The 72,089-nt window shown below is 30.7% G+C and overlaps 1 protein-coding gene across 1 annotated transcript; it reads left to right on the top strand.

Annotated features, from left to right (window-relative positions):
- Window positions 1-15,342: 15,342 nt before the first annotated feature.
- LOC142320084 (uncharacterized) lies at window positions 15,343-71,341 on the top strand. The gene is made up of 8 exons (XM_075357759.1): window positions 15,343-15,779; window positions 19,841-20,016; window positions 25,722-25,842; window positions 39,117-39,274; window positions 48,532-48,733; window positions 56,370-56,443; window positions 67,167-67,297; window positions 71,181-71,341. The coding sequence occupies exons 1-8, from the start codon at window positions 15,723-15,725 to the stop codon at window positions 71,339-71,341; spliced, it is 1,080 nt and encodes a 359-aa protein (XP_075213874.1). The 5' UTR covers window positions 15,343-15,722.
- The last annotated feature ends 748 nt before the right edge of the window (window positions 71,342-72,089 follow it).

The following is a 72,089-nucleotide window of genomic DNA, read 5'->3' as shown; positions in this document are numbered from 1 at the left end:
AAATCAAAGAGATTGTCCGAAGGGCAAGGTCAGGGCTGTAAAGAGGATGAGGTGGGAGATCCCAACTCACTTTGCAAATAATTTCCAGCATCAGTTGTGTCATATGAGGTTGAGCTTTGTGTTAAAGAAAAAGCATGCCTTTCCTCTACCATCCCGGACAATTCCTCTTCAACATGGGCTTGACTTTGTTCTCAATCATGGGCTGAGCAGTATAGGCTACTGATAGTGTGTTTCTCCTCCAAATAAACAGAGAAAATCAGACCATGGACACTCCAAAAGGTGGTTAATATGATCTAACCAGCCGATGGTTGTGTTTAGAATTTCTTACGCACAGGCGAGCAGTTAGGGAACTTGAGAGAATACATTCCTTTCTGGATCTCAGTATTAACTGGATGATCTGCGAGGAGTGATCTATAGTGGCTGGTTTTCTTTGCGCCCTTGCATTGTGTAGGTCTGCAGAGGTAATCAAGGTACTTGATCATGTGGCTAGGGTTCCGGCTCAGGCATTGGATTGGTTGGAGGTAGGTGCATTGGCATCGTGCCACGGTTATATTGGTAATGTTTGTGATTTGATTTGGGGCTCCCGCTGGTGGGAATGGCCGTGCCACTGGGGTGTGGTAGCCCGTACGGCCGGGGAAGTGGCTTCCCTCTGCCGGTGGCGGTCCTGATCATGACTAGGCAATGCCACGCGAGGCTCCATGATACGACCGGGGTTTGTCACCGGCTCCTGAACGGACCGGAATGAAGTTACGTTCCCCTTGTTAGGTAACGTAAATTGGTCGACTTATTTGGGTGTAGGTCTGAATTTCTATGTTGTGTAAGACATAATTTCGATTGATATGAGTGTAGCACTGATTTACCTTTCAACTCATTCGTTTTCTGTGGCATTCACAGTCACGAACGGTATTGTCAAATTTAGACTAGGCGCAGGGTCTGCGCTTCCACAGTCTCGGTTATTTAGTTTGAAGGAATCATGTTAGTTGGATGTGAAGATGTCCGTTTGAGGCCTACGTGAAGGCAAAATTTGATTTGTATTTTAATGATGCAAATGTTACCAAGGCATTTACATTGCTGGCATCCCGACCGAGACCTGGCTGATGACTGTGAGATGTAATCAGTTAGAGGGTCTAAAGACGACCTCCGGTAAAACCCCTCAGGGCTCGGAACGGAGGTGGTGGTGTGGTGACCGGTAACATCACAAGATGGGTGGGTGTCTTCCACCTACTGGGTTGAGATGCCTCTTAGGGGCAATCATGTCTATCTGTTTCACGCCAGTGATCTCCAAGATCGCCTCCCTTGAAATTGTACAATAACCATCCGTTATCGTTAGCAATATAAGGCATTGGGTCCATAACAAAATATCCCGATATCTTTTAAATTTTAGCCTATTCACCCAAACAGGCACCACATATAGCATAATTGCCTCGCAGATGCCCTTATACAAGATACTCATAGTCTTAAAATTAAGACCCCAGTCAGGATTGACCACACGTCGAATTCCAAAGAAGGCATTACAGGCCTTTCCCGCGACGTATTGAAGGTGCTTCTTAAACTGCAATTTCTCATCAAGAAACATCCTGAGGTAATTTTGAATCTGAACATATCCAATACGTTGGCCTGACATCAATTCGCTGACTCGCATCCTCATAGCCAAACGGCCTTTGAGGAGCATCATCGTGGTCTTGAGCTTGAGTGGCTTGGAATTCAACCGCCCTTTATGAACCTCCTTCGACCAGCAAGAACCTATCGTCAATATAAGCCACGATGTGACACCCACTGGGTAACCTCAGCTGCAGAAGTGAATCAAACTCCACCACCCACAGTAAGGCACCCAGAAGACCACCATAGATTATTAAATTCCCCAGAAATTTTCAGGAAAATTCACAGGATATATTTCTCCTGACTGAAAGTTACCACACTCATCACACAAAGTATGACTACCTCAGTACCCTTTCCGGGACGAAACCTGTACTGATTATCCATTAGTAAACCACGCCAGGTAAATCTCTCATTTATATGTAGGTACAGAACCTTTTCAAAGACCTTACCAATAACTGGTAGTAACATCAAGGGCCTATATAAGGAACTAACAGTGGGATCCTTGTCAACACCTTTAAACAATATTTTCACAATTATTGTTTTTAGGTGTGGGTGTAGCTGGTGTTTCAGCTTTATTCTTCTAGAAGTGATTGAATCTACCTGTTTTAGTCAACCTTTTTTATTTTAGCCTCACTATAGGAATCTCTAGCTACTGCTAGAGATCAGATACTGATCTCTAGTAGCTGATCTCAGTAGAATCACAGCTACTGCTCTAAATTTAAGAGATCACAAGCAATTGTGGAGGTAGTAACAAAAAATGCTGAAGTCATCATCTATAATTATATGTTCAACCTTATAAATCAGCAGGTAGCTCAATATCAGCATGGTTTGCATAATGAAAGGTCTACTACAGCCACAAATTTAACTTTGTTTTGTTAATTGTTGGTCCTATTGTGCAGAGCCAAGACCAGATTGATGTTTTAAATTTAGATTTTGCTGAAGTAATCAACAAACTACCAAATCATCTTCTCCAAAAGCTACTGCTTTTTGGTTTTCCTTTGCACAGGTAAAGTGGATTAAGCTAAATTTGATTTAAAAATCTTCATGGTCTTTTATGATCATTTGTGGATTCTTCTAATACCTTTAATGCAATCTCCAGACTTTCATATGGCTCTAACCTGACCATCTATTTTTTCTGCTTTTGATTAATGATAATGGAATTTCCATAGAATCTCTAATTTGTTGTTAGCCGATCATCTTAAGGTATTTTAACCAGTAGCTGGTCAGCAGGATTATCTGCAAAAAAAAAACGTATCAACCACTGTATCACTTTTATCACTGAACAAGTTTTTTTGTTATGATGCATAATTATTTTACAAATGTTCCTCAAAAACTGCTGCAATGTTTAAGGTGATTTGCTTTTTGTTGTAGGAAGAAATTCTGCTTCCTCTGCTTCATTGTTGGCTTGGAGATGACTGGAAGACTATAAGGAAAGATGGGAAGTTCTTAAATAAAAATATAAAAAAGATTGGTATTGTAAAAGACAAAAATATTACTCATCACTTCTCTACTTCTCAGAGAATTAAATAAAATATCAAACTATGAAGTAATTTTTTTTTAAAGAATTAAATCTAAATAAATTATATAAAAGAACTTTTCCTTTACAAATAACCAATAAAAGGATATTTTATTCTGATAATTTCATTTTATTCTATATTCTTAGTTCATTAAAATCTATATCATTAAAATTATATATAGTGATTCTTTAATCAATATATTACAAAATGCATTTTCAAAATAATAAGATAATGAGAGTGAATACATTGTCTTTTAAATTACAGAACAATAAATAATTCTGAGAAGATTTTATAAAAATCACAATTATAATTATTATGCCTACATGAAGGAACTGTGATACAAATATGCAAATGGCACAGTTAAAAATAATTCTTGAGTTAAAAATAACTCTAATCATTTTTACACGAGAAAAAATAATTCATGCTACGTTTATGTATGAAGTCCAAAATTTCTGCATAAAGATTATATTTATTTATTTTATATCTTTAATTTCAAGAACAGAAGAAAGGTGAAAAACCTCATATACATGTGCATGCGTGCACACACACTCATACACACAACTGCATTTAGAGTTATCAGCCCAAAGCCTTATTTAAATGTCTCCTATTATTAAATGGATCAAAGTCTAGGCATCACTTGAATGATTATTAGCTTTAGTCCTAGATTATCAGGCCATGATGTGTTTAATCATCAGTTTGGTCAGTGGAAGATACTATCAAGGAACCAACAATGTTAAAAAGTAGCTGGTCTCTCTAAGTCTTGAACTATCACCTTATGCTTAGTAGCAAGTGCATATCTTCTATGCTACCCAGACACACTAAACAGCACTGATAAACAAAACAATTGGTAATAATACAAGCACAATGTAATAGACACAGTTATTTTCAGAACAGTGCAATACATGAAATCACAAAGTGAATATAAGATAACTAAAAGTAATATTTTTAAGGATGCCAGTTCATTCCCGCTTCACTAAATACATTTTGTATTCACTAGGCTGCATTCATTCATACATACATACACACACATATATGCATGCACACACACACGCACACACACAGAGCTGAATTTTTTTTAAATGGCAACCATACTTGAGCGGTGTATGTTAGAAGACCAGCACACTTTAGTGTATTCTAGAGTGCAAAACAAATTAGGATAAAAAATGCTTCCTGTTTCTAAAACATGTTACTCATACAAGGTAGTTTAATGACAGGGTCATTAAATTCTCTCAAGGATGCTCAAAAGTACCTAGGGCTTATCAAACAGTCTTGACAGAAGTGGCACTAATGATATAATGATAGCAGCCTTGCCTCCATTCGACCTAGTGGCAGAAGAGATCACCAGGAGAGCAGAGGGCATGCTAAGGGGCCAGCCGAAACAGATGTGCTACTAGAAAGCTGTCAGGTAAGTTGGAATAGAGTACAGATGGGTAGGTGGATCTGGAGGTTAATCCTAGAGTTGAAGCCATGGCTGGCAAGAAAACATGGAGAACTGTCGTTCAAGCTGACACAATTCTTGTCCAACCACGGCTGCTTCAAGAAGTATCTGTTTGAGAGGAAGTGGAAGTGGTTGGATCAGTGCGTCTACTGCGAGAGCAGTGACTCGGTGGAACACACAATCTTCCATTGCGCCAGGTGGACCAAGGATAGAAGGGAGGTCCTTGCAGTGATTGGTGAGGTCACACCTGACAATATCATAGCAGTTATGCTGCATGGTCCTAGAAATTGGGCCTTGATCACTGGCATGTTTGGTGGTATTCTGAGAATGAAGGCTTTTGAAGAACTACAGTATGAGGAAAATGATGAATGATAAGAGTCTGGAGGAGAAGAGGAGTAATTGAGCAAGGCAGGGGAATGCAAGATGACCTAAACCCAATGGGGGTACCCCTTTGGGGGCCCCTTCATTAGAAGAAAGTCAAGGAGAAGACCTAGCGAGGCATGGCTGGGTCCAGCGTGCTCACTCAGATGGTTAGAGGCAATGACAACTGAAAAGACCACAGACCCAGTGGGATTCCCCTTCCAGGGGGATCCTTGACTAGAAGTGAGGCATGCAGAAGACCTAGTCCCAGCTGCCTGGTATCACTGGGCAGCCGTGAGGTTAGAGGGTGGTTAGAGGCAGTGGCACTGTGCATATATATTACAATTTAGTTTTTTACTCTCTTTGTTAATATGTACCAAACCAGCATGGTTAGTCTACTGGTTAAACTCATCAAAAACTTGCAAAACCAGCTGATTTATGAAGTTGAGAGTTCTCAGGTTCAATCCATGTAAAGGTAGTTGCTTTTATACGGATTTGAATGCTAGACTGTGGATACCAGTGTTCTTTGGTACTTAAGTTTGAATTAACCATATGTCTCAGGAGTGGTTGATCTGAGTCTGTTCCAGACTACATGTTAACCAGTTCATTTTCATTTACATTGCAGCTACGTCAGGCTTAGCAAGCCAGTTGCAGTAATTGTATTTGCCTATATACACACACACACACACACACACACACACACACACACACACACACACATCAGACCCGACAGTAGCTAGAAAACTGATTGAAGAAATATATATATTAATACAAAACATTTGAAATAATTTACTTAATATCTCATAATTGTAGATATCAACAAGATTTGAAGACAGAACCTTCCAAGTGTTTATGATAAGTGGAACTATCTTGAATCTCATTTTCTGTAATATATGTATTATAATATTAGACTGATACCACTATTTATGACATATAATCTGATGTAATAATAATAAAATAACTAATGTTTTTAAGAAAGGTTAAAAACTAACTGAATAAAATGCTTTATTAATTAATATTTTTATGAGCTCTTGAATGATTTTTCATTTATTTCATTTTAAAGTATTCATGTACAAAACACAATAAAAGTAATATATATATATATATATATATTTCTTTGTGACAAGAAGTAATTTTGTACCACTAGAAAAAAAAATGCCAAGCCTGACTGGAATTTGAATTCAGAACTGTCAGGTAAAAGTCAGAGATGTCACTGCATCGTGAATATTGGTGGGCATAAAAGAAGTGTTTGAAACAACTTTGCATTATTTGATGCAAATATTGCTCAGATTTCTTGTATAATGACCATGAAGATCTTCATTGTTTACTTAGTAATAGCAGGTTAATATCCAGCATTAGTTATACATAATGATAAGAAATGCATTTTATAGAATAAGAAAAATGCCAAGCCTCAGGGGAGGATTAAACCCAGAATCTTACATATGAAAGGCTCCATTACAGAGCCTTACATATGTCTTACCATACATACATGTCATTCCATTACAGAGGTTTGCATAATATTTAATGACAAAGGTTTTACATTCAGCAGCTTCAATTCTAAAAATATAAAATGAAAAAATACAGCTTTCTTACAAGCTGATAAAAGTAATTACTTTCAGCCTTATTTTAGCACATTACAGAAATAAAAATATAAATAAAATAATTTAGTCAATTATTCACTGTTCTAAAAAATTATAATATATGTGCAAGTTAATTTTTAATGTATCAATGATAACTATGATTGCCTACATTTGATAAAGTCCTTAATAAAAACATTAATAATTATAAATTATAATAATAACTGTGCTATTAATATGACCTTGTTTTTTAAGGCTGTATCTCCATTTTCATATCAGACCATAATTAGTAGACATGAGTGCATCAAACCACACTCACATAACATGCTTATATTTTTATAATGCAGCGATATCACGCTCCAGTGCACTTTACGTTATAGCAAATAAGATATAGAAACCTATTCTTTGACTTTCTACATTTTCTACCTTTCTTATTTTGTGCAAGAACTTATTACATTTAGCATATGTTTATCAGTAAAAAATACCAATAAAAAGTATTTTTTATTTTTATATTATTATATTATGAAATCTGAAGGTACATCAGTGAATGGTAGTTTTTAAAGAGCCGTCATTTTAGTCAGAATTATAAGAATAATTATTGTTTTACATCACATTTTTGTCTTAAATTAGAATTTGTAATTAGAATGGCGATGATTAACTAAGCTAGATCATCCCACCCACTTTAATAATGAAAAATATGAGTTCAGAAAGATTGATAAAATTTCAAAAAATTTGCAAAACATAAAATAGTATTTGAAAATATTTTCACATTTTTCTAAAATAGGATTGGGAAACAAAACTTTAATGAGACATTTGACAAAGTAGGTTAATTATAGAATAAGAAAACAAGTCAAGAGGAAAGTAAATTTGTGGATGATATGAAATATGGAACAAGGTTTTTTTTTAGTGACTATATAAATTTAATAAACAAATAATTTTTTTATTCTGATTGGTGCTAATAATAATATATTGTATAGATCATTTCACTGCCTGCAAGAAAAATTATAAATATAAAAACATAATTATAAGATAAAAAATAGATGTGATTAATGTTCATATTAATTTTATTTAAATATAAACATATGAAATAATGATAAGGTAAATAAATTTAATATTGAAAATACTAAATTAAATATAGAAAATAAATTAGTGGAAAGACTTTTCAAATGGTTCAGTAACTTATTAAAAATGGCAACAGAAGCATAGTAAGGTCCTTTCTTGAAAGCTGAAGTATATGTTGAATTATACAAAAGGAGTATTATTGTCTAGTTTGATAGTAGTGGATATTGTTATTTTATAAGAATAAGTGACTATTCTTTTTAGCAAAGATTGCACTTTCAAAAATATAAACACAAGGGTAAGTTAACACATTTAATTTTCTAAATATCAATCTATAACATTCATATTTATGAGTGCCAGTTAATGATCTGACAGCCAGTTTTTACATCATAAAACTTATTCTGACTTTTTGAGGGAACCTTAAGGGATGACATTATACTTTTAGACAGTAATCTACATAAGATATTAGACCTTTAATAATGATGGCAAGTTTGGTATTTTATTAATACACTTCAAAAGATAACAGTGCAGTTTAATAATTAAATATGTAATTTTCACAACTTGAGAAACAAGTTACATAATTTATTAATATAGACAATACCTCCTGTAAACTTTTTTTTTTCCATCGTTGTTGGATAAACCTTTTACAGGCACCATGTGGTCTTCAGCTCTATGTCAGTGTGGGATTCTTCCTTGCAGGCCTACTCACTGAAACCCCTCTCTTTTTATCACATGGGATACAAGGCCCACCTTACGGTATTATTACAGCACCTCATGTGTCTTGTCTCCATCCGCACCTCCATTGCTTGTCCCATAGCTCAAGCCCATTGGGATTCTGCATTTTATTTTTTTTTTTACCTTGACCTTGGAGCCAGGGAGACTCAGAACAGTTGTTTATTCCTTAACCTCTTCTGCCAATTTTTTCGGATGATCTTAACCAATATCGTGGACACTGCATGCCACGATCATTTGGTCTGCAGCATAGTACCAATGATGTTTTCTGGGATAAGTAAGAATTTTCTCCTGCATACTTCCCTATACTATAGGAACTGGCTGAACATGAACATCAACTGTTCTTTATTATCCTTCTCCATGCAGTAATCACATTCCATGAATGATCTTGGCATCTGCACGTACAAGTATGCCTTAAAAAACCCGTGACCAGTAAGCACTGTGTTTTTAGAAAAACCATCTCTGAATGTCCAGGATCAGTCTGTGGGTCTATCTGTTCCTCTGTGATAACCTACATTAATTTATGCTACTGCTGATTCCAATGAAAACATGGTCAGAAAGGAACATTCCACCAAGAGTCGTTTATTAAATTGTAATTTATTTCTTAATAATATTTTTTTTTATTTCAATTTGGGGTTATTACTGAGATTATTAGATTATTCTTGAGATTGTATTCATTATTGTGTAATTATATTTAGTATTATATTTTATTGCTTTGGTCACTATTTTTTTTATTTTTTTAAAATTGTTATCAAGAAAAATGTTTATGTATAAGTATAAATCCTCTTCCATTGAAGTTTTTTAAAGTTATAAATACCATATTAATAGATTATCATAATATTTAAAAAATTTGTTATTTGTTTTGTTATTTGTTATTAGTGAATAGAAAAATAGATATTCACTAATAATATTCACTCATTTTGTGCAACAAATATTCTTATTGCACAAAATAAGAATTGTGCAAGCAAGAATTATCATTAACAGGAAGATGCACTTTGTATTACCAATATAAATTTGGATATAAGGTAACAGCTTCTAAAAACGTAAATGTGGATTGTAATTCTGTACGATAGCAAAAGTTGGACAATCAGAACTGCAGATAGAAGGAATCTGGAGGACTTTGAAATATGGTGCTACAGGCAAATGATTAGAATTAGGTGGACTGACAGAGTTACAAATAATACAGTTCTAAGTTGGATGAATGAAGAATGGAAGTTCATGAATGCGCTCACAAAGGGAAGAGATGCATTAATTGGCCACATACTACGACATAATGGGCTGCTTCAAATTATTATTGAGGAAATGATTGAAGGGAAGAATCATCGGGGGAAAGGAAGGCTGGAGTATATCAAGCAGATTATGAGAGATGTGAATTGTGAAACCTATGTTGAGCTGAAAAGGAAGGATCAGGATAAAGGACTTGTTGTCCACTAATCATAGGATTGATTACCAAAGTGAGAGAGTGAATAGATTAATGATTTCTATATAATAATCAACATTTTTTAAATATAAATCATATCAATTGTGTTCAATTATGCTTAGAACTCGACAATTCTTCATTTATCAGCTTATCTATATTTTATTAGATTTAACATAGATTACCTACAGCAGATTTTTTTGTAATTTCAAGAGTTATCTACTGTTGGAAAAAATGTAATTGGAAAAATTAAGTATTACAATTTTTATGTATTTAAATCTTAAATGACTTTTAAAAATATTACAGCAATTACAAGAGCACTACAAAATTTAATTACTTTGAAATCATAATCATAGATGAAGAAGGAAAATTTTGTTAGGTTAAAGACCAAAACCAAAACTAAGGATTCTATCCCACCTACACAATCTTTTTAGTGATTGGCTCACAAAACTAGCATTTGTGTGTGTGTTCGCATGTGTGCGTGTGCCCGCATATGTTTTTGTTTTTAATTTCATGTTCATTATTAGTGTATGACAACTCAAGTGTAGCAAATTATAAATTTAAAAAAGGAATTTATAATGAAGACAATTAAACACACAAAATTTGATTAATAACTGCATACAATAAAAATACTTGATCCATATATGTTAATTAATAACATATATGTATGTTATGCTCTAATTTATACTGTACTAAACCAGTAATCAAAGGCCAGATCTACTAAATTGTATACATGCAATGTATAATTTATTGATCGTCCCACAGTTTGTATAAGTTGAATAATTACTTTTAATTATTCTTCCACGGTTATATATAATAAAATGATTAATTTTAATTAATAAAGCCAATTAACAGCAGACTTAGAAAATTTTCACTCAATACATCAAGAGAGACCACGTAATATAAAATCATACTATACATGTAAACATTGAACAAATTAAATTATTTTAAGGATGTGTTGAAAATGTTGGTATAAAAATAAGTTAGCATTTATATTTAACATGTATTTTTTTAACCTACTTCAAAAAAAGGAAGATATTTTCAATTTTATTGGCTTTTTCTTATTGTGTTGAAGCCTTAATCTTCACCAAATAAACATTTGACAATTCATTATTTTATTTAGTACAGGAAGTTTATCCTGCAATTTTTTTTGTAAGTACTTGAGTGGAAGACTTCCTAAATGAAAAATTAAATATTAAAAGATTATTTTAACAGATCAGCTATGAACATTCAAAATAGCAAACAAGTTAAATAAAATTTATCAATTTATGGCCTTTCAAATCCATATTTTCATCATCAGTTATAAAATACTATCAGACAATACACTATCATCATTAATATGCAAAAAGTGATAGTTGTCAATTTGAATTGAATTAAATGTTAGTTACAGTTAAGTAATCTGTTTTAACAGATATATCAATTTAAATAATTTATCATTTTAAAAATTAATTTACCTGTTCATTTATAAGTAGTTTGTTTATATATTTTTATTTGTAAATATAACTTTTTTCAAATATTCAATTTTTTTTTTCAAATTGGCTGTCTCTGGACCATACAAACAAATTTTCTTTTTCTTTTGAAGTTTTAGTATACTGCCATCTCTGTCATTTTTCTTAATGTTTCTTGTATCTTTAGCACCTTTAAATCTTTTAAACTCTTGTACTTTTTTCTTGAAAATTTCCTGTCTAAAATTTCTTCTTCTAGTCTCTTTAAGGTCCTTTCTTATCCCTAGCCCAAATTGATTTTAGTTTTGAGATTATCAAACAGGTTGAAAATCTTTTTTGGCAATATTTCTTCATCCATTCTCTTTAAATGATTGTAAAACATTATTCTCTGTTTTTTAATTTGTCGATTATGTTTTCAAATTTTCTTTAAATTTCTTCATTTGATCTTAAAACATTTTATTATTTTCACACTTTGGGCTTTACTCATATATTACTTTCTAGTGCTTTAACATAGTTATAGTAGTGGAAAGAAAAGTACTGTAATCAGTCCAATTTGGGATATGTGGTTTTCACCAAATCTTGACATTTTGACACCTAAGGAACCCAAAAAATTGGATGGAAATTTTCCAGATGTTCATATATACATGTGTCTCACACCTTATATCTCCAGAACTGCTGGACTGATTTTGACCAAACTTAGTCAGATTATTTCTGTATATGGGGCATTGATGCAGTTAAATTTTCAACTTAAACAATCAACGAGGAAAGGTTGTAGAGCAAGGTCACCCTCAGTATATCAAGATTTCACCTAATTAAGATCTTATTTTTCTTAGACACAATTGTTAATTAAGAAGTAATATTTCCAAAAAAATATTTTTTCAAAATCACACCCCCATCCCAAAAAATGCTTTTAACTAATGACTAAGTGGGTATCTGTGTAAATAGTACCCCCTGTCACCACATGGGAGTGTTAGTGTAGCACTGACATACATCTGGATAAAAAATATTATATTTAAATAAAATTATAAATATTTTAAATTAAGTTGTATGTGTAAGCCATGCATCACAAAAAAGCTGCATAAGGGAAATTCCTACAACTGTGTTGTCAGTTTTTTCCGTTTAATTCATGTTTATTATTACTATTTATATATATTATTTCTGGATTCTTCTCTGTATTTGTTATTTTACATCCATGTTTAATGAGATGATTCATAACATTTGAAAAATTCTTTCTTTAATTTTTATATGCTGTTAAATGTTATAAGGACTTTTGTTTAATGTACCTGTTGATTTTAACAAATATATATTCCCCTACAATCATTACAGTTAATTTTACAAGTGACTTATCTACTGTTAAATTTATTTTTAAATATTATTTTATTATGATTTAAATATTTTATTAAATTATTTATTGGCTTCAAGAATGAAGTATAAGTTCATATAAATACACGTTAAGAAATGCTTTGTTAGTGAGTATTGGCTGGCGAAAGATTTCACCCTGATTTCTGAGCCTTCAGTAAAATTAGGCCAGACCGTAATTTATGGGATCCAAATTAATAGGTAGATTTAATGGTTTTCTATAAAATCTGACCTGAAAAATTTAAAAAGATAGGTTCCGAAAATGTAATTTTAGTATTTTTTGAGAAATTTGGGTTTTTTTTAGAAAAGATTGGAGGATGTAAAACATTCTATTTTATTTTGGTATGAAATAATTTTATTAAATCAATAACTAAATTTAAAAATATAAAAATCTAGAAATAATAACGGAAAGAATTTCTATAAGAGTGTAGAAGGTTCAAAAAATAGATGTTTTAAACCATTACATTTGAATAAACAAGCAAATGGATCAATGCTTCTACATCATGGCAAGCACTATGTTTAGGGATATAAGTACTGCAGAGAGCCAATGAGTGGGATTTAATAATATTTGAGAGAGTGAGCAGTAGATCATAGGTAAAGAATGCTTTACAAGTATATTCCAATTTGTAACAGTGTTCTGTTCTATGATCATCATGAGATGCTGTTCAGTGAGTTGTGTTAACAAAGACAAGGTATCATTAATAATTAATAAAAGTATAAGCAAATTTTTTTCTTTGTAAATAGTTGAAGTAAATAACCTTTATATAAAGTTTATTATTGCTCTTGTAATTGTAATCTTGATGCAACAGTCACTACTTAATTTTGTATGAATTTCTATTAGGTATTGTAAATTTCATTTCATAGTAGAATCTGACCTATTATTTGTGTCAAATACATACAGTAATTTAATTAGTTTGTGAATAGAGATATATTAAATAGTGAATAAATTGTATTTGTATAAATTTGAATGTGCTTCATTTCTCAATATCCTTTGTTAAACATGTGGCAATACACACTTCAGTCTAGTTGCTTTATACTGATAATGTATTGCAGTTGTAAAGTTAAAGAAATTGAAAAAGCTATCTAAGGTTGTAAAAAAGCCTTATATGGCTTCAAATTTAATCAACTAAAACATTCATAGGTAGAATCAAAAAATTATTTTCTCCTTAGTATTGTTAAAACCTTATTCATAATTGACTTAACATTACTGTTACCAAATTTTCTATTATTAAAGTTAAATATCTTCAAATCAACCAAATTTTGTGTGCTATGTAAAGAGAAAGCAGATGAAATGATGTACATAGATTTTTATATTCAAACAAATTTTCAACAATTTTTATTGATGACTACATAATACAAAATTGTAATCAGTTGTAGGTGTTATAAAAATATCAGAAGTATCCTAATAATTTATATATTAAATTTTAAAATAAATGAAAATATAGAAAATAATATAAAATTTTGTCATATCATGTTATTTTGGTATGAATAACATTAATTTCAACATATAGATCTTTTTTAAAAATGTATGTATTATTACCTTTTTTTTCTTCTTATAAGTGCCGGAAGAGCAATGTGAATCTGAAAGCAAATTGTTTGAACTGTTTAATAATTTTAATTCAGCAGAATTTTGATTTCTCATTAAAACAGAAAGAAAATCAGAGTATAACTTAATAAAGATGCAGCAGAATGTAAGTCAAAGTAAATTTAAAAAAATGTAATAAATATTACATCATGAATGTCATCAGTAAAAATATTAATCAAATAAATGATAAAGTTGTTATACTGTTCAGATTATGTGTTATGTAATAATTAGTCATGACTTTTTTATAAACAGATTTTAGGAAATTTTTTTTAAAAATAAAGGAAATAATAAAATTTTAGTGTTGAAATAATATATATATATATATATTTATAATCTCAGACTCTAGCTTAAAGAATTAAAATCTGAAACATTTTTTATTATAAATGAGTTTTTGTGGAAATAAAAAAACTGATGGCTTAATAAATAGAAATAAAAGTTTTTTTCTCATTTTCTCAATATACATTAGTCACTGTATTTCATAACTAATTTGAATAGATCTGTTTTTTATTCTATTTATTTACATAATTCCTGTTTCATGTGTATTTTTTAATATCTTTTACAGAACTACCTTTATAAATAACTACATGACAACAAAGGAGGACTAAACATTGTTTTAAATTTCATAATTTATATTGTGATGTCATGCTTGAAAATGATAATTACAGAATTTATTTTTATTTTATTCATTGTTTCATAATCCTCTGTCTACTTTTTTTAATAGCCTACATACAATGAAGATAAATTTCACTTTATTGTTCAGTAAACTTAGTCGCCCCTAAATTACGCCACAAATGTTTCATATTCTACTGTGTATATGCTGGTAGAAGCAAGCAGTAGGAGAATTCCGTTGTATGCAGTAGCAGAAATGCAGTAATTTGAACTGGAAGCGCGAGAACGCTCTTTATGTACGCACTAGCGTGCAAAGGATTTTTTTATAAATTTCAAGTATTTAAACGTAAATGAATTCTTACCTCATTTAAATATACCATGACAGCTTCTTCTAAAAAAAAAGATAATCAATTGTATTATTTGATGACAACATCTACTTCGCTAAGTCCGTTACACTGTTTATTACCCCGTTTTTTTTTTTTTTTTTTTTTAGCAAGGGTTTATCTTTCATTATTATTACGAAAAAAAATAAAAGAAAGTAGTTTACGCCTAATTGATTATTTTAGAGTAATAAGTTTGCAATATTACTGATATTTTTTTACTTACAAATATAATATGAAAGCACTGATAATTAATGAAATTGAAATAAAGATGGCATTGGATTTTATCTGTACTCGTTTGACATGTCTGTAATCTGCAACAATTTAAACAAATCTGTAGTCATGATTTATCTACTGTTTTAAATAAGTTTAAGTATATAAGTTTTAGGTCTTTAATTCATTTAAAAATGTTACGGTAAATTTTAGTTAGTATTACCTTTTATAGGTAAAAATCAGAACATGTTTTATTTACGTAAATTAATCTGTAGAAAGTAAATTATACACAAGTTATATTGTAAATTAACAGAACCATGAAAAAATGCAAACGTTCTAGATCAACTACACTTGTAGTGTTAATTTAGTTATTTATTTATGTAGAAGTTTTTATTAATATCAAAACATTGTGAGTGCTGCATTTAAAAGAAAATGGAATGTGAGCCTGAAAAAGAAAACAAAGGAAAACTATTTGTTCGTAGAGTTCAGGTAATGAATTTCAGTATTAAGTAAATTACAGTGTTTTTTTTAAAAATAATATTAAAACTGTTATTCATTTCTATGTTATTCATCACGTTTCTTTAGAAAAATTAATTCTGTATATGACAAGTAATTACACTAAATTTATATGAGACGTTTTGAATAAAATATGCTTTAGTAATCTTGTATATTTGTTGGACAAAGAAAAAATAATTTTTTTACTTTATCGAATAATGAAATAAGAGCCTGTTTTAACTCGACTTTTTGACAATTCAAATGTTTGTGGTGCAGTTGAAAACCGTCTAAACGGTTTTCCGATTTTTATGAAATTTTGCATACAATAAACGGAGTTAATATTTACAAATTAGTCTATTTCAAGGAAGTTAACCTATTAAACACTAACAATCACGGCTGTCTCAACAGCTTTGCTGACCACCACTTAAAACAAATGTCAGTAAAGTGTACTAACTTACAGTAATATTTTATAAACAAGTTTAAAAAACACTTTGCTGTAATTGAATCATATTCAAACACATGAAGTCCCAAGTGGCTAGGTTAAAACAACACCTCATTTCATATTTTTCAGTTGATGTATTAATTATATTGTATTAAGTTTAAAATTATTTTATTTTGTTAACTGATAAAGTATATGCAAGATATTTATATCGTAAAGATTTATTTATACATGAAAATATTTCAAAATGGTAGTTTTTAGGAATTATTCTACTAGCATTCTATTTAATGATCATGATTTCATTTAAGTTATTTTATGCGCCTTAGAAAAGGCTTACTTTTTAATGACACATTTGAAAGAACATATTGCAAGTAGTGATCAGAACAGAAATTCTTCTAGTGATGGATACTAGTGATAGCAGCTATTCAGTAACACTTGATAGAATAATTGAATAGAAATGGCCTTATTAAATAATTGTTACTTTAATCATTTCATTTGTTTAAATATTCTACAAGAAAAATGCTCAAGACATGTAAATGATAAAAATCTGGAAATAGATGCACATTCAATTGTTGAACTATCATAAGCAGCAGTTAGATATGTAAAATTATATAAACAAAAAAAGCAATACTTAAAAATCATTATAAAAAATAGCTGCATTTATATAGTAAAACAAATAGTGAAAAATATATAAGTAATATAACTCTGCTGTATGTGTGTTATAGGTGTAATATATGATGACTTGAGATAAGTCCTAAATCACTTTCAACAGTGAGGTAGTGATTATCAAAAATCACAAGCATCCTGTGTCACTTCACTCCTCAGTGAAGTAGTTTCCTTTTGCTTTTTTCAATGAACTTGAAATATATGGTTAGGTATCAGTGTGCTAGGACCACAAATTTAAACCATACTTGGCGCTAGCAGACACCTTTACCCTATTCATCACAGGAACTGGTTGTGTATGGAACATCTACTTCAGAGAAAACAACTGATTGATTGCTTATGGCTCATATAAGTAAAGAACCTGAGATGCTTGGTGCTTGTATCACGTACTTCTTACAGTCAAATAAATGAATGGTTGAATAATTACTCTATTAAAGATATTACTTAAGCAATGAAATTAAATTAAAGAAAAGTAAATGGATATGAAATTGCAGATATTACAAAGTTACTATTCAATTTTTTTCATTTTTAAATATATTTAATCTTGTTAAAATTTTCATTTTTTGTAAGTAGTTACTACATGCGTCATTAAATTTGTATATAATTGTATAATATTATACATCATAAAAAAGAAATTAGTTATAATAAGTAAATCTAGATAATTAATTTTAATTTATTAATTTTATTTCATCTATTAAAAAAGTTAAGTTGTTACCATAATTTCTAGTACTATTTAATTAAAAATAAATTTGACAATATTATATCTTATTTATAATAAATAAAAGTTAAAGAAATACACATTCTCAACAAAGAATACTTGAAATCTATCTTATACATGACCAAAAGCTGTTTGCTTATATACATCACATATCAATACACCACAGGAATTTTATCATCAGCTTACATCAAATAATTTCATCTACACTTAATTTAGATGTTACCGTTACTATTATATCTAAGAATTGCATGCAATTCAAAACTTAATATTGTATTGCTAAAGTGAACATTGTTTCAATTTCATTCAGATTCCAGGTAACAACTGATTACACAGTTATTTTTGAAATGCTTCATATAGTTTTCCCCAATTTTCAGTGAAACAAGAATCACATTATAAAATTTATATCATAGAAATACAAACCATTTTGAAATACAGTACAACTAGGCTTTGATGCAGTCAGTACGCTACTAGCCATTTGTCTTGTATATAAGAATTGGTTTTCAAAGCAACCAGTCATCCCTTATTTACAACTTTTCTTTAAAAATTTCTAAGACTGTAAACATAAAAAAAAACCTTAATTGTATTGTTCTATAATGCATAAACTCTGGGAAAACCAGGAATTTCTCCCTGCTTCACTTAAGAGCCTAAAGATCTTTTTTTGGTGATGAAAACAAGTAAATCATTCAATTGATAACTGCTTCCCCAAAGTGTTATGCCATTGACTAATATGTAATATGCTATCAACAATATGTAATCAAACTTTGAGTGTTCTAGAACAAGATAAACCTGTCTAAGCAAAGATATGAGGTACATATTGATTCTCAAATAGAGTGTTTAAGGACAGTTACATTGAATTTTTTCCCACTATACCGCGAATACAATGAATAAAGCCTAAGTTAATATCATTAATCTTAAATGGTAGGTCAAAGTCATATGACTGTGAAAGAAAAACACATAAAACACATTTTTAGAAAAATCCAGTTTGAGCCTAATATAGTGAAACCATAATGAAGTCTTATTTAAATAAATTCTCTATATAGCTCTAGTCCAATAATAGATGGCATAGTATTAGCACTGTAAGATTGGCCTGTATTGTTGTTAAAACCCATAATGGGACTATAAAAATTACCATAATAAATGAAATAAGGTTGGTCTCTGTACAGAACTCTGAAGTATATCATACACCATTTCTGAGACTTCTTGTTTAAAATTGTGGATCTTAACAATTTGTCTGTAATCTTTTAAATACAAAATAAGCCATTATGAGATGAGAATGCTGGAATTGAAGGTCTATCTCATAATGGCTTAATTAATTAAGAGAGGAACTGACATACTGCCATATGCTTTACAGTTATCCACAAACAAGGCAGTTTTATTACTGATATTTGAGTTTATTATAAGAAAATTTTATAGTGATAATTCTATATTAAGATTTTGCCTGAAGCCAAGCTGTCCATTGTAGAAGATTGTAAAAAAAAAATTACAGTTTTATATTTTACTAATCATCTCAATACCTTGGATGACAAAACTTAACAAAGAAATTGACTGATAGTCACGTACTAATTTTATATTCTCTTTTAAAAATTGGGACAACTTTGATGCTTTTTTTTAGCAAATTTATAAAAAATCCATTACATACTTTTATTGTAAATATCAGTTTATACAGGAGCTAAACCATCTGTAGTACTGTCCAGGATCATAGGTGACATTAAATCATTACTACTTTTATTTAATGAAATAAAGTTTATAACTTTTATATCTTTCTCTGTAGTTATTGGAATAAAAAATACAAATTTATCATTGTGGCATGGTTTAAATATGCGTGGGAGCTGAGTTATCTCTTTAGTGGCGGAATTCATTGAGATAGAGCAAGTTCAGTGGGAACATTAGAAAAATAATCATTAAAAAATTCCAATTGTTTGTTTATAGTACATAAAAAAATTTTATTTGTGCATGTGTTGCCTATATTTTTTTTCTTAGTCCCACTAAAAATACTACTACATTTTTGCTATTTTAAAAAGCCTTTCAAAGTTTTTCACTCACTCCAAAGCATTTTTGATGCTTTTTTTGAACACCTATGCTAATTTTCAAAATTAGCTCATTCATATACTTTACACACCTCACAATATTCTGAATTTGTATAAGTAATTAAGATCCACGTTGTAAGGACATTTTGTATAAAAAATAAAATCAATTCTGCATAAATTTTCAATAAGTGTGTTTCTTTTTTTTTAGCAAGTTCTGATGACTGATGAAAATTTAACTGCTGAAGAATTAACCTACAAAGTTGATGAAATGAAAGATTTAATGATCACACTAGCAAAAATGTTAAAACACACAATAGATAAAGTACATAAACTTGATGCTGAAAACGAAAGTCTGACAACTGTAAACAACTCATTGACTTTATTGTAAGAAATTAATAAATTTTATTCAGATAAAATAAGATAACAGTATTTAATATTTATAAATGGGTTATATAACAATTAATTCTGGGTTATCTTATGTCAAAGTAACCAAACATCATGCTTCTTTACAATTACAAATTAGTTGAATTATAATATTATTTTTTGATGATTTAGCATTATCAACAGTTTTTAACAGACTTCAAAAAATGAGGAAGTTATCAATTCAACTGTATTTTTTTAATGTATATTATGCAATATCTCTGATGTTAGTAAACAGATTTTGATTTTTTTTTTTAATCAAAAGAATACATTTTTGGAATGGTCCCATATAAATTTTAACCAAATCCAATGATAATCTTAGGAAAAAACCAAAAGGCTCAATTTCCTTAGCCATTGACCAATCATACCAGTATCATGTTGCTCTGTTTCCTGTATGAGTAGAATATTAATAACAGTATATATATATCATTGTTTAGTCTGTGTGGAAATATTCATGGCATTTTTTCTCCATTTTCTTCCTTAAACAATCATTCTCCTTTTTTTCTTGGCTACTTTCCTCTAAACTCCATACAAATATTAAACCTACATTTAATATTTATATAAAATTGTGAAAAAGTATATTATCCCTAACTGAAAAAATGTAATATAAATATTTATATAAACGGTAAATAATAAATTCTAATTCTGCAATATTAAATAAATAGTTATACAACAAGCTCCCAACCAACATCACTCTATATGAAGTGAGTTAAATCTTATAATTTTGCAATAAATAATATTCTATAGTTATTAAAAACACTTTTTTTAACTGTGTACTCGCAAACCTTGTCCAAATGTCTACTCGCAATAAGTAAGTATAAATCAGTTATATAGATTGGATATATAGATCTTGATTAAGTGGTTATATAGACCTATAGAATCAATTGGATGGATTGCACAACCTCATCATTTCTGTCACAGCTTTCTCATCATGTAGTACATTTAATAACTTGTTTGGATCCAAATCAGACAAGGTAATGCCCTTTAAAGTTTTAACTCTACTAAGAGTGACATAAATCTACCCTTTGGCAAAATTTTTCTTGCCGAGGTCTATCACTGCCCTATTAAGAGTTGCACCCTGCAGTTTGTGAACAGTTACAGCCCAGCATAATATCAGAGGTAGCATTCTTCACTTGATATCTCTGTAGCCCTTTGTCGCTTGAAATGTTGTACAAACTAGTGAAATGGCTATGCAACCACCAACATCTTTCATTCTAAGACCAATAGTCTCATCATCAAATTTTATGAGTACAACTTTCGGTAATTCTCCTTCCTTGTATATCAAGCTGAGGTAGTGAGAACGTTGCTCTTCTCTAGTGAGAACGTTGTGTTAGGTTTGACAAACATTTTTATATTAAACTGGCACAATAAATATGAGTAGAGTTTCATTCTGTAAGAACCAACTGTTGTACATTCTCATTTGTGAGAGTATACATTCTCATTGTAGAGAAATCTGAGAAAATATTCATGGCATTTCTTTCTCTGTTTTTCCTTAAATGATCATTCCTTTCTTGGCAGCTTTCCTTTAAACATGGTCAGCAGCGCATTTAGTAGACATACCCATATTTTAATTATATATTATATTAATACCATCATGATGGATTTGGCAATGCGACTTCCACTTCTTCCCTCATCTCAAGAGAGATCTCAAAGGTAATGATTACACCACCAACGATGAGGTGAAGGAAGCTGTGGCCACTTGGATCCGAGAAAGACCTCCAGAATTTTTCAGTGATTCAATACAAAAACTTGTCACACATCGGGAAAATTGTATCAGTGTAAAACAGGGATTATAATGAAAATTAAATACTCCATTTTGTAGCTAACGTATTGAACTTTTATTCATTTTCTATTTCATCCAATATCTCTTTTCATTCCCATGCTATGCATACATGTGCAAAATTTGTCAGCCAAGCCCTCATATATTTTCATACATCAGTCTCAAACTACTAAACAATTGCAGAAAAAAATTGATAAAAGACTAATTTTCAAAAGATTAGAAATTATAAAAGAATTTGTTTCAATTTCTTTCAAAAGATATTTTTTCATAGTCTGATTTGATACAGGAGATTTCACTGAAAAAGTATCACTAATTAAACAAATTTTCTTTTAAGAATTCTCATTATTTTGGAGTCTGTAAACTTAATGAAGAATTTTCTGCTAATTAGTTTTGGAAGGTTCTATGGAAAATCTTACATTATTTCAAAAGTGATTTGTTAAGAGTAACCATGTCTCGTCATGCTGCTAAACATCATTTAGCTTTGTGAAAGATAATAAATAAATAGTTTAGTGAAATTAACATATAGTTAGAAAGTTTGGGGAAAAACACAATATGACTGAATATGTAACAAAGATAAGGAAATTTTATTGATAGGCCATGTAAGAGGTAATAAAAGAATAATCTAAAAAAAATAAAAATAAAAACTGACTTCAACAAATAATAATATTAAAAAGTTACAAATAATTGTATTTTTATTTATTATCTTTTTATTTTTAATAATATTTATTAACTAATGTAAAAGTATTTATTGCAAATAACATTTATTAGTGTTAACAAATAATAATAAAGTTATGTAAAATTAGTACCTCCTCAACCAACCGCTATGTGGCAAAATGGGATTCCCACATTTAAAATGGGATCTCAAAAGCATATCAGAGAGAGCGTCTCACAGTTATTGTGATCTTGAGTTCGCTAAGGCATATATTCTTGGTGATAATATTTTTACATATAATACACTTATTATATAAGTGTTCTTATATCATATTTTTGTACGTCACATTTTACTGTTATATTATAATTCTGTAGATCTTATTTTTTGTTGAACTTGTGTTGGCTGGCAGAAACTTAAAAATAGTTATGTTGTATATTCTTTTACTTTAGTAAATTGTGCAGATTCAGCAGTTATATATACACTCGTATTATTACATTTTTACTAACTATAATATTATTTAAATTTGCAATAATATTCCCATTATTGCTTCTTTTCTTTTTTTATTATTTAAAAGATATTAGTATTTTTATTTCTTAACTATGTACATTAGTTCTTAAAAATGATACTGCTCTCAAGATGTATGTTAATGAATTGGTTTTTCTCAAATCTAGATTCCTTATCATCATGCTCAGAAATAATTAAAAAGAAAAATTGCTATTAACATGCAACATGTAGAATCTTTACTTCAGTCTAAGTCAACTTGTCATATTTCAACATTACTGTTGTGATGGCATTCTTTTGGTTCTTAACAAAAATGCGATTATGACCAGAGCTTCTTTACAATCTTTATTTCTCAGTATACAGTCGCTAAATAATTTTCAGAATAATTTCATTACTTTATTTCTTTTGTTAAAAAATCATAAACTTATTTTCTGAATTTTTTTAACCCATGAGTGGTTATCTAGGTAATACTCATAAGCATTTTTTCTACCTAGTTGTACCCTCAGCAAGGTGCAGAATTTCTTTAGACACAAAATAATCATGTGCAGCCAATAACCTCTTCACCAGTACTGCTGTTTGAAATTAAACATGTCTAGTATTTCTGTTGTGCATACTACAATGTGTTCATAGTCATGTAACCTAAAAAAGTTGACAATCCTAAGTTTGTTTTTACGGGATTTCCATAAAACCAATGTTTTGCTGAAACTGTATTAGATAAGGTTAAAGTAATTTATTGATTTTTCAAATAAATTGGCTATTTTTCATTCAGTGTTTAGATTTTCTGAAACAGGAAATTTAGTGATCATCTGTTAATATTGGTTGATGACAGTTTGGCCACTATCATACTTGCTTTTACATTTTCCCAGAAAGTCACTCAGAAAATGTTTTCCAACGGACTTTGTTTGGGATGGTCATACAAGGGCTGTTTTTTTTTAATCGTGCATCTAAGTAAACAAGAGATAGGCAGGAACCAGGTCTGCACATTGTCTGCAATTGTGTTGCCCTCCCACCACAACCTCTGCCGTTGCCAGCTCCATTGCATCAGTTTGAGCCAAGCTACAGGCAATTTAACATGGCCGCTACAATCAATGATCTCGCCAAGTGTGAGTTGCGAAGTTTGATAGGTTTTTCTGCAAGCAGAAGGATGTAGCGCTGCTGAAATCCATCGCAGAATGAGCCTAGTGTATGGTGAAAACTTTATGAGTGATGGTAGTAAATGAGAATGGTGTAGGAAATTTAAAGAAGAGCAAATGGATGTCCATGACGAAGGTGAGCAAAGACGCAAGTCTGTTGCTACTGTATGTCTGGTTGGGTAGAAATCCCAGAAATTTCAAAGTCTTCTCTGTACACAATTGTGACTAAATAGCTAGAATACTGAAAACTGTGTGCATGTTAAGTCCCAAAAATGTTGAGTGTCAATGACAAAAAGCAGCAAATGGCATCAGCCTTAATAATTTCTTATGTGTTACGATAATGAGGGGGAAGAGTTTTTAAAGTCTATCGTTACTGGCAATGAGACTTGGATCCAGTATGACAATACAGAAACCAAAGAATAGTCTAAACAGTGAATGCACACTTCTCCGAACAAGCAGAAAAAGTTTAAACAGACACTGAGCAATAGGAAAACAATGGCTACAGTTTTTTGGGACCATAAATGTGTCTTGTTTGTGGACTTTATGGAGCAGAGGACAACAATAACAAAGAAAGTTTATTGTGTACCTTTACGTAATTTCCGCAGAACAATTCAGAAAAAACAAAGAGACATTCTCTCATCCGGCGTGGTTTTGATCCATGACAATGCACAACTGCACTGTGCCAACATGATGCAAGACCTTCTCAAACAATTCAAGTAGCAAGTTTTCGATCATCCACCGTGTAGTCCAGACCTAGCACCTAACGATTTTCACCTCTTTAGAGAATTGAAAGCACGGTTGAGCGGACAACACTTTGTCACCAACGAAGAACTTCAGGAGGCTGTCAAGATGTACCTTACCTCACTGGCAGAAAACTTCTTTGAAGAAGACATTGGAAAGCTGGTGTCACAATTCGACGAAATCATTTTGGCGATTATGTAGTAAAATAAATTAGATTCCACTTAGCTTTTAGTAATAAAATCATTTTATTATATCAGTGTGTCTTTTTTATAGACCATCAGAGGTTGAAAAAAAACGGCCCTGGTATTGAAAAACTAAGGTTATGCCTGTATTGAATTTGATAAACTATTTCAATACTGTAGTTAGTTCAAATATTTCATTCAAAGTGGTATGAATGTTTTGGACGATGATTTCTGTTTAGATGAAATGCGGTTTCATCTTTCTGGACAAATTAACAGTCAAAACAATAGAGTTTGAAGTTCTGAAGATTCTCTTTTTTTTATCCAGCTCAGAAGGATATATAGATCCTTAAATGACATAATTAAATTTTTAAAATATCTCTAGTGCTTGTATGTTTTCTTTCTCAAATAGTATATGAAGTAAGATGTTCCTCATAATTTTTTGCTTTATTTCTTGAAGCAAGGAAAGTGGACAATGGCCTATGTAAAACAATGATTTAATTAGTTTGCATGAAGATATAGTAAAGTGCAACAGAAAATACAAAGTGTTTAATTTTCCAAAATAGTTATAATGCAGAAGAGTTGAAGAACAATTAGACTTGAGTGTATCATAAAGTAATGGAAATATTTTAAGAATGCTTCCAGGATGATGAGTTTTTAAACTTGATTTTTCATTTAAATAGGTTGAAGGAAGTGGAAAATAATTTTCAAAAAGCTGAATTAAGTCTAGGAAAGTACACATCTCAATGTGAAAATTATCAGAACCTTAAAGCCCAGTATGAAAAGCTAAAAATGAAATTTGATGTAAGTTTATAAAAAAAATTATTCTCAGTAATCATAAATAAATAAAAAATATTGTTATTTAAGAAAAGCAGAATAAATTGCATAATAATTAGCTGTGAAATTATGTATGTTTTAATGTAATATGCTGTATTAAAAAAAAAAAAAAAAAAAACAATTTTATAAAGCTTTGACATCTCACCTCAGAGTGTAAGAACAGAAAGTTTAATTTAGTAATGTTTTTCAGATATAAACCTACAATGTAATCCAGAAAATAAATGAAACAAAATTATGTATATTATAAAAGTAACATCTGCAATTAAGTTTTGTAACATATTTTTGTACAGGATGTCTGACAAAGAAACTGAAAAAATTGCAGAACATTTTAAGTGTAAATAAAGAAAAATGTTCTTATGAATATGGGTTGGGAAATGTGCTTTTTGAGATACAGCTTGTGAAAAATTTCCTCCTGATTTCTGTAAAAGGGGAAAATGTGGTAATACTGAAATATTTGGAACTAAAATTAATCGGTAAATTTAATAGTTTCATATGGTTTTTGACCTGAAAAATTATATAAGACACAGGTTTCAGACTAACAATTTTAGAGAATTATTGTAAAACAGAAAATTTATGTGGCAAAAAATTTTTTTAATTTTATTATAAAATTTCATTAAATTTACAGAAAACAAATAAAATCTTTACAACAAAATTTGTAGAGAATCTAATTCTAAGAAAATTTATGTAAGGTAATATCAGTTGGACATGAAAGACTTTTAAGAATTTATTTGAAATTTGTTGTAAAAAAATAATAGATTGAAATGTTGCAGAAAAATACTATATTAAAATTTTAAACCAAAACAAAAATCATTCAATAATGAAAACATCTAGATCCAAAATTTATTATTAAAAAATAAATATTAAATAAGACAATAGTTTAATAACATTATTATTCATTATAACGCCAAAAATGTTAAGAAACAAAAATTCATTATCTAGAAATAATTTTGAAAAAATATATTAAGAAGTTGTTTATTTTATAAGGTAACAGCTGCTGATCAATATGTGGAATTTGTGTGTGTTGCATTTGAATAGTTTTGTATGCTTTCAAAATTAAAGAATACTGCAGTGCTGGAATACCTTCTCATAATACCTTTTTAGTTTTTAAATGAAAAACTAAAGAATATGTAGATATAATTTTTTTATGTCTTTAATAATGGAAATAATACACCCGCTGCACAACATGAACATCAACAGTTTCCGTAAGAGAAGGGTTCCAAATCCAAAAACCTTTTTTCATGTTCAAAATTTAATAACTGAAGATTTTCCACTTCATCTTATTTCTGTCACTAACTTCAAGACAATCACCACAATATAAGTTCTACTTTATTTACTGATGATGGAATTTTTTCAAGAGATACAGTCAATAATTCATGAAATATTCATCACTGGAGTTTCGTACAATATGACATAGTAGAAAATAGTTTCAAACACCCAACACTTGTTTCATCTTAATATGTTGTATGTAGTATTATGAAACGCATAATAGTGAACCATTTATTTTTGAAGATTGCCATATGAAAAATTAGTATGTAAATTTGTTTGAAAAAGACTTTTCCACTATTAAAGAAAAGGAAATGGTTTTTCTACAGTCAAGATTAATAAACAATTATGAGATAAGATCTATAAACAACTGAATTAGAAGAGGCAGGCCATTTAGCAGGTACTGGCCTCCTCCTAGAACATCAAATTTAATGTCAATGGACTATTGTTTCCAGGATCACATGAAATCATTAGTGTATGAACAAAAAAGTAACTAGAAAAGAAGAATTAACAAGAATTTTTAACGTAGTTGAAATTATACGAAACGGTTCATGATACACTAAGAAGAGCCATACAAATAAGATTTAAATTGAACAGAAATTATGTTAACAGTAAAGGATATTTTGAATAATTATTATAATAGTAAGTTTATTATTTATTTGTAATAATTGAATTTGTTACTTGATATTTTTCAAAATTGAAATTATGATTGTTTTGGTTAGTATTTTTTCTACCGCTTTTCAGTCTGCTTATTTTTTTAATAAAAGTAATTTCTGAAACTCTTCGTCATTGCAGTTGATGTTACTTTAGATGTATGTTTTCTCAGAATTAAATCCTCTATAAATTTTGTTGTAAATTTTTTTTTGCTTACTTACAATTTAACAATTTTATTGTATGTAAAACCTGAAAGATTGTGATTTGCAACATCATTTTTTTCATATTTTGCAATGATTGAACAAAAATTACTTTTGGAACCTTTTGGAGATACTGTTTTGGAACCTGTTTTGCTCAATTTTTCAGGTCAAACCCACATATACCATCAAATTTACTGCTTAAATTGCAGATTTAGTTTTAAATTAAATACCTTAAATTTTTCAGGTCAAAACCCACATAATGCTATCAAATTTGCTCTTTAATTTAAGTTCCAAAAATTTCAGTAACTTCATTTTAATTTTGGTGCAGAAATCAGGAAGAAATTTTTTACAGTCTATAACTCAAAAATGAAACATTTCTAAGCCATTTCATATTAATATGAACATTTTTCTTTATTTTAACTGGTAGAGCATGTCCTGAAATTCTTTTAATTTTTTTGCAAGTTACTCCTTTTTTAATATATTGTTATAAGTAAATGTTTTTAACAGGCTATACACACTTTATTATATATAACTAAAAATGAGTGCATACCTCAAATATTCTTTTTTATTACAATAAGGTTGCATCTTCTGTAAACCTGTGATTCAATATAAATTACAGAACCTGAGACACCGTATGTTCACGCATCCTCTATTCTATCTTGGTTTTCAATGCCCCAATCTCATCATTTCTGTAGAAATATCTACATAATTTTCTTATTGTTTCTTGAATTAATGATTTGTTTTAATTAGATTATTTTGATAGTTTATCGGATCTTTTTTTAATTAAATTGTGTAGGAAATTATTATTTTTATTGAATAACAGTAGTTGATGCTGAAATCATAAGAAAGTAATTATGTAAGTGATTTACACTAAATGAATCATCCTAACTCTATTATTTTCATGAATTAACAGTGAATTTATAGAACTATATTATCTGTAAATGTAATTATGGTATTTAAATCATATTTTTCAGGCCACAAAATTAGGAAAAATTTATATTTATAAAAACTAATTAAAAATTGTATGGTTATTCGAATAGAGAAAGAGTATCAGTTACTGTAGGATAGGAAAAAATAGAAATATTTTGCTTTAATGAATATACTGAAAATGAGAAAGAAATATTCATTTCTGTTAAAATGTACTTTAATTTAATTTCATGTATTAGCTGCTCTCTTTGGAGAAAGATAGATAAATTATTTTTTGATTTGCTGTAAGGCAGGTGTTAGAAAGAAGCTACTGTTTTATATAAGCACAGTTTCCCACCCAAACTGCCACTTAGTTCAAATTGATATTACTTAGTGTAAATTTAATAAAAATTAAAACCAATTTCTGAAGGGAATAACTGTTTGTCTTACTCTATTTTATGATAAGAGTTTGACAGAAACAATTAGAGTATTCCAATTCCCTTGGAAAAAACTTATATTTTCAAAAATCCTGAAAGCGTAGTGTATTATTTTAAAAATAGTGTTGCTGAAAATTTTATACAAAAATTACTCAGAAAAATAGGCCATAATAATGTTATAATCAAGAAATTATATTTTTCTGCATCTCTGGAGCTGATAAAAGCTCTATCCTTACAGTTAAATAAGAAGAGCAAAGCTCTTTAAATCTGGTTTCTGATTCATTGACAGTTAATCATGACATAGACTGTTAATTATTTTTGGCTTCATAAAGGTTTTTTGGTCTTAATTAATGTAAACGTATTAAATTATTTACAGTTCTTTTTAGTTCAATAATTCTATTTATTTTTTTCTTATTAAACTATACTTGCGCTATAATTATTAACATAAGATGTATTTTACCACATGTTAACAAATGCATCCTTCTTTTAAAAGAAACTAGTCAAATCCTCCTGTCAAATAGTAGCTGTATAGGAAGTAACCATGCTGTCTCTTCATTACTTCATAAACACAATACTGAGTTTGATCATAGTATGTTGCTCAACACACCTAAGCTGACTCAAATTTTGCTACTGCTCCTCTGGTGCACAAAATCTCCAGTACTGGTTTGTCAAATTAATTTTTATCAGTTGTACTTGCAGTTTCCCGCTCTTCAGTTATGGATATGATTTTGCATATGTAATTTTGTGACCATGGTCATTATCACTTACTATGAATTCACTTACGTCATTCACCACTCATATCTTGGCATTCGTTTTACAAGTTTGGTAGATGAGTCATTAATTTCTTTGTGTGGATATTTGTCTATAATTTCTGGCCATAACTTCTTCCACAATCTTTAAACTATATTTCATTTTGCAATATTCCAAAATTTGGTCGCCTAGTAAATGTCATCTATTATTGCTATTTGTTTTAACTTATCAGGTAGTGCAAAATTTTCCTAACGAGTAAAATAAATTTCAGAAGTTTTTAATATTATAGATATTGTGCCATCAGTTATATTTGTGTGTGATGTTGTTAAGTTGAAAATTATGACACTCATAAAAACAAATAAATACATATATAATAAAAAATCAAAATTTACAGTCTTACATTAAACTGCTTAATTTGAACCCTTTAATATAAACAGACATTGATTTCAATTAGTTCAGTTTACTAAGGTTATACTATATTAGTTTTTTATAAAGTTAGATTGTAAATGAAAGTGGATACTGCAGAAATTTATGAAAGCATCCATGAATATCAAAAAGACGTACAATATCATGTGTATCAAAAAGAGAAAATGGCCATCCGTCAACCAAAAGATGATTTTGTACTTTTTTGATAAAAAAAGATAAGCATAATTGTTTACAAAGCAAGCTATCAAAACAAATTCAATAGACAACATATTCAATAATGAAGTGATATTAAAAATAACGAGGAAATTAGAACATTCTTTTAGTGATTACCCTTACTTTGAAATACCAAAGAAATTCAGTCAATTCCAAAATAATTACAAATTTTGCATAAAAAATTCATAGCATTAAAACTCAGCATCAAATAAATGTGTCCCTTAAAAATGTTAAACAAAGAAATTTTTAAACACATTACATTCATGCCTAGATTTTACCATGGTGGTTTAGTCCATAAACTTCTATAAAACGATATATAATTAATCTTCCACACTTAAGATTAATTTTTTTTTGTTGAAAATGAAAAACCCATCCATCAATGATTGTCGAAAATTCAACTTATTGAATTCAATAAGTTAGGATAACGCTAACTTTTATTTTTAGAGGCGGAGGAACCCCATTTACAGGCGCCAAAGCAGTGTCGGACTCACTAAAGCTGTTACAGAAAATGCATATGTATTCCAGCGCACTACTGACAAAACATCCACCCCTGGCGACCCCCACCTCCTGGGAAACTGCTAATAAAGCTTTACTTCAGGAGAGGGGGTAAGTGCCCCCCCACTCGCACACACACACACACACACTGCACACCACGAATACCTAAAGGAAGAAAAATATCCAGAAAAAATAGCACACCTAACAGGTACTAAGACGTACCACACAGATTTATACATTCATACAATCAAGCCAACACAAGACAAGCACACAAAAATCATGAATACATGGCCACAAGACATAACTTGTCCTCTGAAGCACACTTAATAGCAACAGTTAATTAAATTTTCACAATTACAACCAGAGTACACAAACACATACCCACCATCAACCACACACACAACTCAACTACTTATTACTTATTCACATGACCATCAGCCATAATCACTAAAAACGTAAGCAACATCCTCAGGCACTGGGAACAGAGTGTCCACAGCCTCACCATACCAAAGCAACCCCCGCATGCTTGAGAGAGCCCCCAAGTTACTCAGCCGCAGACCTGTCCAATCCAGCACCCTCCGACACCTCATTCCCTTGCAGGCTGCACCAATGCTCGCCATCTCCTACTAGTTTTTTCTGAGTTTATATGTTCTTCTAAAACTTTTCTATTATAATTTTCAAAAATAGTCCACTGCTTCGCACCCTGCAGCATTATCTGCTGAATACCCTCAGTTCTGAACATGTCTACACGACGCAGGGCATTTGGTTTACTTGGCATTTCTTCCGCCACTATCCCATTCAGTTACCATAAAGCATAAGACCGAATGTCTGTGCCACAGATGGCTACTGAGCCTTGAAACAGCTTAGCAACCAGTGTCCTAACTAGCTCCTAGAGCTAACCTAAAAGCATGAGTAGAATAAGCATGGTACCATACACCAGTCACTTGCATGTCCCACCTCCCATTTGTTGTTATATATCACTAAAATGGGTAGGTGCGCCCTGTCTACTGAAATATATATGACTTATCAATAATTAAATTTACCTTGACAAAGACAGCAATTTGCTGACATGCCTAGACTGCTGAATGCCAGCAAATACCTGTCCGCCATTAAAGCGCTTGGAGCCTTAATCTGGCTGGTAGCCAGCCATATCTCTCAGTTAGCTTCCTACAGCAGCGCAGTAGGAGTCTTCCGTTAAGTAAACTGCTGATGTCAATTGAATAAAGCAACTGCATCAAGGAACTCCCATATGGTTCAACAATGCAGCTCTTGCTACATTGACTTTCCGCTGGTGAGTGGCCACTCACAATTTTCCCCTTGACCTCTAAGTTCCAGAATGGTCTGAGTTCTGGCTCCCCCCCCCCCCCAAGAGCTGGGTAGTCGAACATCATGTGTCCGTTTGACTGGACTTCTCTGCAGATGCACAGCTTATCAGCTGCCAGGTAAAACCGAAACAAATATTGGTTCAAATTCGCGTAGTTGGAAAGCACTTGGAATCCCATTGCCCGTAAAAATTGAAGGAGAGGCATACCATCCCCTCAGAACCTGTATAAATCTATTCAAGGACCTTCCCTTAGTCGTGGCATGCCAATCTTGCTGCCATGCTTCCATCACGAGGCTGTAAAGCCTCCTCTGCAGGCGGGAGATGGGTAATTGTTCAAAATTTAGAACCAGTGCATTGAGATCACCGTTCCACTCTGGTTCATGTCCAGCTCGAAACCGCATCCCATACCTCGGCCTCCCCCACTTCACAATTTCCACATGGCCGCCCAAACTTTCACAACTAAATCGATTGGGAGACCCTTTCCCAATACAGTGGTACCCTCATAGGAGGTTTTTTTAGAGACAACAATGCATACAACTAAGGCTCTGTGCTGGGCTTTCCTTAAATTTTCAATAAATGCTCGACTTCTTTCCAACCTATGCGCTCAAACGGACATCGCGTAAGGGTCATACTTTCAAAGATACCTCGGTACACCATATACAGATGACGGCCCAACAGCCCATAATCCTTTCAAGCAATCCTTCTAAGCTTGTGCATCACAGAGATGGCATCTGTCACTACTTGCCTAATGTGGTTGCTAAACAGCAACTTCTCATCAAAAAAACACTGAGGTACTTATGAACTTGAACTCGGCTGATTACACAGCCTTTATACTTACTACAGAGGTTAAAACTACGATAATTTGTCTGCACGCTTGAGAAACATAAACTTCATCTTGGGCACAGAAATTTTTAAATTTTGAATGTCCATCTAGCCCTCTATAGTTGACAAAGTCGCTTGCCCTTGGTCTTCTAGCTGCAGTCGTGAGTTACCATGAACTAACAGGAGACAGTCATCAGAGAAAGCCATGACCCCATCTGGGAATGTCAGTCCCAGAAATCTGTCGAATTCCAGGTTCCACAGCAAGGAGCCAAGAACAGAGCCCTGTGGGCTTCCCCTGGTGATGGATTTTTACACAACTAGGTGCTCATCCTTAAACAGAGCCGTGCAATCAGACAAGTAGCCGCGTACTATGACCTGCAGGGCTACAGGAACATTGCGGCATTCCAGCTCATAGAGAACAGAACTCCAACACAAGGAAGGAAATGCTGCCTCTATGTCAATAAAAATTGCCAAAACATATTTATAGTCAGCGCTTTCCACTTTGGCAAGAGCATTTAAGATGCAATCCTTAGTGCCAACTCATTTCATGAAGCCATGGCCTCAATTTAGAAGTGAGTTCATATCAATGTTTTCCCAGAGCCATTCCACAACCAGCCTTTCAAGCAACTTGCTGATTACCGGCAAGAGGCTGATGGGTTGATAACTGCTGACCTCACTCGGATCCTTTCGTGATTTTAAGAGCACCCTCACCCAAGCCACCTTCCAACAAGTTGGAAAGCAACCCCAGCTTAGACACCCGAGAACATGGCATCTATCATGCACCTCCACGCATCCTGGTACCTCGTACACAATAGAAAACATGGTACAGAGTTTCCTCCACATTGCAGGCTAGACAGTGGTCGAATGGTTAAGAGTGAACCTAAAAAGATACAACCTGTAACCACCATGCCCAACCAGAAATTGTGTAAGATAATAATCAATTGATCCGTGAGCCCTACCACACAAACTCCTTATATTTCCGCTCAGAAGATAAGTCCACCGACCTTTCTCTCGCATCCCATTGTTCTTGCTAAGTATTCATCAACTCTTGTAAAGCTTCCTTCTGTGAGCAATTAACAGATCAACTAGCATAACACCCGCCAGCACCTCTGCAGCCTCTCTTGAGATCATATGATAAGCTGCCGAAATCCAGAGGCAGCATCTCCTTTGCAGCACAGCAAGTATTCCCATATATCTTTTATACCTCAGAACATCTGCCCAGATTTCTGCCCCGTATAAGAGGGAAGAGTACACCACACTTGATAATAACCTCCTCCTGAGTTCTCCAGCTTCCCTGGTGTTCGGAAGTAAGATGGCAACCACATGCATTGTCGTCTCCATTCTCTCACAACTTTCCATAACATGGACTCTGTACCTTAATCGGGCAACAATCCAGATGCCAAGGTATTATTTAATGGCCATTCTGGAATCAACCCTCCTTCTTGCCAGTTCCAAAGACAGTGTCTGACGTCTTTTCTTAGAGGTGATAAAGTACTATATCTGTCTTTTCAGAGGCCATCCCAAGGCCAACCCCAGCCATTCAAGTTCTGATCTGATCCTAGTATACAAAGCCTGAATTTTGTCCACAATCTCTCTCTTTGTGGTAACCCTGACTACAAGTACTATGTCATCCGCATAACCGACCACATAAACATCCTCCACAAGTGAAGTTCAAAGGACTCCATCTTAACCGTATTTTATAAGGTTGATGCCTGTACATCCATAGCAGTGGCTACTCTAGGTCTCACAGCATACTTAACAATAATCTTGTATGGTCTTCCCCATGGATCTTTTTCATTCTCTTCAATAAGTTTGCTCCAGCAAGCTCATAAGGGAATCCAAGGCTTTGGATTCCCTTATGAGCTTCGGTAGCTACCTCCTTTTCTGTTTGTAAAGTACCTTACAATATTCCCTAGCTGAGTGGAAATAAGTCCGTTGAATTTTCCTTCTGGCCCTTAGGCATTGGCTGCATTTCCGTGAAATCTCCTCATTCCACCAATAAACACGTGGATGACCAGCCCCGTAACCCCTTCAGGGTAGGAGACCATCACAAGCCCTCATCAATTCATCCATTAATAATTGAACCTTTCCTTCTGCCATTGTAATCTCAGTAACCTTCCTCAAATCAAGGCCCTCCACGAATAACTGGGGATCCATTCCCTTCACACTCCATCCCTGAGTCAGGGGTCACCCTATCACACAATGTCTGCCAACGTCAATCATCATAATGACAGCTTGGTGGCCGCTGTATATATGTATATATGCCTAGCCGGTAAATTCATTCCCAGTGTTAAGACCAGGTCCAAACCTGGTCCAAAATTGCTGTCGCTTCAAGAAAAACAGTCTATCCCGTGCATCAGTGTAGGCAGAGCCCCACGATACAGACAATGCATTAAAATTACCCATAAATAATGCCGGGCAATGCACAGCTACATCCTCAGTAAGTATTACCAGAGCCTCCTTATATCTATCCATGCTTATTTTCGGCGACATGTATATGCTGTAGAAGTAGGTGTCACCAATCTTCATTCTTGCAAACATATGTTTACACAGAGAGTTCCTTGTCAATAAAGATGTACATACCCAAATAGCAAAAGTTCCATCCAACAATACTACCCAGTCTGTTCGAGAGTCGGGTCGATAAGGCTTGGAGACAATTCTATATCAGCCCCATTTCCAAAACACTATGCACCTGTCCTGTGCCACATTTGTGCCAAACACATGTCCTGTGCCAAAGCCATATGGTTCAGATTCAATTGAATCAGCTTCATTGAAGGGTTGTTGATCTCCCAGTCCTCCGGGTCATGGGGTTTTCTTTTACATTGCAACTCCCTGTGGGCATGAAATAGCTCCAGTGCAATGTCCTTCCTTATGCATGCTAAACACCTTGATTTCTTTGCACACTCAACAGCATGGTGCCCCTCTTCACCACAGTTAAAGCAGGTATTTTCCCTGCTATCTCAATGGTAGGATAACGCTAACTTAAACCTAGTAAATTTTGGGAAAATTTTGTTCATCATTGAATCAACAATGTTGTTAATGAGATAATTGTATCACAGTTAGTTGAAATATTCTTTAATTTATCACCTGAAATAAACTTAAAATCAAAATCCCAACACAATTTAAATACTGAAAATCATGAAAATTGAGGCCATTATGGTCAAAATGAACTTTATTACTTTTAGTAACAGCTAATAATTTGTCTGCTATAAGTATGCCATGTTAAACATTTCAATCCTATCCAGACTTGTTGTAATAATATATTCCTTTAAGCAATTAAAGTTAACAATACTGATCGGAAATCTAATTTTTCAGGTGTTATATTGTTTGGTCAGTTTAAAATTCTTTTTTGTGTGAAGTGATGAAGTGATCTATCTGTAGTGGCTGGCAATTAAAATTATACAAAAATAATGAATTTTTAATGATTAACGTAATCAAATTATTTTTAAACAACATTTTTAACTTTACATGACACATTCACTTTTGTGGTTAACTTTATTGACTACTGGTGTTATTTTCCACTCTGGTATCTGCTGATATTATTGGTGGTAGTTTTTGAGTTAGGAACTAGGCTGTTTAATATATGGTTAAAAGATTTATTAGATTTGAATCTGCTTACTTAATACATTATTATTGTAGATGTATTTATTTCATAATATTCAGGTTTGATGAGATTGTGTATATATGTATGCATGCGTAGAGTAATGTTTTAACGTAAAATATCAAGATTGTCATAACGTTGGTGTTATGACACCCAACGTTTTATCTGTTCATTGTAACTTTGAAGCTAGATACTGTTTGTCCATTACAAAACTGTAATGTACACACATACAAAACTGTATGTTACTGGAGCAGGTAGATTATATACTCTCAACCCAGCGGCTTGGTCTAGTGGTGAACGCGTCTTCCCAAATTAGCCGATTTGGAAGTCGAGTGTTCCAGCGTTCAAGTCCTAGTAAAGTCAGTTATTTTTACACGGATTTGAATACTAGATCGTGGATGTCGCTGTTCTTTGGTGGTTGGGTTTCAATTAATAATTACACATTATAGGAATGGTCAAACTGAGACTGTACAAGACTACATTTCATTTACACTCATACATATCATCCTCATTCATCCTCTAAAGTATTATCTGAAAGGTAATTACCAGAGGCTAAACAAGAAAAAGAAAAGAAAATATTATATACTCTCGTGGTATTTGTTATCTGTGAGATGGTTAGTCTCATTGTTTGTTCTGAAGGCTACATTATACACAGCTTTCTTAATTTTGTAAGCTGTTTTCTCTTAATCTTTTTTCATATGCATTAGCATAATGTATTGTTTGTTTCTATTCTTATTTATTTAGTTATGACTGAGTAAATGAGGTGTTATTGAATGAATTTTTTATTTGAAGTATTTTATCACAACATTAATTTCTACTTGACAATGATGTGGGTGTGATTAAAGGTCAAACTTCTAAAAACTGAGAGTCCATGTAAAGTTTTGTGGTTTTAGTAGTTGTGAATCAGTGTTTCCCGTCACCATCTGTTTTCTATGTACTTTGATTCTGTTCTGTTTTTTCTTTTGATTGTGAGGTTATGAAAATTTGTTAACGTGTTAATATTTAGCTGTAAACTTGAATTTTTTATGTATTTTGTTTACATTTTAAAGAAGTGATTTTATTTTATTGTGTTGTCTTTGTACATTAAATAGCTCCACCACCATTTCTGCATTAGCATGTTACTTTATGGAAATGATTCTTTTTTTTTTACTTTAGTTTGTGTGTTTGTTCTGTCTACTGAACCTAGAAGAATCCATAAGAAGTCTAAATATGAAAAATTATATGAATAAAATAATAGATGAAAAACACCAGATTCTTACTGGGAATCAAAATCTGAGAGCTTCGATCAAAAAATCAGAAAGATAACTAACAGGCTAGCCCAATTTCATTTGATAAGTTTATTTTTTGTTAAGTGTTTTCAGATGTGTTGTGTTTCTTTAAACAAACAAGATTTTAGGTTTAGACCTAAACAAACAAGGTTTTAGATAACATTCCCCTCCTCTGTCTTATTCTTGATTTCTTGCTCCTCTTTAGTTGTCTGTGGGTTTTGGCCAAAATCATAATAATTTATGAGCCATAAAAACTAAGATGTCTTTAAGTTAATACATCCTTTGTGTTTGAGTGGTTTGGTGGGGGCAGCTCTGCCTTTGACCCAGTTTGCATACTTAGGCTGTACAAAACTCTTGACCCAGGGTTGAAATGCTTATAGATGAAAGCTGGATATTTTAAACCCTTCTAACAAACATTCTTCTATAACATTGACAAAAACATCAAAATTTAAATAATATTTTTCACCATTATACTACCAAAATTTTATCTTATTATATGTGATATTTTCTTCTATCCACTTAGCATTCTTACAGTACATGTATAATAAAATGTATCAGAACATTTTTTTAATATTGTAAAACTTAAAAGTTTTACACTAAAAATCAGTTCTCATTCTGAAAATTTAAATAAATTATCCTCTTTTTATATTTATTGTTTACAGTAATTATTTTACCTAAAATTATGTTTAACTGAGGATGTACATAAGGTGACATTTCGTCTATCTTTTATGCCAGACTGTTTTTTTAATATTTTTTTTATTACTAATGAAAAAGAATATTAAAAGTTAGTATACTTCTTACCTCATATTTATTTTAAAGCATTTATACATTATCTTTACTCAGAAATAATAATAGTAATAATAATGATTAAATATATTTTAGGAAAAAATTGATCAGTCATTATTTCAAGTTACTGATTCAGAATCAGCTGAAACAATCAGATCAAAGAGAATTATTGCAAACATTAACCCAGAGATTATTACGACGAAATGTGATACTGGAATACAAGTTACAGATGGAGATTCAATCCTTGATTCTAAGTGAGTAAACTAATTGCTTTTTTTATCAGTAATTTGTGTGCCATTTATTATTACTTAAAAGATGGATCCACAGTAATTTAAGAACCTTAGGGCCTTGGACAAGATTATAAACAACCCTTTCTAGAATATGCTGTCTTATTCTCCACCTATTTTCCTCATCCGTAATCCCTTATACTCCATTATTAGTTTTGTGAATGTGGATCTGATTCTGCTAGATCCTCCACATTGAGGATAGCAAGGTCTTGAAAATAGAACCAGTATTACATCCTTGGTTACCTGGTAGGGGGAATGCCTGTGGATGAATTTAGGAACTCCGCTTCCTATCTGGAAGCTGCTAATTAAGCCTAATGATTGATGTCTGATGAGTAACCAGACCTCCAAATCCTTTACAAAACAAAACCTATTAATAATGTTTCTAAAAATTATATTCTAATTTTTTTTCTTTAGTTAAGTTTCATATTTCCAATTTGGTCAGTTAATTGGCTTTCCTTCATACCACTCAATCTCAACTATAACCTAAAGACAAATTGTATACCTTTTTTTATTAGTTTATAAGAGAAAAAACAAATTTTACTTACTAATCATTCACTCTATTTCACATATTTTAACTAACTGCGTACGGTCAACATTTTTTCAGACTTTATGTAGACTAAGCCCAATTTGTAGGTAGATATTTAAGTTCAATTTTTCATTAATTTTTTTGATAGAAATATTTTGAAACCTACTTTCAATTTTAATTTTAGGATAAATGTTTTCATTAAATAACATTGCAACAATCTCTTCTTGCATATCCGTTGTGTAATAATTTTATTTCCAGAATATTCAACCTAATAATATAACCTTTAAGCAAGATCACTGAAATCATGATAGGATTGAAGCTCTAATTGGGCCCAGCTTGTAGAATTTTTCAGCCCTAGGTGAAATTATGTAATGCTGCCCCTTACTACCGTCTCATTCTTGATAAGTAATCCCTTTCCTACTGTTTATAGGTGATGTCATAATATCTGAATGACAAGAAATCATCATGATAGAATTAAGGTATTATTTATATAAATATATTTAATTGTAACATTATTTTCTATTGATTTCATAGGGTTTCTGAATATCCTTTTTTTTACATTAGAATTTAATTACATTTTTTTACATCCTACCTTTATACAGTGAAGTTCTAGTTTTCAAGGTTGAGACCAGAAGTATTATATTAAAAGTCAGTTCATATACAAAGAATGCCATTAATAAACTATTACTAATATGGGTTCTATGTGACATATTTATCATGATATTAAGGGAAAGTGGTACTGATTTCTACTTCACTGTACGAAGTAAAGGAAGTATTGTGATCATGAAAAATTTTGGTTGTCAATTTTTAACAAAAATATCTATTTTGACCATCCCTGAATCCACTTTAACTAGTTTCAGCATGACATCTATATGTATGTATGTATCTCGCATAACTCAAAACGATTGGCTGTAGGATGTTGAGATTTTGGATTTAAGACTGTTATAACATCTAGTTGTGCACCTTCTCTTTTGATTGCATTCGATTGAACCAAAACTGTCCAAAAAAGCTCAAAATAAAAAAAAATTGGATTTTGGACTTTTTTTTAACTGCAGTAATAAGCCTCATTGACAGCTTTTCAACAATATATATCAGAAGTGGTACTTATTTTCATTGGTTCCAGAGTTATAACCAAATAAAATTTTAATTAATGAAATATTTGGATCTTACAAGGGGAAGGCCACATCAGTTCGATCAAATCAGACTTCATCTCCTTTTCTTTTTTTTTTAATTTAAATATATTGATTTATTAATAATTATTAACCTCTGATTGTAAAAAAAAATTATGATAAATAATAATTCAATAATAATAAAAAAAAAAAAAAATCTAAAAATATCAGACATTGTTAATGAAATAAAATTTATTTATGTGCTTTTCATTTAAAAAAAATGTATATACGTAATTTAATAGGCGTACAAGGAAGTCATGTAGTGTCCACATCAATTTTTTTTTAATTTTATGAAAGATTCAAATTTTTCTTAAAAAATTATTTTTATTTACTAGTTTGTTATAGAAAATATGACTACAATTAAAATTATGTAATTAATTACCTTTTTTGCAAAAGTTAATTATAAAAAAGAAGAAATAAATTTCATGTATAAATCCGGTAGAAACACAAAATAAATTTAACAAATGCTACATGCTTTTTCATCTAGAAGGTTCTGGGTTCAAATCTCGATTAGGCTTGGCATTCTTCACATGCTGCCAAACTGTATTTCTCATCTTTATAATAGAGAGGGTGTATACCTGTTAATGGACATAAGTCTCTGTAGTTATCAGTGAACGAATAAATAAATTGAATAAATACGAGGGTTATTTTTTTAAGGTCCGATCGGTCATGAAATTAAAACCATAGTGAAAATAAAAAAATATTTTATTTATAACAAGTACTTACATAGTTATGCTATTTCTCTACATAGTTGCCACTCCGATTTAGACATTTGTCGAAAGTTGGACCAACTTTCCAATACCCTCGTCATAGAATGGAGCCGCCTGTGTTTTCAGCCATGTTTCAACGCTGGTCTGCAGCTCGATGTCTGTGCCAAAATGTTGTCCTCCTAGCCAGTTTTTCATGTGAGCAAAGAGGTGAAAATCGGATGGAGACAAGTCCGGGCTGTATGATGGGTGATCAAACACTTCCCAACGAAAAGTTGCAGGAGCTTCTTTGTTATAGCTGCAATGTGCGGCCGAGCGTTGTCATGGAGAAAGACAATGCCTGATAACAATATTCCTCTCTGCTTATTCTTAATTGCCCTTCATAGATATTGAATAGTCACGCAGTATGAGGCTGCAGGTGATGGTCATGCCACTTTCCATGAATTCCACCAAGAGAACTCCATTCCGGTCCCAGAACACAGTAGCCATACACTTTCTGTTGGAGAAGGTTCTCTTGAACTTCTTCGGTTTACTGGGAGAATGAGAATGTATCCGCTGTTTGGATTGTTTTTTGTTTGTTAGGGAGGCGTCCATTCTCATTGTTTTGTGACGGTCGGACAACATCTTGGGAACCCATCTCACACACAGTTTGCGGTACTGAAGTCTCTCACTCACAGTTTGCGGTACTGAAGTCTCTCACTCACAATGGTGTAGAGAGCTGACCTTGAAATTTCAGGAAACGAATCACTCGATACAGAAATTGTGAACAGACAATTTTCTTGAATTGCCTCATCCACTCGCTCAACGAAATCATTGGTTGACACTCACTTCCTTCCCTGACCACCTGCATCATAAACATCTGTACGTCCTGCTTTAAAGTTCCTGCACCATTGTTGCACTTTGCTGTCAGTCATTGTAGTTTCACCGTACACATTACTTATTCGTCGAAGAATTTCAGCTGCATTACACTCCTCAGCCTGAAGAAATCGAATTACCAAACGCACTTCACACTTGGCGGGAGATGCTATTGTTGTAGACATGTTTACATGCTAACTGCATGTTCAGAATTAAACGAAGTGACATGGTGTGATTGAAGGCCATCTAGAGATGCTGCACAACACTTACGTGCAAAGGTTCATCCGATTTTTGCATGGGTTTTTATTTGGAGACTGATCGGACCTTGAAAAAAAATAACCCTCATATTAACTATATGATAGTTTTGGACCATAGGCAAGACTAAACTACTGCAAGGTGAAATCAGAACATCAGAGACACTGAGGGGGAATGTGAATATTAGCAGTATCATTGCTCTTCATGACAAATGGTGTAACTTTTTTTTTATAAAATCAAAAATAATTTATTATATCCTACTTCAGAATTCATGTACCTTTATTTATTCACTAAACCGAATAAGTCAGGTTGAGACATGCAGTTATAATTGCTATGATTTATTTTTTGTAATTACAACATTAATTTATAGCAGGGATAATTTGCCAACATGATAGGGTTTCTCAATAAAAGGCACACTACTACTTCCCTGAAACAGAAGTCAAATTCTATTGAATATAGCATCTACCATAGGTGATATTAAGGTAATATTAGAACAGCTAACCTCTATGGTAGAATTTTCTTTTGTCACATGAGTAAAAAATTGTTACTACTGCAAAATCTAATTGAAATTCTTACAAGTTAAAATTTTTATTCATTTATTGTTTCTAACCCAAGATTCCTTGAATTAATGAGATTCTTAAAAATTCTTTTGTCAAGTTTAGTTTATAAAAGCTTCATTCTGTGATGACTAATAAAATTGGTAGCATTAATTGCATTCTTAAAGATATACTACAATCTGTAAAGTGATCCTACAATTTGTTTTTTGTTAGTAAAATTAAGAATTCCCCTACTGGTTTGACCGGACACCATAGTGATCTTGTATTATGTTTTTTACTATTCTTGTACTTATATTACTTTTCCTTATTGCAAAATATTTTTTTAGATGTTTGCAGTATTTGAAATAATTTTCTTACTAATTTGTCATATTTACTTTTAATTAAATATTGCAATTCAGAGGTATCATTAACTATATCCATTCATCCAAATCTTAATTTAGTACAACTTTATTGCAATGTGTATCATAAACAAAAAATTTTATTCCAATTTTTTCTTTCAAATTGACAGAAAGTTCATTTTCATCTGAACACGTTTAACAAGTACTACGTTTATGTTCATTTAATTTTATTTTTCACATTCTGGTTACTCAAAAATTCAACTCATTCGTTCAACTCACTTGAATCTACCAAATTCTATCCAAAATTCTATATTATTTTGATAAATAGCACAAAATCTATTAACAATTCTCTGGAGTTTTTGAATTGTATTTACTATGTTGTAATGTACAAATGTTGCAGAAATAATTAACTGGTCGCTTGTATTTGAACCTGTAGTACTATGAACAGTAGACCTCATTTATTTTGTATTGAATTTAACAAATTGAGTTCCACAGAAAAATTGAATTTTCAATTGCAATTGTCAGTGAAAGGTTTAGCCAATACAAAAATAATTTTACTTTATTAATGGTATCATAAGTACTATTTCAAGAAACATAGTTGTTATTAGCATTCTTTTTTTATATTTTTAAAACTTTTAACAGTGTTTACAATGAATATACCACAAATTAATTTATACAAAGAGAACAGAGTACAAAAGGCAGTGAATTAGTAAATGAAGACAAAGATTAAGTCATTTCTCTTTCCAGCAGATGTACCAGCAACTTCTTGAAATAGAAAATTTTATGAAAAATTGTTACACATGTGTCATTTTTATGTATTCTAAAGAATCTTACTATAAAATATAATAAAATTCAGAAAACACAGTTAGCTGTAAAACACACAAAAAATGAAATGCAAATGGATCTAGTTACAAATACACATCCTTGTTTTACTTTTTCAGCTTTTTTTTTATTCTAGCACTTTGACTCAAGGATGCACCTTTTAGCAGATGCACCTGTCAAGAGCAGTTGGCCTATGTAAAATGTGCTCATAAATACTGTGTAATTAAAATCTAAAAGGATTAAGAAAATGAATTCTACTTGACCACCATGATTGTGAAGAAAGATTTTCTCTAAAGTTTCCCATTGTTTTTTTTAGTGCATATTTAAAAAATATATGTTCATGTTTCCTCCTAAATTGAGAAATTGCTGTTAAAAAGAAGTTACAATATTTATAAATAGCTTTTAGGAATGTACATCTCGTAGTTAAATGAAAGCATAAGGATTAATTTCCAGTATTTGTTTTTGCAGTACTAAAAATTCAACTTTCACATTAGTTCCTTTTTACATATTCTTGTCTTAAAGCCGTTTAATATGTTTTACTCTGCACAGAACAGACTGTCCTATCAGAAATATAGTAGTATTAACTACTGCTGTAGTTTTATCTACAGCAAACATTCTGTACCAACCTATTTGTCTTTAAAATCCTTGTATTTATATCCTTTGCAGCACTCTAAAGTAAATGTTTAAATTTGTTTGTAGCAATTGAAAAATATGTATATTTTGTACTGTGAAGAGATATTTCCATTACACTAACTTTGCCAGTAAAGAAGGATGAACTTTTTCTTATAAGGGATACATGAAAGGGCACCTTAGCTCAACTTGTCACATAATACAACATATTACCCAAAATATTTTTATTTTTAAAATACAACCTTATGTAAAACAAAATTTTTTTTCTTATATTAATTTCAATATTTTCATCAAATTCCTATTCAAATTAACTCAAGATTTTTCTGCTCCCAAATTTTATTGTCTTAAATTGTCATCAGATTCACTGGAATACTCAAACCTGCACTTAATTTATTATTAGAAAAAACTTATTTATTAAGTTATTACACAGATGAATTTTTAAAATAGAAATTAATGTTCAATCGACAGAAAAGCATCATAAAAGATGTTCCTACTAATTTTCTAGAAGTAGTACTTAACAATTATCTATAAAGTAAAAGTATCACAAAAATGTATGCAGAAAGGTTAGTTTTATACTTTGTTACCTCTACAATTTATATTATAAAGAATTATAATTTTAATTTCTAGATAAGGAGTTAATTTATTACAAGTATTTCTAGAATATACATAGAGTTTGATTATGTGTGTACTTGTAGTGGGGACTGAACAGTACAAGTCAGTCAGCTACTGTAACAGTACAAGTATGCATGCAACTGCAGTGTTCAGTTGATGCATGTTAACAATTTATATTTTTACACTTTATGCATTTTATTATACAATGGACAGAAATTAGTATACAAATATATAATAGACAGGATTATAGTATATACAGTACAATTACTATTATTCATATAAGTCTTTTTTATATCATAAAAATAAAACATTATTTCATAAATTCAATAGAACTTTGGGAGTAGTTCATTCCCTAACAAGTTAGTTTTTCTCCCATCTTTCGTATGAATTAGAACTTTGGTGAAAAAGTAGAAGCAGCAAAATACATACCAATAACTGTATTTTAACATAGAAAAAAGCAGGAAGAATACTGCATAAATTATAGGAATATATTTATATTATTTACTGACTCTTTATTCTAATTACATATATAAAACTACAATACTGATAAAGAACTTCATAAGTTGCCAAACATGCCAGGAATTAAAAAACAAATCAATAAAATATATTAATTTTAAAATATTTTGTTTAAAATCTATTTGTAAACTATAGGATATATTTGTAAGAAGCAGCATGTAGCAACAAATTAATAGTTAATAGATTCTATTACAAAATAAAAATACTTTTAATTATTCATTGTTATTGATTGTTACATGTTTAATTAGATTTATAGATATATCTCACCTTTTCTTGAGGAGAACATACTTAGATGCCCAGTTGATGGAAATTTCCTTCTACCATGGAAACTCACCATATTCCCCTAGATAAAAATAGCAGCCAGCACAGCCTACATAAAACCAGCAGCATAGAAGAAATAGCAGCCACTATTTTGCAACAGAAAATATCATGGAAAATTGTTATTCTTCACCTTTCTACTTTATAGTTAGGAACATTACTGAAAAATTTCATAAAAATTGAACATTTAATTGATTTTTATTGCATACATGAGCAGACAAAATGCCAAAAGATTGAGTTAAATTAAAAAGGATTTGACAGAAGTGTTTACTATATAAAAGTTTAGTTTTTTTTGTTTTTTTAATTCATGATGCTTTTTTAGAAAAATGTATCTGCAAAGGTAATTAAACAAATAACAAAAGACTATTGTTATTAAGTTATTAGTTTTTATAGTAAAATGTATTAACAGTAATGCATTAACCAATTTAATTCATTAATAAAAATAATTCAGAACTTAATTTAAAATCTCACATCATAATACTTTAGATTCATTTTTATAACCTTCTGTAGCTAATACAGAAATAATACTTTTACTGAGACAACAGACCACGTTATTTTTGGTGGTTTTTATGAGTTACGTCCAATTTCTAGAATTATATTTGAATTGTGACCGTTCTTTTTTAATATTAGTTAATATAATCTTAGCATGGGTTTTCCTCCTTTTTTTTGTGTGTAAAATTTCATACCATAAAAATAATACTACAGAAAATATTTTCAAATAGCACCCCCTACCCCAAAAAATATAATTAGTTTTATATCTTCTAAATAAGATATCATCATGGTTGGGGTTTACTTTTATCTGTCATAGGCAAAGAGTATAAATTTTTGAAAAATTACTTTTAACGGGTAATATTTTGATTTAGTTGTTTCTACATTGGATTTGTCTAATCCCTTAATGTAGCTAGAATAGCGTTTATCAACTTTGGGAGTCACGGGGATCACAGTGATGTGAAAGGGAGGTCATAAAAATAGTTTATAACTTTACACATAAACAATATGAAATCATTTTATGAGAAAAAAGTAATTTATTATGAACATTTTACTTACGTTTATAAGTACAAATGTAAAAAAATTAATGAGTTTGTTGTGTTTGTTCTTCATTTAAAAGTCTCCCTATACTTGGATCTATATTAGAAACACAAAAAAGCAAATCTTTTTCAAATGATAAAGGACGATTCCTATTAATTAATTTTTAGCACAACCACAGATGAAAAACTCTTTTCACAGAAGTAAAACATGCCGAAAGGGATTAATATTTTCAATGCTTCTGTGGCTAAATTTCCATGTTCACTATGACTATGACGAGCAAACCTAAACTTAAATAAATATTCTTATGTGAATTGTAGTAGTAATGTTTTATCGGCAGACATTTCGATGAGCTGGTTGTAAATCGCAACCGAAAACTTAGCAGCTGCAACGTTTTCACTAAATTGATTCAGTACCCATCTCTTTAAGGAATTATTTTTATCTTCTGGAAATTACTTTGCCAATTGAATTTTTAGCTCATGCAAATGCCTCTTCATGCTAACCAAACTGTGGTAAATAATAGTGTCTTCATCAAATCTCCTAATAGTACGTAAGAAAAATACAGTATTTGAAATCAGAATCAAAATTAACGAGACAGCAACTCGTTGTATTAGATTGTATTATCTACTACAGTAGTAGATAATACAAAAAAATTTAAAGTCTACTTATAGCTATATCAAAGAAAAATTTTATTTTAATTCTTATTATTCACTGCTGTATTAATTTTATGTGTAATTTAAATGCTTTTTTTTGACATCCAGTTAAAAAAGATGCATTGAAATAGAAAAAGTGTTCAAGGAAGAAGATTATAAACAATTCTTATACCATTTTATTATTTTATTTACCTTATAATAATTATATCTATATACTTTATTATTTCTTTTTTTTTTCAGATTAAAACATTCTAAATATGACTGGAATATTCAAAAAATTCAGTCATTTCTTTCGCAAAAAGAACAAGCATGGCTTCAGATTTCAGGCAGAGAACGTGAACAAAGAATTAAATTAAGTCGTTTGGTCAAAGAAATGAAAGTTCTACGGAATCAGTTAGAGTGGAAGAGTAACCAGTTATCTTTTAAGGAAGCTGAAGTCATGGTGAATATTATAATTATTACAATGATCCATGTTCATTTATTTGCGTACCTCAAATTCCTGATCGTATTTCTTCACCATTAAAAAGAGGGAAGTATTATTCCTCTTGTTAAATTCCTCTTTACATAAATTCATTTTGTAGAAAATAAATTTTTTTTATCGTAACATTTGTTCCATGTAGTATTTATATATAATAGTTTTTAAAGGTGGGATTTATCATTTTTTAAATTACCTAATATCAACAATAAATTAACTTCATTTTTCAACGTAGCGATTTAGTAAATTTACTCTATTACTCTTATTGTACGTTAAATGAGTTATTTCAATGGATAAACATTGCAACTAACAAAGTAAATTTTACAGGAAATAAAAAAAATCATCTTAATCTTAACTGATGTATGAAAAATCATGTTTTATGACAGATAAATTACATTTTCCTATAAGACTATTTTTTTTTTTACATTAAAATAAAGGCATTTTATGCAGATATTGTAATTTAAAAAGAAAAATCAGTGGAAAACACATTTGTGTACTTCCAGTGTTTTTCCACTGTAACCGATTCAGAAAAAATGTTATACTTGCAACGTTTTTGAATTTCTTAAATAATAAATGGTTCTGGAAAAAAAAGTACACCATTTTGTATATTAAAAATGTAACAAATTTATTTCAATAAAAATACAAATAATAATCATGAGTAAATAATACAATTTCTGATTTCATGATGTAACATTTTTTCAGTTATTCACATTTTAATTGTTATAAAATTAATGGCAGTGAAAAATTCACAGAAAATTGTGTGATAATTTACAGTCAATTATTCCACCATTTTAAACAGGTCGTTCCTTTTTGGAATATAATCAACATACAATTTATTTAAGTCACTAGTGGTATGATAGACAATAACCTTCTAGTCTTGCATTTCTACCTCTAGGTTTTCTAATTAAATAAAATACTGCCCAATTTTGTAATATGTTGTGGATTTTTCTTAATTGTAAAGCAGTTGAATTATCTACAGTTATTTGCTGCCACCTGGCTTAGTAACTTTACAATTAGGGTTTTTAAAAACTTGATTTTTCTATTTGTGTGAAATCAAAAAATTCATTCTCCATAAGCATAACTTCATGATTTGACTGCTTAGAATTTGCTAACATTTCAATTGCATCTCTTGGTTTATATAGAATGCTGGTTTTTTCAATCTTTCAATAAGTATAAACACCCTAACACACGGTAGGAAACTGTACTCAGTAGTTACAAATTTTTGATTTACTTCATTAAATAACTGAATGAAATGAGACAGTGGCACAGACAAACCATTTTCCAGTTGTTTTGGCGTGTGCAACAATCTGACCATATAATTAACTTTCTTGTTTCATAAAAACTTTGTGGTTTAAACATTGATGAATTTCAAAATACAAGAAACTATCTCAGCAGTTCCTCTTTTACACATGCTTTCATGCCAGTAACACATTGTAGCATTAGAAGTACCCATATTACATATTGCTAAATTATAATTTGAATACTGCCTCAGGTAATACACATCAGACTGACTCAAATTTAGTGTGAAAATCAATACATAAAAGCAAAACTTTATTACTTTAGCAGCTTTAATGTTATATTCTAAAGAATAATAAGCTTTCTCAGCTTTGCGTTGATGCAATTCTGATTCTTGCTGTAGTTTCATTCGTTGCTCTTCTGTTTCTGCAGCAAATATTTGGGTGAATAATCTGTCATATATCTTGCATGTTAGAATGTGGTAAACCAAATTGCAGGGTGAACTTTTCATTGAATGTATTTCGATATGTGTGATGTTTTATTCTTGTTTGAGGATACTTATCCAAAAATAAATAATTTTTTTTTTTAAATTCAAATCGGAATTAAGACAAAGCTTTTTATTAGAATTTCTGGAATAATGACTTTTCCTGGGAAGAGAAGGACCTAATGTGTTCTTCCACTTCTTGTTTCTCTAAATCTGCCATTTTGTGCGGTTTATTGTTGTGTTTTCCTCTTAAATTATCTACAGGGCTACTGTTTTTTAGTTTTTCAATAATAACTTGTAATCTTCAGTAAGTAATCCTTAATGTAGAAGTAAGAAATTTTTGACATACTTGAACCCTACCAGATATATTCACTGGAAGTTTCCAAACAGTGGCATTAAGAAACGGCTTCATCAACCGTTTTCCTTTTTGGTTCAGAAATTTGAATACACCCAACTAGAAATCTTGACTGCACATCATATGACATATCATAAAACTCTGTGAATAACTTTACTTTTTATTATCTATTAATTTCCTTACAACCATCATAACAGCAGCTACAACCTTTGCCCTAAAACAAAATGGAAAAGAACAGTCTTAAGATGAAGCTTAAAGGATCATTCTTATATTACTAACTTTGTAATGAAATTTAATCATATTGAAACGAAAACTTAAAAGTAAGGCACCAGACTTCAATATGGATTACATTATAGTGTAACTGAAATTTTAACCTCAGCTTTACCAAAACGAGAAGCTAAAAAAATTAAGTTGATTAAAACAGTATTAATGATTTGTTATATTATTTCTTTTTTTAAGGTATTGAACCATTTTCCTGTGTTTAGCACCTTGATTAATGAACACTGTATACACAGATTGTTTCATGGATAAATGGATCGAATTTAAGAAAATGTTGTACTAATGAAAATAAAAAAAAATTTATATGAGTTTAGAAGTCTTTGTTTGTTTTTTGTTTTCCCTGATTTCTCCTTCAAGAGGAAAATGAAGCCATACTGCAATTTTTGGAACCAGAAAATTTAATTCTGAGAAAATCTTTTTAAGATCAATAGAACATAAAGATGAGTTTTAAAAAAGCTGTCTTATTTAAAACAAAACAGAGCAAATTATGATAGAAGAATACTGTATTATAATTTTAAACCAAAAAAAAGAATAATTTCAGTACTGGAAAATATTTAGAAACAAAATTAGTTATTAAAAATAAATGAGTAAAAATTATTACAAACTTATTGCAATAACTGTTCAAAACGTCCTCCTTGACCATACCAAATGTTAACATAAAAACTGTTTTAGAAATTACTTTCTACTGTGCCATGTGGATTTTTTAAAATCTATGATTAACTCCCAACTCTTGAGAAAATTGTCTATCAGTAAATAAAATAGAACTTACTTTATAAAAAACACAAATCTAAGATAAAAGAGAACGAAAAACAAATTAAATCAATTTAAATCATTTAAAAACAGTTAAATTTATTTATAACAGTTTGGACCAGAGATGTTGGAACAAATACAAGTGAAAAACAAAAATCGTACATTTTTAACAAATAGAAATCTTCTTTTAAATCTTCCAGCCTCTTCAGACATTCTTGATATTTTCATTTTGGTTTCTTCCATTTTAAATCTTCTTCATCCTCTGATTCTCAAGTTTTTGATTTCCAGCCTGTGGTCAAAACAAAAACCTCCAGAAAAGTATTTCCATTTAATATTTCATTTTTTATCGTTTTTATCTCTAAACAGTATTCAATGAACTCGTAATTAAATATTTTTCTCATAGTCTTTACTTTTGTATGTTAAAGTTACAACTTTTATTATTTTCATCTTCCATTTGTACTTTGATACCACCTTGGAATCTAACGTAAATACCAATGTGAGGGTATTTACCAACATCATTAACAGCAAATCCCAAAATATCCATCTTTGTTTCTAAAGGCAATTTGGACCAAACAGTTATAAATCTGGATTTAATTGTTTCTTCTAATTATTTTAATTTTTGTTCTCTCTTAATTTGTTTTGAACTCTTTTATCCTAGATCACATGTTTTTAATAAATACTTTCTTTCTCTGCATATTATTTTTCTTCTTCAATTTCTTTTCTCCTCTTTAAACATAATAGATTTAGTGGCAAAACAGATGCTATTTCTTTAATATTGAAATTATTTAAAGAGCTAGTTATTTCTATAAACCAAAGGTTTGCATTTTTCCATGTTTACTAAACCATTCCTTCTACATTTATACTTTTTAGAATTGTAGTGAACAGTTTTTGTAGCTTGAAGAAATTAGTTTCACCTTGTTCAGATAGCATTTTGTGTGTACAAGTTTATCTTAGTTTAAATTAACTAAATTGATAGGAACAAGATTAAAAAAGAAAGAATAGGAGATAAAATGGATTAACTCCTGAATATGCTGTTTCTCTTCTGAAAGTTTAATATTCTAACTGATTTTTATTATAACTCTAGCAAGCATAGTTTAAAATGGTTTTATAAGTTATATAACAGGCGGCCTTTTTTAAATAAAACCAAAAAAATAACTCTGTTAATGACATACAGGTATGGTGCAGAGTTTGGCCTTTACAAGAGGTATGCAATTTATTTAATTATAGATTTCAACAATAACTAAATTGACTGTTATCAAGACAGTAGAGCAATTTGAAGAAACCGGTACTGTAAAGAATCTTCCTCGCACTGGTAGACCAAGAACTGTCACAACTGATGCAAAGTCATGTAAGATCATGCAGATTTTAGTTGAAGACCCTCGATCATCAATTCAGAAAGTTGTTTTCCAACATGACATCAGTAATTTTTCAGTTCAAAAAATTCTTAAAACAAACAAAATTCATCCTTATAAGCTAAGCTACACCTGTTGCAAGAACTTTCAGAAGTTGATTTTGACTCTCAAGTTGAGTATTGTGATACTATAACGCAAAAGTTAGACAGATGCAAATTTTTCTAATTCAATAATATTTACTGATAAAGCGACTTTTATGTTCAATGGCCATATGAATAAGCAAAACACTGATGCCCCTGGATTGGACTTCATCTGGAGGAGACCCTGGGGGGTCGTGACTCCCATGGGGGTTGCAGTGATATGAAGGGCAAAGCGAAATTAGCCTACAACTTTACACTTAAACAATAATGAAATCATTATATGAGAAAAAATGATTTATTAACATTTTATGTACAATTATAAGTATACATGTAAAGAAAATAAATTAATGAGATTTGTTACTTTCATTTAAAAGTTTCTCCGTATTTGGATCTGTGTTAGAAATACACAAAAGCAAATTGTTTTGAAGTGATAAAAGACAATTCTTATATTTAGTTTTTAGAGCAACCACAGACAAAAAAAATTTTCGTAGAGATAAAGCGCAGCGAAAGGGATTAACATTTTCAGTGCTTCTGTGACTTCCATATTCACTTCGACAAAAACATATCTAAATCTTCAGATGTGAATTGTAGTTGTAATTTTATTGGCAGACATTTCTATGAGCTGGTCATAAATTTCAACCGGTAACTTAGCAGCGGCAAGTATGTTTTCACTAAATGGATTCAGTACCCATCTCTTCAAGTAATCATTTTTATCTCCCGAGAAATACTCAGCCAACTGAATTTTTATCTTGCGCAAATGCATCTTAATGGTAACCATTCTGTGGTGAATAATAGTGTCTTCACCCAAATTTTTCTCAATATATTCGGAAGTGAGTGAAAAACGTATCAAATTTTTGCTCTGAAGGTGAAAAATCCACATATCAAGCTTCTTAATGAAATCATGAACTCAGTTTGTCATTAACAAAATGTATTTATTATGTCCTTGTAAATTCACATTCAAGTTGTTTAAATGTGAAAATACATCAGCTAAATAAGCCAACAGCAACATACATTCATTATTCTTTAGAAACATTGAGAATGGCATTTGTTTATCCAGGAAAAATATTATTAATTCATTTCATAATTTCAAAAACCAGGTTAACATTTTTCCCTTGCAATAACCACTTGACTACCGATTTTATCACAGAGCTAAGCAAGTAGCTGATTCTCTAATTGTTGTAGAATATACATATATTTTTGGTTGTGTGTGTGCTTGTAGTAGAGGATTGAACGGTACAGGTCGGTCAACTTCAAGTCACTGCCGTATAGAAGTGTACGTGCAACTGCAGTCTTCAGTTAATACGTGATTAGACAGGATTATAATTTATACAGTACTGTTACCATTATTCATATGTTTTTTTTATACTGTAAAAATAAAACATTATTTCTTAAATTCACTTGAAGTTTATTTGGGAATAGTTCATTTCCTAACAGTAGTCATAGACTTTTAATAAAATTAACCATTTTTTGTTTTAGATTTTTAAGGTTATATTTTTTGTGGCAGGACCGAACAAAGTGTGTCTGTGCTTCCTTCACAGACATTGTGAAGGAAGCATCCATTCTATCCTTGGTATGAGACAATCTTATAATTTTTTTCAGAAGTCTACTTTTCTTTCCTGTTATTGCCTTTGTACCATCACTGCATACTACAATACAGTTTGTCTAATCTTGTTATAATTTTTAGTAGCTTCATAAAAAACATCAAAAAGACATTGTCCTGTTGCATGAGCACGTATAGATTTGCAAAACAACATATTTTCTTTGATTGGTCTGTCCCTATGAATTCATATCTAACAAAACATAAGAACTGAGAAATGTTTGCCACATCTGTTGAATCTAAAAAATTCACTTGAGCTTGCTTGCTGAATTATCTGATCGGCAACCATGTCATCAATTCACCTTGATACTGTGTCGTTACAACATGTAATTTTTTTTGCTTCTTCCTTACCTAATAAAACGCTGACCATATCATTTATGGCAGGCAATATGAGGTTTTCTGCGATTATGTGACATTTGAACATCATAGCCGCTCTTAATGCTAGCAGATAAGATGCTTCAAGTGTACTTTTATCAATATGGCTTGACTTACAAATAGAAGATTGTTGATTTCTCAAAATTTTCTTTCGAAAAATTCCAACGGTTTGGTTCTATGATCCAGATGTTTAGTTTCCAAGTGTCTAATTAATTTGAATGGTTTCATGCTTTCATCGGAGAGGACTTGAAAGCAAACAATGCACTGTGGCTTTCCATCCAATGAGATAAAACTATAATTTAAATTACCATAATTTGCCTTTGTACAATCTTGTCTTTTTACCATTCAGTTCACTGGATGTAGATGGTTTTTTCTCAAATATATCCATTTTGCATAAGAATCTAATTGTAAAAAAACAGTTACACTATTTGACTGCACACTAAAAAACCGAAACCTCAATCATTATTATTTTTAATGAAACAATGCTTTTTAAAACTTAAATAAAACACCAGATGTACACTTTACATTTGAAACTAAAGTGGCATTCTGCAATCCCTTATGCCTCTTTTATACTGATGAGAGCTTGACATATGCATGAACATGATGCTTTCATAGCAAATATTATGCTAGCAGACCAAATTACAAGGAGCATGTACATATCAAGTTGGACCTGTAAATTACTCATGTTTGTACACTTCATACATGCATGTTCATACCCATCGTTACCAATGCAACTAAATAGGTTTAACTAAGTTTTTGTGGTTGGGGAGGTCACAAAATATTCATTATATTTTTTTTTACTTTTTGGAGGTCATGGAGCTAAAAAGGTTGTGAATCACTGCCATAAATAATAAATAAAAATTAAATAATGCATAAATAAGCCAATCGTTTAAATTGAATTTAGTTTATATATATAAATTATAATTTCCTACTAAAGTATCAGTATATAGGTTATTTATTAAGAGAGAATATTTTAAAGCTATTGTTTTTCTAGTATTGATAAAAATAAATATTTTTTAATTCTTTTTGTTTCAGGAGAAGTCAAAACAGCTGAGTGATGCAGAAAGAAGAATTACTGATCTTAAAAAATTTATAAGGAAGAATAAGAGGTAACTTTGTAATGTGTTTATACGCATGAAGTTATGTGTATATGCATGTAGAAAACTAATTGTGCCGTTCTGTTATACTATGTTTAAATATTGAAATCATTCTTTAATGAGGACCATCGTAACCATTTTGAAGCATTATTGTCTTTATAAAAAATCACAAATTATTTGATTTAAAAATTGTAATAGTAATAATTTATTATTTTTATTTTATTAAACAACTGCACTAATAACAGTCTTAAGAATTTTGTTAAATATTTCTTAACTCTTTAACAATATCCAGTTATTTATAATAGCTGACTGTTTTATTTGTTGTTATTGATATAGAGTTCTAAAGTTCAATTTTTTTTCAATTGTGGAATATATTTTCCAGTTTTTTTATCATCCTATTTTGATAGTCTTCAACATGCTGGGAGCTGTTGTGAATTGCATAAATTATCTTTTTATAGCTTCCACATTTTTGTTGGAGATTAATTTTCTACTTTAATCGTGAATCATTTTATTGAGGATAATTAAAAGGTTTCACAAATGAACCAAGACTTAACTTCTGCAAAATGGTTTAGGTGAAATAGTGGAAATTTGAATAAAACTACTAAATGTCTTTAAATCTTTAACTGTTATCTAATTTATTTGATGTAAATAATAATTAAATATTTGATTAATATTAATGTAGAAGAATGCAGTTGTTGGTTCATTTCTATACTTCATTGTAAATTGTAAAAGCTTTCCAGAATTGATTTTGGAAAACTTTGTTTTCATATCTTAACCAAGATAGTCTTTTTCTAAAGTTTTATTAGGAAAAATATCTTCTTTCTTATATAAAATTAGGGGCATTTCACCAGTTCCAATATCAAGATTCCATTTTATTAATATATATATATATATATAGCATATATATAGCATACAAGACTACCCAAAAATTGTATTCATAACACAATTTAAATAAACATTGAAAACTTGAATGATTGCAGATTATTGATGATGCTAAAGAGGGATGTTCCACATGCCGAACACAAAAGAAAAACAAGTACCATATTTTAGGTAAGCTGAAACCCTGAATACATGTAAATTCTAAATTTCTTTTAAAGTTTATATCAATGGTTGAATGGAGAAAACCTATTAACTTATTTTAATTCAGTGTGAAAAGTTCTATTAGTATCACATATTTTGTTCCTTGTGCCAAAATAAGTTCAATTTTGTTCCTAGAGTAATTAGGATTCATAATTACAACTTCTGATTTTACTAATGAAGACTGTATTTATTCAAGTTTATAGTGCTCTATAACTATAAACACTTCCCAATGTTACACTTTATAGTGTAACATTGACTATTTTTCATATAACTTTAAAAATTTTTTCTATTTTTTTTAATGCAATGATTTACATTAAAAAATATAGATTTAATTTACTTCTAAGAAAGAAGAGAGAAGATAAACAAATAAAATAAAAACCATAATTGTACTAAATTTATCAGTTTACAATTAATGAAGAATTTTATCCAAAAACGATGAGATAATTTGATTGATCATCCTAAAATCAAAAGAAACTAGCCTCACATATCTAGCCCCAAAACGTTCAGAATATTGTAACCTAAACTACTGAGACTGTCACATAGTAAATGTAAATCTTTGTTGTGTAGATTATAAATTCAAGGGATTGCACTAATTGGGATTAAATAATGAACTGTTGAAATAGAATAAGAAATGAGAAATTTTACATCAGAATGTTGAGCAGCCTACTTTTAAGTCAACCACGAAAAAATGTAAGAAACTTAATTTCCCCTTAAGCGTTAATTTAACTACACTTCTTTTTTCACCCTTAGTGAATCCAATTCAAACAATAATCCTTAATTCAGTAACTGGAAATCCAGTGGACAAAATTGTTAAAAAACAACTGTATAATAATTATTGAAAACTGTATGTACTAAAGGAATTTATTTTGAATCTACTCAATGGAATGGAATAGAATGGATTATTATGATAAGATACCTAACTTCCATTGCATATTAAAGACTACTATAAATTTGAATAAATACAGTGGTACATCTTCATTAATAAAATCAGAAAAAGTTGTAATTATGAATCCTAATTACCCTGAGGAACAAAGTTAGACTTATTTTGGCACAAGGAAAAAAGTAAGTGATACTAATAGAACTTTTCACACTAAATTGAAATATGTTAACAGATTTTCTCCATTCACCCACTGATATAAACTTTAAAAGAAATTTAGAATTTACATTTATACAGGGTTTCAGCTTACCTAAAATATGGTAGTTGTTTTTCTTTTGAATTCAGCATATTTAGCATCCCTGTTTAGCATCATCAATAATCTGTGTCAATTCTTGCAGTCCATCATTAGTACCTATTTCCATGACTGAATTTTGCTGACAGAAGCATTCCCCATGCTTGTCACAGACTGTTCTGAGATTGTTCGGAAAGCTATAAAGGTGTGAGTCCAAGAAAGGAATTTTTAGGGACATATTACACCCCACATGTTTGTATATGACTAATAATTCACAATGTCATGGTAGTTGGGTATTTATGATTCCTAAAACATTTTGCCTGCCACTTTTAAATTACTTCCAGGCTGACTTCGACTCTGCTTAACAGTTCTTCAAATTGTCTATCTCTATCAAAGTTCTTATTTAAAGACCCCCAAAAATTCCTTCCCTGAATTTAGCCACAGTACCTTTTATCACTAACACAAGGAAATTTTTCATTGAAATAATGAAATAACCATCTTTTATATGAATGGAGGTAGAAGAATACATTTCCAAATTAACTAGTGGAGATGTGTAACATTTTTCTGACCAGGCTTAAGTGCTTTATGCTTTCCTCCTTCTTTCCTGATATAATGATCTGTCATGTCCCTGCTCTTCCATTCATGCAAAAAGCAATAAAATTTAGTGCAGTTGAGCTGCAATTAATCCATAACAGAATAACTTTAAATTGCAACGTATAGTCCAATGGTATTTGTCACGCTGAATTTTTTTGTTAGTTGCATAACCTAACAGCACAGAAGGAGATTTGTTGCCATTGTGCAAAAAAACAGCCTTTAAACTACTTTTTGAAGAATCAGTGAACAGTAGAGTTATGTTCATGATGAAGTGCATCAATGACATCACAAATAATGTTACATTCATTAAACTATTTTCTTCAGAATATAAATCTTGGAAATCTTCTTGACGATTTTGAAACAAGTTACACAATTTAGTGTCAGTATGGAGAAGATTCCAGCCTTTCACCCTACATCCTAAAAACTCAACTTTTTTCTTTGACAAGTTCAATCCTGAACAAAGATGTTTAATTTTCTTCATCTTATATGATGAGGTTCATGAGATTTTGATTCAAAAGTAGGACATTTTTTGCTCCTCTGGCTGAACTTTAGTCCTCATATTCTGATTTAACTTTTAAAATTAGATGTGTCCTTATAGCAGCACCTCTGGTAAATTCAGGTACTGCACTATATGTTAGTATATACTACTTTTCCTCTTTTTTTATCTTTGTACACAGAAATAACAAACTGTTTTAAAGTTCATGCCACGCATCAGTATGGCAAAACTCATGTACCAATTACCTCTAGCTCAGTCTGTCAGATGTTTCATACAGGTTAATAGCACATGTGAGGATCCCAGTTCTTATCTCAATCCCCAACTTTACAGCCAAAATATAATTTATAATTTTTTTAACTAGTGGAGTCAAACTTTGTTGTTCTTTAAATGTCAAATCCCCAGACTTGTAACAGATGTTATCTGGATCATTTACTTATTCCTTTGCATAACTGTTCACTAACACAACACGCTTAACACAGTAACTATAAATCACAAAACAGAATGAAATCACAATATGTGCGTACACAGTTAACATTTGAAATGGTACCAGTTTGTCAATTGAATGACTCAGAAAACTGCTCTGAGCTGATATTTCAGAACCTAAAGTAAATGAACCATCATGTATATACACAACTGTTGCCTTAATAATTTTATGTTTGTTAGAAACAAACCACCGTTAGAAATCATTTAAAATTTTTTTTTTCTACATAAGTATCCCTAAACAGTACATAAATTTGACAGAAGCAATACTTTAAAAATGTTATCTCACAAAAAAATTGTAGGGGAAAATTCTGATTGTATTTTTTCTGATAAAACTTCCATGCACCAAAAACTGTGGTATAAGTATGCTTTATATGCTTTATCCTCATATGCTTTATACTTACTTCCAAATGTTTAACTTTAAATATGAATCAATGCTTTCAACTACAACTCTCACTGAATTATGTTATTTTAGAAAAGCAATCCATAAAGCCTTCAGATATATTTACTTTAGAATTTTCAGGATATAAGTATATCAGTTATGGTTGGTTTTTGCTCCACCACTGAATCCTTCTTTATGACCCAGATCAAAAATATATACAGTTAATAAAATTAAGTTTGCTTTTTAGAGCATATTCACATGCGCACAAGCATCCAAAGAAACATAAAAACAGGATGAAAAAATTGAAGTATTTGACTCTAAATCAGATTACTTTGTACAGTTGGCCAACAACATAGATCTTTCAAAGCAAGGTTCAAATAACAATGCTACATTCAGCAGCAAGAACTTCATTAAATCAAAATATCATCACATCCTTATCTGTAGTGATTTATACAGCGCACTCCAAGCTTTAGAGGATTTGTTTTCCAGACATCCTTTTGTCACCAAAATACATAATACAATTGGTGAATTAAATCGTCATAAACACACAAGTGAATTTCTACTGAATCCATAGCCACGTGAGAATCCTTGGTATTGAACATGCATATTCTGCTGCTAAAGTTGCATGTACCCAACTGTTTTCCTCCATTCGAGTTGCAACTACCGATTTTATTAATTCCATTAAACATACACTTTGAAGAAGGTGGCAAGATGACTGGACTGCTACAGCAGGTAATAAACTCTTGACACATAAAAGACACGGTGTTACCATGAACTCTTCATGCAGGAAAATTCATTGAGCAGAAGCGGTCCTATGTCGATTGCGATTAGGACATACTCACAGACACCTGATGCCAGTGGAGAGTGCTCTACTGTATGTCTGATTTGACTGCCACTTGACTGTGCACCATATCCTTGTAGACTGCATATGCTATGAGGCCTTACATCGCAAATTTAAATTGCCGAGGGACTTACAACGCATCCTTGGAAATTACAAGAATGTACTGGACTGGGTATTGTTACTTATAAAAAGAATTAATATACTTAATAAGATTTAACCCATCAAAAATTTGATAGTATTTTGTTATTCACGTTTCATGTATTATCCTGATTGTTACGTTTCTTTTATTTTCAATTTTATTCCTATTATCCTAATTTTCATCATAGTTTTAATCCTATTTTACTAATATTTTAATATCCAAGAAGTTATTATTTTGCCTCTTGTTTTTATTTTGACACAGGCGATGATAACGCAAAAGTATTTTCCGTACAAAAAAAAACAAATATGAAGAAATGCACAGGGCTCACACTCAGGGAAAGTTATTATAATCATTATTTTAAATAAGAGTGATATATTCTATAGTTGATTTTTAAAAACTTTGTAATATTTCAGTTAACTTTATTAATATTTTATTTGTAATATTTCCATAATTTTAAAGCTTGTTTTATTGATTTTAAATGTTTTTCTAACTTCAATTAGACTATGCAGTCTGATTATTACTTGACTGAGTCTCGGAACAACAAAAATACTATCCTCATACCAGCAAAACAAGCGTTCATCGCAGCAATGTTAAATTTGATGACAATTTTGTCCTACAATTCAGTTTACTCAAAGGGTCTCTTGATGTACTTAAAAAACAAGAAACAGATTCACAAATTTAATAAGCCTCTAATGAAAACATACTCGATCTGTCTCTGCTCTGATCCGCTTTCAAGAGCAAGGTCAATGCCTACACCATCCCACACTGCAACTCCATCACAAAGTTCTCCACACATCCATTCTTATCCTAACAGCAAATATCTCAGCTAACCAGAGCTGGATGACAAAACACTTATCTTTGTGAAGTAAGCACCCAGGTAGGCGGGCCCCTTGCCAGTTGGGTTGCTATTCTATCTATAACAAAATCAGACCCCCCCCTCCAGCCAACCTCCACAGGATTAAGAATCTAAGGAAGCTAGCAACTATGTTCCATTTTCTTTTGGTTTTCCAATTAACTTTCAGATCAAAACCAGAATTGATTTTTGCAAACTCTGTAACTAGTCTGGTATGTTCAGTTTCATACCTGTGGCAGACATATAAGACTTGGCGCATATCATCAATGCCCCTACACTCTAGAACCTGGCCAACCTATCTCAAAAAGCATCAGGTCCAGAAAGAAACTGTGTGATATATTGATTGGGGGGAAAAATACCATGCATATAACAGCTATGAAGAGTGCCTCCTTCTGATTACAGGTCAAAATATTTTACCTACATTAAAAGAAGAGTGATTTATTTCTCCTTTTCATTTTAAGAATTCCTTTTCAGACCGATTCATAGGACTGATATCATTGTAAAACTCAATATACTTCTGAAAAAAAGTCTTGATTAGTACAGCAAGAAAACTGGATTTCCAGGGTATTTTTTCAATAAAAATCATGTATAAAATATTACTACTATCAAACATGTGCAATGAAAACTGGTTTATAAAAAAGACAATTTTTCTCTAATAAAATATATTATGTAGTATTACAAAAATATATATTAAACATAAATTAATTTTAAAATGTTTTTCCTTAAAAGAAAAGACGCAGTCATTTAAAAGAGATACTCTGACAACAATCAAAAACTGTTTATTAAAGATTTTCATAATAAATTTTAATCATTTTATATTTAATTCTGGGATAATCTATGCTAAAAAAGAGATGAATACATAAATGTAGATGAATGAAAACGAAGTATTAATATAGTGATTGACAAAGAGTAGAAAGATGCTTTAATGTATCATTTAGTCCTTCACAGAGCTGAAATTGTGGCTTTCTAAAAAAATTAACTGCAATCCAGATTTCTTGTTGTGATACATAGATAAAAAGTTTTTACATTACTATAATATCTATAATGTTTAAGTCATCAAAACATAATTTTTTTAAGTAATATTATTAGGAGACATACACTTTTCTTTTAATGTTACCTCAGTATCTGTAAGTATTTAAAGTAGTAAAACAAAATATTTTTTTTAAAATCAGTTGCATATATTTCTTAGGCCAATCGAACTGAACCTTTTTTTATCAGGGATCCTTTTTAAGTATCTTTTGTTGATTCAGACCTTCTCCCATGGCTACTTATCCATAACTTTCTTCAATAGTTAGATTACAATTTTTTTTTTTCAACTTTATTAATAACTAACCTAGTAAAATTACTCAAAACTTTAAGACAAGTTACTCATTATTATTTTGAGATAAAATAATTCCTTTTATACAATCAGTTTATAAGTAAAAACTGAGTTCAATTATAAATTTAAAACACAAGAAAAATATCTGATGATTATTTAGGAATATGTTAGTTTTGACCAATTTATTTTTTAAAAGAGTTCAATTGTTGTATTCCATTCACCAGTTATCTGATTTTTGATCTCAGAATATGTAAATATTATTACATGTAGAGAAAATATGGATATATATCTAATAAAAACAGAATCTTTATGAGGTAATGTGCATTGCCTGCTTGGTGACAATTAACTGAGGATTTAAATGTTTTAATATTTAGGCACAAAAATTTTAATTTTAGAAAGGACAATATATGTTCATATGGTTTTGTTTACTGTTATGTTGTTTATTATAAAGGAATAGTTACAGGTGATTCAAACAAAAAATCATAAAAATTTGCAGTTTCTTTCATCATTCTTCATTTTACAATTCACTATTAATTTCAATTTTGAGTAAAAACTTATAAAAGTCCTCAAAATTTACACCAACTCTCTGTAACAGCATGACCCTGTGTATGTTCACAGACCTGTGGTTTCTACATCTATTAATAAAATTTTTTTATAAGCTGTAGGATCAATCCATTTGAAGTGTTACAAAAAAACATAAGCTGATTGCTTGACCAATTCAAAAAAAATTGAAACTTACCCACTTGTTTCCAACATGTTTCATGATCTTAAAACTATTTTTTTTTTTTTTTTATGGTTTATTTTAACTATCTCTCCTTTCTATGAGAAAATTACGAATAGATTTGAACATGAAAAACGGTGAAATTTCACTTTTGGTCATTTTTTTCAAGAGACAAGGATGGCATACGCAGTTTGAATTATTTTTTTATATGTAGGTATATGATTGCAGTTTTACTATAAATAATGTTAATGATGATATACTTACCCCTAAACTTTTATGAATTTTTGAAACTAATTTTTTTTTTAATTCAAATTTTGACTTCAAATAACTCTGATGGGGCTGGTGATAAAAATCTCAAATTTGCACAACTTGCAGTGTTTTGGAAATGTTTATGGCAAATAAAAAGGTTTCTTGTGTATTGTACTAATAAAAAAGTAATAACATCTTAAAAATCATAAAAAACTTGTTAAAAGCGATACCATTTTTGACTTGCTAAATAAATAAATGTTCCTAGGGGGTTTCTTGTATTCTTTGCACTTTAAATTTTTATATATTTTTTTATATTAGCCCCTATGTTGCTGAAGTCTGTGTTTTCAATATTTTTAAAATTGTTCTTTTTAAATTATTAATGATAGGTTGTAATTTAATGATAACTTAACAAATTCCAGTAACCTAATACAATTTTGATTCAAAAATGCTTGTAAAACTTACCCAACCTGAGATTTCAATGAGTAATTGAAAAAAGGTGCCTACATCTTTTTTCAAGAATTTGTTTTTATTTTTATATTGGTTTATTTTGTTGAAGAAAAAATAAACTGGAGCAAAATTTTAATGATTCTTCAACAAAATAGCCTGATTTTGTAACAATGAAAGTTTATTATTTAGTGTGGTTAACCAACAGCTGTGATATCTCTTATGATAATTCTCTTGAATTTATATGAGAACAACCCATCACTTTAGTTAATTCAAGTGATGTCAACTTTTTCAATTTTGATGGAGGTGACACCCAAAATGCTACAAACAGCATCCAATTTTTCAGTATTGTGATATGGGGCAATACTCTTGGTCTTCACATTCATATAGTTCTTTGTTCTGCTGAGAAAAAATGCTTTTGAAACAGTTAATACAAAGAAACTTTCCAGGAACTAAATTTAAATTTGGAAAAATGTGTTCTTTCAGAGCTTGATCTAATGCTATTTGTCCTACGTTTTTCTTAACATTTTTTTATAAGTTCTCAAAGGGTCACAACAGAACTGTCTATACAGGTGACTGAATTTTGGCAAAAACCTTTTTTCATGATATTTACAATTACTAGTGATATCTGAATTAATATATAAAGAAATAAGTTATTGGTTTTCATCACTAGATTCACAAATTTTAATGAGTTCTTTTGGCACTGTACCATACACTGTTTTATGTTACTCTTCATTCACATAAATTCCTATGGAATATTGCTCTTCCATTGTTTTATGTGAAATTACTTGAAAATAATTTAAAAATTTAACCGATTTAAAAATTTAAAAATATAATATTATTAAGTAAAACTTATTTATTTAATAAACATTTCCAAACACAGGATGAAATTTGAGACACTGTGTAAAGATGTGAACAGGTCACTGACTAATGTCAGACTGACCAGTCTGTAACTGCAAAGCTAAATGAATGATGCAACAAAGCATAAATGAGCATGTTACAGCATGAATTTTCCTTACCGCTGGAAATGACTTCAAGCACCTGTTATAACATGAACACTGCAGTTGAATGGTTCAAACAAGTCTATTTCAACTATAGTAATAAGTATAAAAATATTAAAGGCCAAGAAGACAAGAAACCCCCTTGAAGCACTTATTTAGTGAATCAAAATGGTATCACTTTTAACGGGTTTTTCATGATTTTTGAGAGGTTATAACTCTTTATTAGTACAATACACAAGAAACCTTTCTATTTGCCAACAAACATCTACAAAAACACTGCAAGTTGTGCAAATCAGTTATCAAAAATTCATAAAAGTTTCAAGGTAAGGTATATCACAGTTAATATTATTTATGGTAAAACTACAAACATTACCTACATATAAAAAATAATTCAAATTGTGTATGCCATCCCTGTCTGTTGAAAAAAATTACCAAAAGTGAAATTTTACTGCTTTTCATGTTCAACATTATTCGTAATTTTCTCATAGAAAGAAGAGAGATAGGCAAATAAACAATGAACCAATCTTTTACCTTGAGAAAATATGATTAAATTGCTTTTTATTCCATCCTTCCAGGACAAATAGTTTCATAGTTATGATTTTTTCTGCAAACTCTTACAATCACAAACATAGGTGTGCTGAAACAAAATGGCCACCACAGGTAAATTGCTTAAATAAAAAATTTTTAAGGTCCTGAAACATGTAGGAAACAATTGGGTAAGTTCAATTTTTTTTTTAATTGGTCAAGCTTGTGTTTTTTTGGATACTTCAAACAGATTGACCCTATAGTTAAAGATTTTACAATATCTCTATACTTTATAATTAGAACAAGGTAAATCATAAACTTCTTGAAAATAACTAACATTGCAATAAAAGTTTTAATGATTTTTTTTACAGAAAGTATATTTTGTTCTTGAAATTTTTGAAAATGTAATTTTCAAGATTACATGTTTTAATGATTTTTTTCAGATTTAAAAAACCCAGTGAAAGATACAAAAATAAGTTTTCCCAATGTTCTCTGTCATGTAATGATGTACCAACTCCAGTGCATACCAGATTTTTTTTCATATTTTTACCACAAACGTTTGATGAAAATGAAGGTGAAAATTTATTTCTTTATATAAAGCAATTGGATTCACAAAAAAAAATAGATAATTTTTAATCAAAGTTGTATTTAAGCATATTTCTTGTGCTCTACAGAGTTAATTTAAGAATTCTCACAGTTACAGAAAATTTTATGTCTTCTGGTTAAACCAAAGTTAAAATACCATTTCTGTTTTAAAGTAATTTCACATTTGTTAAAGGATCTCATGATCAGCAAGATATTGTATGTTGACAACAGATATTAATAAATTACTTTTACATTCTTGATGGGTAGTATGTTTGTACATTAAGGAGTCAGATTTAGTGTTATTGTTACAAAAAAAATAGATTATTTTATGTTCTGAATGGTTAAAATTTTGAATTCAGGAATTCACATTTTAAACACATTTTACCAACATATTATGACATACATTTTTTTTTTGCATGTATACGTACATATATATTATATATGGCACAATACACAGAACCACTTCCTTATGCATGTTACAACACGATTGTGGTGTTGATAGTTACCATATACGCAAAAAAGTTTTATTTGATTAAACTGAATCCCCTAAAAAAATAATATAATTTTTTTCTTGCTAACAGGTTGGTGAAGGGACAAGTGATTTTTTTGTAAATATTTAAAAAAATTTCTTAAAAAGTCATCTATTTTTTACTAAGCTTTATTATTAAGTTTCCCTTTTAATTAAAAGAGTATTACAAATATTTTATTTTGCAAAACTAATGAAATAAGCTTTAGTTTTATTAATTTATTTTAAATATTGTATGGTGAAAATTGATTAAAAACTACATTTTTTAAACAAAGGCTAAGTTTTTTTTGCCTTAAGATACTCTATGAATATCTCTATGATTGCCAAGAAACCAGATTTTAAAGCTCAATAAATAAGCTTTTAAATAGTAGCTGTTTTATTTATCATACTGTAGCCTTTAGAAATAGTAAAGTAAAAGTCAGTACACATAAAAAAACAAATTAACTCTTTGTATAGTATATACAAAATTTTAATTTTTGTCAATTTTTTGTATAATATATTTTTATATGAATGGTGTTAATATAGAACAGGAAAAGTATATATAACATTTTCCTCAAATAATATTTTTTTTAGATGTTTACAAAAAAACCTCTGTCTTTCCTCTTGTTTTCCTTTATCAATAAAAAAAGAACAAATTTTTTTATAAACTTGGAAATTATTTTCATCATGTTGAATATTTGGTTATCTTTTCCAGTACCACAAAAATAAATAACAATTATGCAGTATAATCTATAGTCTAAAAATTTTATGTAGACTATTATTTCATGTGGCAATAAATCTTTTCAATGGTGAAAGTTGGATTTTTTTATTATCATTATTGTTTTTAAGTGTTAAAGTAACAATCATGCAGGTAGGTATGATTGGTAGATTGATACCTACCACTATTTAATATAGGTAGGTTTTATTACTTATGTAATAAAACTGTGATCCATTTGAGAATCCAAAAATCATCCCTATATAAAAGAGATCCTTAAAAAATCTAAAATGCTTACTTAATAATTATCTAAACAACAAAAAAAAATTCATTTTTATAGTACTTTATAAATTTTGGATATTCCAATCCTACTGCAAAATCATTTGATCATAATGAACGGATATAAATAGCTGATTGTTTTTGAATTGCAGTAGATTGCCCCATTGTTGCACAGCTTTAATATTATAGTAATTTTGGATTGCACAGTTTAGAATTATCTACTATGGATTATTGGTCTGTACAAGAACGTGTCTTTGCTACAAATTTCCTTCTTTTTTTTTTGTCTTCAGTCATTTGACTGGTTTGATGCAGCTCTCCAAGATTCCCTATCTAGTGCTAGTCGTTTCCACACAGATTTCCTAGTTAAAACTAACTCTGTCACAGCTACTCAGCAAGAATTTCAGGCCACTTTAATAAATAAGATATATGCCCTTTAAAAACTCTTTTGTTATTGTTAACAAATAACAAGTTGCAGGTTAAAAAAGCATAAAGAGGTGTCAGTGCAAGATTTAAAACCACCTGGTTGTCTTGTATTGATCTGCACACATGAAAATATACACTGTGTGCAAGCTGTCATTACCTAGTTCATCAAGGTCAGGTTGATGTCACACCATGAAACTTGGCATTATCTCCTTGAAATCTTTGACATATTCTGCATGGTGACTAAAACCTTCATCCATAAAGATTTCAAATTTCTCACAAGTTAAGAAGGAGAGTCATCTTTTGCCAAGAATTTTTAACACTGATGAATAGAAATCCCAACGTGCTTGATTACCTTGTGTAATGTCTGATGAAACCCGTTTAACAATTTACTAAACAAGCATAAATGTTGCTGTTGGAGCAGAGAACAATCTACAACCCTCAAGAATTACACAAAAAACCACTACTCAGTAGGAAAGTGACTGTATGATATGACTTCATATGGTGAATGCTGCTGTGAAATGCTAGAAATTTTTTTATTGAACCGATTTCATTTCACTTGGTGAAAGGCATACACTTTGGTTTCAAGAGGGTGAAGCTACTGCTCATATGGTTTTGTGAACAAAACTTTTGTTTGCATTAAAAAGAATGTTCTCCAAATGCTTTACTTGGCATTAAGGTAATGGCTGTTTATGCATCGAATTTTTCCTGATGTGAAAGGAAGTATACAGGTAGTTAAATAGATTTCCCCTAATTAGCATATTGCACAATTCCTTTTTTGATATGATGCTTTTCAAGATAGATTGGCCAGATTTGGTTTGATTAATTCAGGCTATATAATAACCCACTGGGTTGATCTAGTATTGGACACATCTTTCCAAATCAGCTGATTTGAAGGTTGAAAGTTCCAGCGTTCAAGTCCTAGTAAAGTCAGTTATTTTAAAACAGATTTGAATACTAGATCATGGATACCAGTCTTCTTTGGTAGTTTGGTTTCATTCAATTAACCACACATCTCAGGAATGATCGAACTGGGACTGTACAAGACTACACTTCATTTACACTCACACATATCATCCTCTAAAGTATTACCTGAATGATAATTACCAGAGGCTAAACAGGAAAAAAGAAAGAAAAGGCTTATGTCGAAAGTGTAGGACCATTGATGATGTGCACCATGTCTTATAGGTCTGCCCCAGGTACAAAGCTGAACAAACAAACTAATTGGAGAGCTTGTGAGGATCAGTTGTGGTTTTTATCTGCAAATTAATTAGAAAACCAAAAGGTCATGGAACATAGTTGCTGGCTTCCTTAGATTCTTAGCGTGTGGAGGATGGCTGAGGGTGTCTGATGCTGCTATAGATGTATAGATATAATAACTTCCCCTGGACCTGACAACATTCTCCTCTGTATGCTGTCATATCTTCCTAATTTGGCTTTCAGGTAGCATCATTTTCGAAAATGGAGTGTCTCAAGGTAGTGTATTAAATGCCACCTTATTTTCTGTAGCCATAAACATTATTACCAAACATGTGAAACCACCTGTCTCATGTTGATTATTTATTGACGATTTTGCTATTAAATTGCGACCCATTCAACACCCACAGCAGAGAGAAGACTACTACAGAACACTTATCTCACCTTAAAGCTTAGTCCAGGGTTACTGGCTTCACGTTTTCACCTGAAAAAACAAAATGTGTAGTCTTTTCTCAGCTTCAGAACCCTTCCATTCTGCAAATTTTTCTGAATGGAGAGCTTATTGTTATCTCTACCCACGTCAAGTGTTTAGGTTTATTTTTTGATAGCCGTCTTACTTGGTCAAACATATCAAAGAATTAAAAACAAAATGTTCCAAACTTTTAGATATGATGTGAGTTCTTAGCAACACCAGTTGTGGAGCCAAACGGTCATGTATGATACGTTTTTATTATTCCTTAGTTTGTTGCCATTTAGATTATGGTTATGTCACCTATTCTTCAGCTCATCATACCGTGCTTAAAATTCTGGATGCTGTACATCATGCTCTCCTTCGACTTGGCACAGGTGCATTTAGATCAAGCTCTGTTGCAAGCTTGTTGACTGGTGAGCCATCACTTTGGGATAGGCGGGACTAGCTTTTAGCATCTTATTTTGCCCGTCTCAAAGGACAGCTAAATCAACTGGCTTTTGACTCAGTCCTTAGAAAGTTATTAGTGAGGACCATCCACATTGTACTGCACCTGTAGGTGTTCGTACCCAACGTATACTGCACCATATAAATGTTGACACACCTTTATTTTTTCCAACGTATCCGTGCTCATATCCTCTGTGGGGAATAATCCTTATAAATTTTACGTTTGACCTTACAATAAACAAACAACACCACCTACTGTCTTCCAGTAAATGTTTCAGTGTGTTCTCTCCAAGATGAACCCAGACGCAGTGGTATACACTGATGGATTGAAACAGAACGATACCGTTGGTTGCATGTTTGTTGTCAATGATAGAACTTATATGTTTGGTCTACCTGGTATTAGGAGTGTGTTTACTGCTGAACTACGCTATAAATATCATTAACCCTAAGTACCGAAATATCCTTATTTGCAGTGACTTGTGCAGTGCTCTCCAAGCCTTAGAAAACTTTTATTCCAGACATCCTGTCATCATTCACAACACCCAAGTAAATTTCTGCTGGATCCCTAGCCACGTAGGGATTCCAGGTAATGAACATACAGATTCCCAAAACCAAAGATTCATGTAGTTGACCAAAGACACATGAATTCAACCTCCTTTCACCAATCGTGTTGATAATTCTGATTTTATTAATTAGATAAAACAGTTTCTTCGTGCAAAGTGTCAAGGTGATTGGACGGCTACCGTTGA

Source organism: Lycorma delicatula, chromosome 2 (genome assembly GCF_047948215.1).
Source record: "Lycorma delicatula isolate Av1 chromosome 2, ASM4794821v1, whole genome shotgun sequence".
NCBI classification, from domain to species: Eukaryota; Metazoa; Arthropoda; class Insecta; order Hemiptera; family Fulgoridae; genus Lycorma; species Lycorma delicatula.
This window is presented reverse-complemented; position numbering and strand designations above follow the sequence as displayed.

Excerpts from the sequence above, each read along its gene's own strand:
- LOC142320084 (XM_075357759.1), top strand. The coding sequence starts at position 15,723 with ATGGAATGTGAGCCTGAAAAAGAAAACAAAGGAAAACTATTTGTTCGT. Across the intron at positions 48,734-56,369 it reads TTAAGGAAGCTGAAGTCATG|GAGAAGTCAAAACAGCTGAG; the intron begins GTGAATATTATA and ends TTTTTGTTTCAG. Across the intron at positions 67,298-71,180 it reads AACGTTTGATGAAAATGAAG|ATTATGGTTATGTCACCTAT; the intron begins GTGAAAATTTAT and ends GTTGCCATTTAG.